Source organism: Hyperolius riggenbachi, chromosome 2 (genome assembly GCF_040937935.1).
Source record: "Hyperolius riggenbachi isolate aHypRig1 chromosome 2, aHypRig1.pri, whole genome shotgun sequence".
Lineage (NCBI taxonomy): Eukaryota > Metazoa > Chordata > Amphibia > Anura > Hyperoliidae > Hyperolius > Hyperolius riggenbachi.
Window position 1 is genome coordinate 343,479,869 of NC_090647.1, and position 72,089 is coordinate 343,551,957.

Here is a 72,089-nt window from a genome sequence, read left to right on the forward strand (position 1 = left end):
CCCAACTTGGGTCAAAGTCAGTCCTGTTTTCTGAAGCACTTTTACATCAAAGGAAACAGAAAGAAACAAGTTCATATAAGGTTTTACAGCAGAGAAGTTCAAAGGATCATTAGCTCTGCTCTGTTTCATAGTTTAGAATACAGAGTGTGGTTTCTAAACTGACGGCAAATATTAGAGAATGATGCAATGTTATGAATATATATACTGTATATATGGGACTCTTTTCTTTGTTACTAATGTTCTATTAATTATCAGTACTACACCTACAATTCATTATATCATGAGTGTTTTTTTTTCGCTTCAGCGTCACTTTAACAAAGAATATTTGAATCACTAGTATTTTTTTTTTTTCAGAATTATGTTGCTGAGTTATAAGTGATTTATATTTTATATTTTACATTAAGCAGCACAAATTAGAATTTCTGTTACATCAGTTTTAAGATCCTCTAGATTGTAAGCCTTTGGGCAGGGTCCTCCTCCTTTTGTGTCCTACCTGATCATGCACCTCCATTACTGTGCACCCATGCTATGCATTTGAGTGAACCTAACTTGCCTAATCTCCATGCTCCCCTTCAGTGACTGACTAAGCATTACCTGGTACTCATACTGTGCTGCAATATGTTGGCGCTTTATAAATACAATAAATAATAATAATAAAAAGATTTAATTGAATAGTTCTTGTTGAAAAAATAATTATGAATAAGCGTTCTACAAAACATAATTTGAGTAGTCTTTGTGTTGCTTAAGTTCTTTGTGCACCATATGCAGACACACACACACACACACACACACACACACACACACACACACACACACACACACACACACACACACACACACACACACACACGCACAAGCCTTTGTACCTACTTTGGCACAAAGATATGTTTGTCTTGGAAAAGGTTCGTAGGAGGTTTGCATCAGACGATAAGTTTTGCGTGAAACTGTAAGAATGATTTATGAGTTCCTAATCCACATTCTTCCTGGCTAAATAAACACAGAAGTTTTGCTGCTGTACAAGATTTACCATGAAATTACAAATCACTATAGGGTAAAAAAAAAAAAATTGTTAACCCCATGAATATGGCATACACCTATGTTTTCCATAGACATTATATAGCAGGTGATAGCTTATGACAAAAAGCAAGCATAAATCCAAACTGGTATTTATGCATCTCTGCTCAGTTCAAAGCAAGCTCAATGGAAGATTCTCTCTACTTGTGATTTGGTGAAACTGACACTTGTCAAAGTGTCAGTGGTTAAGCTACAACTGGCAATCCCTATAGCCTAGCAACAGTTCTGTACGCACCAGTATATGACAATCCTGATTGCTTACATTTAGTCATACTTCCCAAATCAACTGACCATGAACAAGTATGTTCCTTAAAGGGAACCTGTACTGAGTAAAATTATTTAAAATAAACACATGAGGTAACTTCAAATGAATATTAAATAGTTACCTTGCCATCAGTTCCTCTCAGAAGCTCACCATTTTCTTCTGACAATGATCCCTTCCAGTTCTGACAACATTTTGTCAGAACTGAAATGTATCAGTTGCTGTCGGTTATAGCGGAGTGGACAACTGATGTGCCCGGTAATGTCCATATTTTCCTACGGCTCAAGTGGACAATGTTACAGTTTAACAGTGTATGACCAGAAAGCTGTTATGGGGTAATGGCCATTTTCATGGAGGACGGAGAATTCCCTTGATCACAGTGGAAAAACAGGACGCGGGAGAGGAGAAAGGGGTTGAGGAGTAGACTACACGGGAGGTAAGTATGACTTGTGTATGCTTATTTTGACTTTTAATTTTCAGTTCAGGTTTTCTTTAACAGCATATGCGTGTGCGTAAATTGCATAGAAAAAGGTGTACCGTATTTTTCGGACCATAAGACGCACTTTTTCTCCCTCAAAAGTGGGGAGAAAAAGTCAGTGCGTCTTATGGTCCGAATGCTACAATTCAGCCCAGCGCAAATGTGTCCCCCACAAGTGCTAAACCCCACCATTCCCACTGAGGCTGTCCCCGTATGTTCTTCTACCTTTTGCTGTGTCCTAAATCATTGATTCATGTGTGGCAGCTGCACTTCACACACAGATCACGGGCTGTTCGCTGCCGGAAATCCAGAGAAGGGGCACCCGCCGCGAGTCTGATGTTAACACTGTCATCGGGGAGCTCAGCCAGCCTATGGTTATAGCGCCTCCAATCCCGGGATCCCGAGCATAGATGGCCGTTTCTACTAGCAACAGCCTTATCCAGCTGACGGCCGCGGCTTGAGCAGCGTGTAGTCCTTTGCACGCCGCGGGTCAGCCTCCACACAGAGCGGCCAATCAGGCGAGGTGCTGGCTATGGCCCCGCCAATCACCGCCGATCTGCATGTTAACAGGAACAGATGGATTTGGAGGCGGGACCATAGCGCCGTCATTGACAGAGCTATGGTCCCGCCTCCAAATCCATCCGTTCCTGTTAACATGCAGATCGGCGGTGATTGGCGGGGCCATAGCCAGCACCTCGCCTGATTGGCCGCTCTGTGTGGAGGCTGACCCGCGGCGTGCAAAGGACTACACGCTGCTCAAGCCGCGGCCGTCAGCTGGATAAGGCTGTTGCTAGTAGAAACGGCCATCTATGCTCGGGATCCCGGGATTGGAGGCGCTATAACCATAGGCTGGCTGAGCTCCCCTATGACAGTGTTAACATCAGACTCGCGGCGGGTGCCCCTTCTCTGGATTTCCGGCAGCGAACAGCCCGTGATCTGTGTGTGATTGGATTGCTGCTCCCCCACTGGTCTGTGGATCCAAGCAATGTCTGGCAAAGGAACCTGAAGTCAGCTGCTATGTCAAGTATTTCTTGTGTGGATCACAGTGTTTTGGGTGAGTTTCTGTGACTTTACTGCTCCAGCAGCAGGGAGGGAGGAGGTGTGGGAGGACTGAGGCATTTGTTTGCTGCCTGGATGAGTGGGTGAGCTGGCCTTTCTCCTTTGTACTTGCCATTTTTGTCAGTGCTGGAGTACTGATGTGAGATAAGATCCATTATCCCACTCAGTGATACTGTTCTCAGTGTGACCTTTGCCTAGTAAGCATAAGACAGCCCTCAGTAAAACAAGGAGACTATGCTGCAGACCCCAGTTAGGCACCATGTATTTCAGAGCAGCAGCCGCCTTGTATGAATGGAGAAGGATTGGGCTAGGACAGAGGACACAGGAAAGGTAGAATAGGACAGGAAGCTGGAAGGTCAGCACAATGCACAGTGGGACTGCTCATGGGGCATGTGTGAATGATGCAGAATAGCAGAGCACCAGGCGTCGTTACCTTACTAAGAGGGAGACAGTAATTGGGGGGAGGACATCCCCAAGACGCCTCTGCACCATGGACACACCAGGTTTAGTAATTTTTTTTCCCCTGGTTTTTGTCCTCTAAACCTAGGTGCGTCTTATGGTCCGGTGCGTCTTATAGTCCGAAAAATACGGTACTTTTTCTATGCATTTTTTTCATGTGTTTTTGTCTGTGTTTCTGTAAAATGCAGAGAAAAAAACATATTTGTTGAGTCCCCCTTCTGTTAAAGCTTGGATTCGGAAGTTGGACTCAATTGCGGCTTTGGAAGAGCTGATACTGCTTTCCCAAGACTGAACTGAACGTTACCTTTTGACTTGGTATGTGTAGGTGGAGCTCCAATACTCAGATGCGTACAAAGCTTTAATGAATGTTTAATCTTGTGGTTCCCTTCTTCCACATACCACTGCACTATTATATTCACTTACCGTATATACTTGCATGTAAGTAAGCCGAGGTACCCACTTTACCCTCAGGTACCAGGAAAAAGTGATTGACTCGCGTATAAGCCCCCTTCCCAGTATAGCCCACTCCACAGTAGCCAGATGTGCCCCAAGGATGATACAGCAGTGTCTCAAGGCACTACTAGATGGGGTCATAGATATGAGACTGCCACACAGGAAGAATCCCCAATCATTGCACCTCTGACACATTGCTTCCATGCTCCACTCCACAAGAAGTCTTGAGCAGTGCACTCTGCACACCATGTTGCAGGGGATGGGTGCATAGACACAGCAAGAAGCCATCTGGCAAGAGCAGGATCACTAGTGCACAATCCTTACGCTCCTCTGCCAGTAACAAAACCTGCTTCATTACCCGTTCTGCTCCACTGACTCGCATATAAGCCGAGGTGGTAACTTTTAATCTCATGTTTTGTGCTGAAAAATTAGGCTTATATGCGAGAATGTACAGTATTATTTTCTTTCTTTCTCTTTTGTCTGTCTTTACTGGCATGGGGAGAGGATTGGCTTAGTTATGATTCTATACGATATTTCCTTTTTACCCTATGGACATATCATGATGGATTGGTCATTGCTGTCATTTTAAGCTTTGTTATCTCCATTGGTTACATCTTGGGGATCTTTCCATATGTTCCTATGATCAATACTTGTTTCAATGGACCATTATACATACGCTATTGTTACTGTGCATTCTGATACCTCTGCGCAGGTTGTTTGATTATTGTATTTGATGCTTTATTTGTTCTATTTGTTTTCAATTGTGAAAAAAACCCACATTTGCATGTGTTTTTTGGTCCTGATCTCAACACACTCAATGACGTGTGTAACCCCCCCAAAAGAGGGTTACAGATTATTAAAGCATTAATATGTGCGTGGCGCCTTTAAGACTAAGTATCATGCTGCTAGAACCAAAACGGCGCATGAGAAGGGCCAGTAAGCGCTAGAAAGGTCGCATAACCAGTTGCTAGGCGACCACAGTATGCAAATTAGGGGAATTTGCTTGGACTTTCCAGAGCCCTGCACAGCCTGTCAGATAGGTACAGCACAGGCACAAGGGGCAGGGTCTAGAAGGGTGTAACTGGCGGGAACTAGTCAGTAGTCAGGAGGAGAGCGAGAGAGAGTGTGGAGGAGAGTGGACTTGAACAGGAGCAAGCGGTGCGGAGCAAGGTGGGATCCCAGACCAGCGCAGAGAAAGGCCATAGCAGTCGCCCGGAAGCTAGAGGGACCCGGCGACCATCCAGTAAAAAGACACAGTCGAGCAGTAAGGACAGCAGCAGTCGGCCGGACACTACCCGGAGGCGGCAAACACGGATTAACCTTGACCTAAAGACATACGCAATCAGATGAGTATAGGCCTGAGAGCCACATCTAAGCCATAAAGTGTGTACAGTTAGTAGACAGTGTCCAGCGTAAGCTTGCTGATGATAGCGACCTAGAACCTGGAGAGGCCCAGATTGTGTTCCTGAGTGGTATTGCTAAAGACTGCCTATGTGAGAGTGCTGTACAGTCACAGAGACTTTGTGCTGAGAATACAGTTGTTTATGCAGAAGAAAGCTGCTGATATAAAGTGAGACAAGTTGCTATTGCTTATAAAAAGTCCAGGCCCTACCATCACTGAGAGACATTCTCTACTACCAAAAGTACCCTGTTGAGCTGACACAGCCCCCGCTTGCATGAGGTCCTTTTATATAGAGACATGATCCCTGTCATGTCCGTTTCAAGTCAAGAGTTAAACTTCAGATGTTGATGTGTTCTGCATGATTACAAAGAATTTGATATTTAAAGAGAACCTCTCAGTAATACTAAGTTAAGTGGAAGAGGAGGAGTTGCATCGCTACTTGTGATACTAAAGTGTGCTACAGAGAAAGTGAACTGTCATCTGATCAAGATACAGAGTTAACCTACTTGGATTAGAAGTCTTGCATCAACTCTAATTCAGAGCTTATTCAGCCTTAAAGTCAAAGTGCACTTAAAGAGAGTTCTATTGTAGGAGGGTGGTGTTGATGGTATAGAGTGGTGCATTGGTCACTTATATTTTATATAATTTATCTTTATTTTGCTTTAACCCTTTTTGATTATTTGATTTATATTTTATTTTGTTTGTTGTTTTGGGGAGCCCAATCCAGAGGGGAGGTATTAAGAGTAAAGTGTATTGAGTGCTACAAATACAACCTAAAAAGTCTAAAAAATGTGCAAGTGTGGCCGTGGGCCACTAAAAACCAACCACTGGCTTTCTAGAGTCCTTGCAGATCACTTGCCATGTGCGTTGGACAGCAATGTGCATAGTGTGAACGAGGCTGTTCTGACTCAACTCAGAGTCTTCCAAGCACCTGATTGTTCTGGGGGTGTGACAGACACTCCGGAAGCTAAAGAATCAGCATCCAGGCAACTGGCATCTTATTTTAAAATGTGGCAGCACTGAGTGTTTCACACACACAGTTACATGCAGCATAAGTGGTTGCTCCAAGCCACCAAGCCACCAACCCCAATTGCACATTGATGTCTACATGGGCTTTTTGAAGAGAAACTCTGACCAAGAATTTAACTTAATCCCAATCAGTAGCTGATACCCCCTTTTACATGACAAATCTATTGCATTTCACAAACAGACCATCAGGGGGCGCTGTATGACTGATATTGTGGTGAAACCCCTCCCATAAGAAGCTCTGAGTACCGCTGTACTCTGGGCAAACTGCCACAATGTAACAATGTTCACAGACAGGAAATAGCTGCTTACAGCTGTCTGTAACAGCCAAAACAGCTAGGAGCAGCTACATAACCTGCCCACAGTAACAATGTCACCATGTAATACATGTCAGAATGTGAATCTGGGAGAGGAAAGATTTTACAATGAGCAAAAACTGACTAAATCATTTATACATAATTATTGTAAAAATACATTATTTTCACTGGAGTTCCTTTTTAAATGTTTAATTTCAAAACTGTCGGCATCAAAAAGAGATACAGTCCCACATTGCACCTTCTTTCAGTCTGCTGGTGTTTGATGAGGTTCAGATCTGAGGTCAGTGTAGGCCTATGAGTTTTTTTTCCCACCAGGTTCAGTTTGTGTAGAGGGAGCCTCATTATGAAACAAAAAAGGTCCCATTTCCGGGGTATTGTCTCAAATCAAGAGTATCACTGCATGCTGTATCATTGAGATTTCCTTTTCATGGCATTTAAACAACTATACCAAACTATATAAAACAGATAATTATTCTTACCACCACTAAACTCTGCAATAGACATCATGCACATTTTAGGCTTGTGTGTAGCTGCTTGGTCATAGAAATCTATTTCAATGTGCCCAGCAAACTATAAATAGTTATTGTGCTAATGTGTCCAGGGGCAGTGTGGAGCTCTACAGTGGCAGGTGTAACATTCTTGGTGGTTGCCCATTTTATGAGTTTTCTGGGCTTACAGCTACAGTATTTGTTTGAGCTGTTCTTGCTCTTAGACATTTTTGACTTTGTAATATTAAAACAAATGGTTCAAAGGGCAGGTATAAGCGCATAGCAATTTGACAACCTAGTGTAAAAGGTGGTATCCTATGACCATGTTATGTTAAATGTAACTGAGCTCTTCAGTACAAATATTGCTAAATGCTTTTTTCAAGAAAGTGCTATACATTGAATTTTATGCAGCTGGTAGTAATTACTGAATGCACCTTAGAAATTGTTATAAAGGTAACTATCAATATCTAGTATACATAGTACTGAGGCAGATGATGGTGGATGTGGCAGATGACCACTCATCTATACCAGGCCCATCTTCCAGCTCAGTAACCAAGGCACCAGGTAACTGACCGGGGTCCTCATGAGTCCTCTGTCAATGTTAACTAAACAGCAAATCCCTTCCTACCTTTTGCCACCACATTTTTCAGTTGTGTGGAAACACGACTGCAAACCAAATCAGCAGTGTAATTGCGGTTCTGATCTCATGTGACATGATGATCCAGAGTTTGAAAACACAGTACAGCACAGTAGCATTTCGGAGGCAAGATTCAATACTTTCTTACTTCAGAGCATTGTGTAGTTAGGTAAGTGACATAAAATAATTTATTAAAAGTTAAATAATTAATGCATCAATATTTACAGAAAAAGAGGAACAACACATAAACAAATTAACTGTATGACATAAAAAGAACTAAAAGTGAGATCAGAATTCTTGTGTTCTTTTTGTGCCCTTGGTTTCATTGTTCGAACAGTCCAGGGCCCATATGCAATTAACTTTTTCTCCTGAGTTTTCTCTAGGTATTATTTTAAAACTTGTCCATAAAAATGCCATTTAAACCACCAGCAAGGAAAAAAAAATACTCCAAATAATTTTGATAGTACCATATATACTTGCGTGTGAACGCAATCTAACTTTTATGGTATGATCCACGCTTATGTGAAATTTCAATTTTACTGCAATCTGTGAATATTCTGAAGTGCTGTAATACTTTGCATTTTACTATAGCTAAGTGACTGGCTTTGTATATTCCATGAATTAGTCTGCTCTCCTCTGGCTCCATGCTAATTTGGCCCCAACACCTATAAAAAAATGAGCAGCTTCCTGCTTAATTACCTGAGTTGTACTGTGATCTGCTACAGGCTGAGCTCAGTCCCTCACCTGCATCAGTCGGTCTACAATCAGGCCTGCTAAGCATAGGCTTATCAGGCTTACTATATAAATGCAACTCTAAGTCGATTAGACCTTGGTCGATGTATGCACCGGTATTTCAAAGTACACCGGGTTCTATGTACAAAGAGAACGACCGAATTAGACCAGAATTAAGCCAGAATAGACCAGAAGGAACAGACACAAGACTTTAGCAATCTGATTCACGGTTAGTGCAATAATGTTGTCTCTGCTCTTCATGATTAGCCTGCTTTCCCCTGCTATTCTCAAATCTGTACACTCATTGCATCCTCCTGCTGTCAGCAACACGCTCTACATTTCTCCCTCTCTTTTATCATCTCCACAGGTTGCTTCTCACGAAACTTTCTTATTCATACAACTGCGCTATACATTTCATGCTCCAACTACCCATAAATCTAAATCCCACCCTATCCTCCGCTCTCTCTGCCTCCTACTACTCTTTGCTGCAGGTGACATTTCACCAAACCCCTGGCCCTCTCTGCCGGCTCGCTCCTCACTCTTTCACACTAATCGCACTGCAAACAGCCAACCACATGCACACCGAAACTTCTACAACCTTATTAATATTCCTCTTCTCCCCCCTCCTCCCCCACCTATCTCTGCTGCTCTCTGGAATGCCCGCTCAGTCTGCAACAAACTTCCTTTCATCCATGACCTTTTCAACTCTAACGCCTTCACCTTCTTTTGGGTCACAGAAACATGGCTGACGCCTTCTGACACGGTCTCACCTGCCGCCCTCTTTTATGGGGGATTCCACTTTAGTCACACGCCTAGAAGTGGGAATAAACATGGCGGTGGTGTGGGCATTCTTTTCTCTGATAGATGCTCCTTCAAGCCACTCACCCCCATTCCTTCTCTTTCTCTACCTTCCTTTGAAGTCCATGCAGTCCGTCTGTACTCTCCCTCTAACCTCCAGATCGCAATAATCTACCGCCCTCCTGGCCCTGCTTCCTTCTTCCTAGATCACTTCTCTGCATGGCTCCTCCAGTTCCTGTCCTCCGATATCCCTACCATCATTATGGGCGACTTTAACATTCATGTTGACACCAACAATTTTGCTGCCACTAAACTTCTGTCACTTACTTCCTCCTACGGCCTGTCTCAGTGGTCCACTGCTCCAACTCACTCTAATGGTCATATACTTGACCTCATATTCACTCGTCTCTGTTCTATCACTGATTTCACTAATACTCCTCTCCCGCTCTCTGATCATAACTTACTAAACTTCTCTCTCTCCTCCTCTCTTCCTACCACCCTGCCTCAAGCACGCTCATATACACGCAGGAACTACCGCAACATAGACATGCAATCTGTCTCTGATGTCTTGGCACCTCTCCTCACACAACCATTCACTGACCCTGACTCAGCAGCTGCACACTATCACTGCTCAATCACGCAAGTCATGGATGCAATCGCACCCCTCACCAATGTCCGCCCACACCGTGTCAGTCACCAACCCTGGCTGACCAAAGCTACTAAATAGCTAAAGGGGTGCTCTAGGGTAGCTGAACGCCGTTGAAGAAAAACTAATACTAATGAGGATTTTATTACTTACAAAAAAGAGTTGAACAAGTATAAAACCGCACTCTCTTCTGCAAAACAATCATAGTTCTCCTCCCTCATATCCTCCCACTTGCACAATCCAAAGCACCTGTTTAGTACTTTCAACTCCCTTCTCCGTCCACCTCCTCCTCCTCCTTCTTCATGCTTATCAGCTGAAGAATTTGCAACATACTTTAGAGATGCCTTAACATCGCTGCCTTAACATCGCTGTTTAACCTATACCTCACTGGAATTTTTCCATCCACACTCAAGAGGGCTGTTGTAACACCACTACTTAAAAAACCATCTCTAGACCCCACCGAACTTGCTAACTACCGCCCAGTGTCACTTCTCCCATTTGCATCTAAATTACTTGAATACCACATTCATGCTGAACTAAGTCAGTATTTATCTGCAAATTCCTTGCTTGATCAGTTCCGGTCTGGCTTCCGGCCAAAGCACTCCACAGAAACAGCCCTCACCAAAGTAGCTAATGATCTCCTCACAGCTAAATCCAAAGGCTATTATTCCATACTCATCCTTCTAGATCTGTCATCAGCATTTGACACTGTCGACCACACTCTACTCCTACAGATCCTTTCATTTATAGGAATAAAGGACCTCGCTCTCTCCTGGATATCTTCCTACCTCTCTGGAAGGTCTTTCACTGTTTCTTATTCAGACCAGGCCTCCTCTTCACATCCTCTGTCTGTAGGGGTACCTCAAGGCTCTGTGCTCGGTCCCCTCCTTTTCTCCATCTACATGCACGGTCTTGGTAACTTAATCAGCTCATTCGGTTTCCAATACCACCTGTATGCAGACGATACACAACTGTACCTCTCAGCCCCAGACCTTAACTCCCTCCTCACATGGGTCCCTTTGCCTGATATTACAATAAATGTTAACAACACGTCTATAACATCAGTTCCCAAAGCATGGTGCTTGGGGGTAATATTTGATTCTTCTCTCTCATTTACTCCTCACATTAACTCCCTAACCAGCTCCTGCCATTTCCAACTGAAAAACATAGCATGTATCCAACCTTTTCTCTCCCATGACACAACCAAAATGTTAGTACATGCTCTTATTATATCCCGATTGGACTATTGCAATATATTGCTTGGTTGACTTCTAACTAACCGACTAGCACCGCTCAATTCTGTACTGAACTCTGCTGCTCGACTCATTCATCTCTCCTCTCGCTCTTCCTCTGCTGACCCTCTCTGTCAAGCTCTTCACTGGCTATAAATTAATGAGAGGATTCAGTTCAAACTCTTAACCCTAACCTACAAAGCTCTCCACAATCTCTCTCCCCTGTACATCTCCTCACTAGTCTCCAGATACCAACCCAACCACAATCTCAGATCTGCACACGAGCTTCTTCTATCCTCTTCTACAATTACCTCCTCACATTCACGTGTACAAGACTTCTCACGTGCCTCACCCCTCCTCTGGATTGCCCTTCCACAACACATCCGCCACTCTCCCACCTTTGAAATCTTTAAACGCTCCCTCAAAACCCACCTTTTCCGACAAGCATATTCTCTAGCTTAGGCCATGCACCCACTAAATAACCTAATTACGCACTGCCTGTACATATACTGTATACATCCCCACCTCTTGTTTCCACCCCATTCCTTTAGATTGTAAGCTCGCAAGGGCAGGGCTCTCACCCTTTTGTGTCATGGACTGTTATTAATGTAATTGCTTGCACACTGTTAGACATTTATACATTTTAGTCATCATGTTAAATCAAATTTTAATCAGCAGTGCTGTATCTTGTATCAGTGTTGATATTTGATGTATATCATGGTCTGTATCATTATGTATCCCTAGTTTGTTTTCTTACATTGTACAGCGCCACGGAATATGTTGGCGCTTTATAAATAAATAATAATAAATAAATAATAATAAGCTAAATTTTTATAAGGAACCAGAGACGGGACCCACAAATGAACATCATAATAGATTTATACATACTTGGGGCTTCCTCCAGCCCCATCCGCATGGATCGCTCTCACGTCATCGTGCTCAGCCTTCTCTATCGCCGGTACCGGGTCTCGTCCCTTCGGCCAGACGCGACCAGTTTTCCGCATGCGCAGGGACTCCCTCCATCTTGCCGGCGCCTGCTTTACACAAGCGCCTGCACAGTACGGAGGGAGCGCACAGCACTTGCATCGACTGTCCCTGACTGGCTGACGGCGTGGGAGCGATCCATGTGGATGGGGCTGGAGGAAGCCCCAGGTATGTATAAAAAAATGTGCTCAAAAGTCCCCCCTTCGGCTTATATGCGAGTCATCTTGATTTCAGTGGGGGCTTGCAGAACGGAACACATATCCATGGCTTACGGAACACATATCTATGGCTTACGGAACACATTGTGTGATCACTCCGGCAGTGTAGCAGCATGGATCACAGAGCCGGCAGTGCTGTGGAATGCATCTGGAATGCATCAGCAGGATCCTGCACTTCAGGCTGTGTCCATGTCTTCCATTCCCCCACCGCAACATGGTGTGTGCAGTTAAAGACTGACCTGTGCCCCCTGGAAAAAGCAGCGTCATTTGTCACCGCCGGTGGTTATGGATGCACTTCCTTGTTGTGGATGTGCAACGCACTTCTCTTGTGGAGTTACAGGAAAGAAGTGCCGGGTCCTTCCTGCTCCAAGCTGTTCCCGCGTCCCCCATCCCTATGCCCCCGGAGTGAGTGGTGTCATGTGTCTTTTCTTGTTTTCTGATGGTTAGCTGTTTTTTTCTTCATTGATAGATCCATTTGCAGTTCATCTTTATCGGCAGCTTGTTTCGATGAAAACTGTGGGAGGTGGTTTGTCTGTTCATTTGGAGCTTGTATTCACTGTGGATGTCTAACCTGCTGAGCGGTCTGGACGAGCTCAGCTCGTCCAGTACCGCCGGAGCCTGCCGTTCAGGCCCTGCTGGGCTGATTTGGCTCAAATAAAAAGCAGCACACGCAGCCGGCACTTTGCCAGCCGCGTGTGCTGCCTGATCGCCGCTGCAGTGCGGAGATCCGCCGCATGCAGCGGCGAAAGAGGGTCCCCCCAGCCGCCTGAGCCCAGCGTAGCCGGAACAAAAAGTTCCGGCCAGCGCTAAGGGCTGGATCGGAGGCGGCTGACGTCAGGACGTCGGCTGACGTCACTACGCTCGTCGCCATGGCGACGAGGTAAGCAAAACATGGAAGGACGCTCATTGCGGCCTTCCGTGTTACTTCTGGCCGCCGGAGGCGATCGGAAGAACGCCTCCGGAGCGCCCTCTAGTGGGCTTTCATGCAGCCAACTTTCAGTTGGCTGCATGAAATAGTTTTTTTTTTATTAAAAAAAAAACCCTCCCGCAGCCTCCCTGGCGATCTTAATAGAACGCCAGGCAGGTTTAACCACTTGAGGACCTAGGGCTTTCTACCCCTTAAGGACCGGCCACTTTTTTTCTATTCAGACCACTGCAGCTTTCACGGTTTATTGCTCGCTCATACAACCTACCACCTAAATGAATTTTGGCTCCTTTTCTTGTCACTAATAAAGCTTTCTTTTGATGCTATTTGATTGCTCCTTCAATTTTTACTTTTTATTATATTCATCAAAAAAGACATGAATTTTGGCAAAAAAATGATTTTTTTAACTTTCTGTGCTGACATTTTTCAAATAAAGTAAAATTTCTGTATACATGCAGCGCGAAAAATGTGGACAAACATGTTTTTGATAAAAAAAAAACATTCAGTGTATATTTATTGGTTTGGGTAAAAGTTTTAGCGTTTACAAACTATGGTGCAAAAAGTGAATTTTCCCATTTTCAAGCATCTATGACTTTTCTGACCCCCTGTCATGTTTCATGAGGGGCTAGAATTCCAGGATAGTATAAATACCCCCCAAATGACCCCATTTTGGAAAGAAGACATCCCAAAGTATTCACTGAGAGGCATAGTGAGTTCATAGAAGATATTATTTTTTGTCACAAGTAAGCGGAAAATGACACTTTGTGACAAAAAAAAAAAAAAGTTTCCATTTCTTCTAACTTGCGACAAAAAAAATTGAAATCTGCCACGGACTCACCATGCCCCTCTCTGAATACTTTGAAGGGTCTACTTTCCAAAATGGGGTCATTTGTGGGGTGTGTTTACTGTCCTGACATTTTGGGGGGTGCTAAATTGTAAGCACCCCTGTAAAGCCTAAAGGTGCTCATTGGACTTTGGACCCCTTAGCGCAGTTAGGCTGCAAAAAAGTGCCACACATGTGGTATTGCCGTACTCAGGAGAAGTAGTATAATGTGTTTTGGGGTGTATTTTTACACATACCCATGCTGGGTGGGAGAAATATCTCTGTAAATGACAATTTGTTAATTTTTTTTACACACAATTGTCCATTTACAGAGATCTTTCTCCCACTCAGCATGGGTATGTGTAAAAATACACCCCAAAACACATTGTACTACTTCTCCCGAGTACGGCGATACCACATGTGTGGCACTTTTTTGCACCCTAACTGCGCTAAAGGGCCCAAAGTCCAATGAGTACCTTTAGGATTTCACAGGTCATTTTGAGAAATTTCGTTTCAAGACTACTCCTCACGGTTTAGGGCCCCTAAAATGCCAGGGCAGTATAGGAACCCCACAAATGACCCCATTTTAGAAAGAAGACACCCCAAGGTATTCTGTTAGGAGTATGGTGAGTTCATAGAAGATTTTAATTTTTGTCACAAGTTAGCGGAAAATGACACTTTGCGAAAAAAAAACAATAAAAATCAATTTCCGCTAACTTGTGACAAAAAATAAAATCTTCTATGAACTTACCGTACTACTAACGGAATACCTTGGGGTGTCTTCTTTCTAAAATGGAGTCATTTGTGGGGTTCCTATACTGTCCTGGCATTTTAGGGGCCCTAAACCGTGGGGAGTAGTCTTGAAACGAAATTTCTCAAAATGACCTGTGAAATCCTAAAGGTACTCATTGGACTTTGGGCCCTTTAGCGCAGTTAGGGTGCAAAAAAGTGCCACACATGTGGTATCGCCGTACTCGGGAGAAGTAGTAAAATGTGTTTTGGGGTGTATTTTTACACATACCCATGCTGGGTGGGAGAAACACCTCTGTAAATGACAATCTTTTGATTTTTTTTACACACAATTGTCCATTTACAGCGGTATTTCTCCCACCCAGCATGGGTATGTGTAAAAATACACCCCAAACACATTGTACTACTTCTCCCAAGTACGGAGATACCACATGTGTGGCACTTTTTTGCACCCTAACTGCGCTAAGGGGCCCAAAGTCCAATGAGTACCTTTAGGATTTCACAGGTCATTTTTGTTTCAAGACTACTCCTCACGGTTTAGGGCCCCTAAAATGCCAGGGCAGTATAGGAACCCCACTAATGACCCCATTTTAGAAAGAAGACACCCCAAGGTATTCCGTTAGGCGTATGGTGAGTTCATAGAAGTTTTTATTTTTTTGTCACAAGTTAGCGGAAATTGATTTTAATTGTTTTTTTTCACAAAGTGTCATTTTCCGCTAACTTGTGACAAAAAACAAAATCTTCTATGAACTCACCATACTCCTAACGGAATACGTTTGGGTGTCTTCTTTCTAGAATGGGGTGTCTACAACCTCATATACAACCTGTCATCTAAAAGGCCACCGTGCATATGACCGGTTCCACAAAATTCGCCCCCTCATAGACCACCTGTCATCAAAATTTGCAGATGCTTATACCCCTGAACAGTCATTTTAAGACATTTGGTTTCCAGACTACTCACGGTTTTGGGCCCGTAAAATGCCAGGGCGGTATAGGAACCCCAGAAACAGACCCCATTTAAGAAAAAAGACACCCCAATGTATTCTGTTAGGTGTATGACGAGTTCATAGATTTTATTTTTTGTCAAGAGTTAGCGGAAATTGATTTTTGTTTTTTTTTCACAAAGTGTCATTTTTCACTAACTTGTGACAAAAAATAAAATCTTCTATGAACTCGCCATACACCTAACGGAATACCTTGGGGTGTCTTCTTTCTTAAATAGGGTCATTTGTGGGGTTCCTATACTGCCCTGGCATTTTAGGGGCCCTAAACCGTGAGGAGTAGTCATGAAACAAAAATGACCTGTGAAATCCTAAAGGTACTCATTGGACTTTGGGCCCCTTAGCGCAGTTAGGCTGCAAAAAAGTGCCACACATGTGGTATCGCCGTACTCGGGAGATGTAGTATAATGTGTTTTGGGGTGTATTTTTACACATACCCATGCTGGTTGGGAGAAATACCTCTGTAAATGACAATTGTTTGATTTTTTTTACACACAATTGTCCATTTACAGAGAGATTTCTCCCACCCAGCATGGGTATGTGTAAAAATACACCCCAAAACACATTATACTACTTCTCCTGAGTACGGCGATACCACATGTGTGACACTTTTTTGCAGCCTAGGTGCGCTAAGGGGCCCAACATCCTAATCACAGGTCATTTTGAGGCATTTGTTTTCTAGACTACTCCTCACGGTTTAGGGCCCCTAAAATGCCAGGGCAGTATAGGAACCCCACAATTGACCCTATTTAAGAAAGAAGACACCCCAAGGTATTCCGTTAGGTGTATGGCGAGTTCATAGAAGATTTTATTTTTTGTCACAAGTTAGTGAAAAATGACACTTTGTGAAAAAAAAACAAAAATCAATTTCCGCTAACTCTTGACAAAAAATAAAATCTATGAACTCGTCATACACCTAACAGAATACATTGGGGTGTCTTTTTTCTTAAATGGGGTCTGTTTCTGGGGTTCCTATACCGCCCTGGCATTTTACGGGCCCAAAACCGTGAGTAGTCTGGAAACCAAATGTCTCAAAATGACTGTTCAGGGGTATAAGCATCTGCAAATTTTGATGACAGGTGGTCTATGAGGGGGCGAATTTTGTGGAACCGGTCATATGCAGGGTGGCCTTTTAGATGACATGTTGTATTGGGCCTGATCTGATGGATAGGAGTGCTAGGGGGGTGACAGGAGGTGATTGATGGGTGTCTCAGGGGGTGGTTAGAGGGGAAAATAGATGCAATCAATGCACTGGGGAGGTGATCGGAAGGGGGTCTGAGGGGGATCTGAGGGTTTGGCCGAGTGATCAGGAGCCCACACGGGGCAAATTGGGGCCTGATCTGATGGGTAGGTGTGCTAGGGGGTGACAGGAGGTGATTGATGGGTGTCTCAAGGTGTGATTAGAGGGGGGAATAGATGCAAGCAATGCACTGGCGAGGTGATCAGGGCTGGGGCCTGAGGGCGTTCTGAGGGTGTGGGCGGGTGATTGAGTGCCCTAGGGGCAGATAGGGATCTGATAGGTAGCAGTGACAGGGGGTGATTGATGGGTAATTAGTGGGTGTTTAGGGTAGAGAACAGATATAAACACTGCCCTTGGGAGGTGATCTGACGTCGGATCTGCGGGCGAACTATTGGTGTGGGTGGGTGATCAGATTGCCCGCAAGGGGCAGGTTAGGGGCTGATTGATGAGTGGCAGTGACAGGGGGTGATTGATGGGTGGCAGTGCCAGGGGGTGATTGATGGGTGGCAGTGACAGGGGGTGATTGATGGGTGATTGACAGGTGATTGACAGGTGATCAGTGGGTTATTACAGGAAAGAACAGATGTAAATAATGCACTGGCGAATTGATAAGGGGGGGTCTGAGGGCAATCTGAGCGTGTAGGCGGGTGATTGGGTGCCCGCAAGGGGCAGATTAGGGTCTGATCTGATGGGTAACAGTGACATGTGGTGATAGGGGGTGATTGATGGGTGATTGATGGGTAATTAGTGGGTGTTTAGAGGAGAGAATAGATGTAAACACTGCGCTTGGGTGGTGATCTGATGTCGGATCTGCGGGCGATCTATTGGTGTGGGTGGGTGATCAGATTGCCCGCAAGGGGCAGGTTAGGGGCTGATTGATGGGTGGCAGTGACAGGGAGTGATTGATGGGTGGCAGTGACAGGGGGTGATTGATGGGTGATTGACAGGTGATCAGTGGGTTATTACAGGGAAGGACAGATGTAAATAATGCCCTGGCGAATTGATAAGGGGGGGGGGGTCTGAGGGCAATCTGAGCGTGTAGGCGGGTGATTGGGTGCCCGCAAGGGGCAGATTAGGGTCTGATCTGATGGGTAACAGTGACAGGTGGTGATAGGGGGTGATTGATGGGTAATTAGTGGGTGTTTAGAGGAGAGAATAGATGTAAACACTGCGTTTGGGTGGTGATCTGATGTCGGATCTGCGGGCGATCTATTGGTGTGGGTGGGTGATCAGTTTGCCCGCAAGGGGCAGGTTAGGGGCTGATTGATGGGTGGCAGTGACAGGGGGTGATTGATGGGTGGCAGTGACAGGGGGTGATTGATGGGTGATTGACAGGTGATCAGTGGGTTATTACAGCGAAGAACAGATGTAAATATTGCACTGGCGAATTGATAAGGGGGGGTCTGAGGGCAATCTGAGCGTGTAGGCGGGTGATTGGGTGCCCGCAAGGGGCAGATTAGGGTCTGATCTGATGGGTAACAGTGACAGGTGGTGATAGGGGGTGATTGATGGGTGATTGATGGGCAATTAGTGGGTGTTTAGAGGAGAGAATAGATGTAAACACTGTGTTTGGGTGGTGATCTGATGTCGGATCTGCGGGCGATCTATTGGTGTGGGTGGGTGATCAGATTGCCCGCAAGGGGCAGGTTAGGGGCTGATTGATGGGTGGCAGTGACAGGGGGTGATTGATGGGTGATTGACAGGTGATTGACAGGTGATCAGGGGGGATAGATGCATACAGTACGCAGGGGGGGGGGTCTGGGGGGGGGGGGGTCTGGGGAGAATCTGAGGGGTGGGGGGGTGATCAGGAGGGGGCAGTGGGCAGGGGGGGAGATAAAAAAAAATAGCGTTGACAGATAGTGACAGGGAGTGATTGATGGGTGATTAGGGGGGTGATTGGGTGCAAACAAGGGTCTGGGGGGTGGGCAGGGGGGGGTCTGAGGGGTGCTGTGGGCGATCTGGGGCAGGGGGGGGAGAAATCAGTGTGCTTGGGTGCAGACTAGGGTGGCTGCAGCCTGCCCTGGTGGTCCCTCGGACACTGGGACCACCAGGGCAGGAGGCAGCCTGTATAATACACTTTGTAAACATTACAAAGTGTATTATACACTTTGTATGCGGCGATCGCGGGGTTAACATCCCACCGGCGCTTCCGTATAGCCGGCGGGATGTTGCGGCGGGCGAGCGGTGACAGGCGCCGGCGGAGGATCGCGTCACGGATGACGCGATCGCTCCGCCCATGCCCCTACAAGGACCGCCGCCATTTGTCTATACGGCGGTCCTTGCGGGGTGCACTTCCCGGCCGCCTCTGTGCGTTAGGCGGTCGGGAAGTGGTTAACTGTGTGCCTTGATGTTTCTTGGGAAATTAGCTGCTTCATGCACTCAGCACTTTATAGAACAATTGCACATTAGTGTTTCTTTTGATCATGGCTTGTTTTCATCTTCATTCATTTCTTGAGCACTGGAACATTCTGTATTTTTAGCTGCAATTATATGCACTTTTTGGCTGTTGTTTTCTATTAATTTGCATTCATGGTTCCAGTTTACCTGTGGCAATTTGTTGCATATTGGTTGTGACAGAATCATTGCACAAAATGTGGCTAATAATTACAGTTTGCATGTCACAATTGATTACATATACACCGTAACAGAATTTTGCATAGCATTTTGGCTGCTATTTGCAACATTTTGCACATGGCACAATATGGTGAGAGATATTGTGATTAATAGGGAATACCTCATACATATATCAGGCACATATACTGGGGAGGGGGCTTATACACGAGTTAATCACTTTTTCCTAATTTCTGAGGAAAAGGTTAGGGGGTCGGCTTATATGAGGGTTGGCTTATACACAAATATATGGTACTTTTTCAGCTAATTTTGTTTACTTTTTCCATTGCAAAGTCCTGAAAAGGTATTCTAAATTGAAGAAGAAAAATCATCTCCTAGGAGAAAACTTAGGAGAAAAAGGGAATTGCACTTGGGCCCAGGTTTTTTGCTAAAAGCATCTCTGGCAGTGCCTTTAGCCTCAAGATGGCACCTGAGGGAATATTCACTGAACAATGGTAAAATTAACATGCGCACACAGAGCACAAAGTTTACTCATTAGGCACATAACACATGTGTTGCTTGTATAATGGATGTGATGCGCATTATACAAGCAACACAAACTTTATGTCTATAACAGGATGTTTACTTACAGTGGCGTAGCTAAGGAGCTGTGGGCCCCGATGCAAGTTTTACAACGGAGCCCCCCAAACACTTTATACATAACAATTGATACGGCACACCAAAACCTGCCATTGGCAACGACAGTGTCAGAGGTGCAAGAAGGGGATGGGGAGCAGTCTGTTAATGATTACCACTATTCAAGGTATCTATAGAAGTGATTATTATGAGCACAGGACCAATAGAGAGCTAATACTGTAGTTGAGGGAGAGCCCTTCAGGGCCCCTCTGGCCCAAGGGCTCCAATGCAGTGGCTACTGTTTACTCCTTGCCCATTAAGCAGTTTACATAAACACGGGTAAACTTTACATGTTCGGCGTGTGCACATACATTTTAACATTGTTTTTCGTGAGTCTGCCTCATGGAGAGCTGGTGAGCAGAATCTGTGTAGAGTTTTCTATTCCAGAGAACAGGGTGAACAGATTTTCCAGCCATTCACAGAATCTGAGCCAGGGGTGTGTTACCATGCTTTAGGCTCCTTTCACACTTCCGGTTAAAACGTTCCATTTAGCAGAACTAAACGGAATGGATCCAAACAGATGCTAATGGATCCTATGCAAAGCAATTGGATCTGTTCACATAAGTCAATTCAGAATAGATCTGTTTTCTTTTTTTCCAACAAGCAGAACACAAGTTTTGGGATTGTGCGATTTTTCTGTATTGGCCGGAGGAATCAGATGGGGACAGAGGCCGATGGAATCAATGCTCACCTATGAGAATTTCTGTTCTCACAAGGCTGCTGTGATATCGCCCTCCCCATTCCTGTTCCTTTTGTCACAGATTACCATTCAGCTCTCAGACACTGGGGGTATTCCAAAGGGATTCAACACTGCAGACAAAGTCACCTTTTGGATTGATTGGTGAGTCCACACAAAATACAATTTCAATTGTATATACAATCGATGCAATCTGCAATCTCATTCAGAGATTGAGTAAACTGCCACCACTTCTTATTTCAAGGTGAGAAGATTCTATACTAACTCTCCAGCTAGTCCTGTAGGAAAGAGGGTTATTACAATAACCTCACTGGATAAAACAACATATATTAATAAAACAGTTACAGTAACAGTCCCTCCAAAAGGCAGGATTCTTTGCAGACAATATTCAGAACAAGTTTATAAACAATGATTTATAATCATTTATTGTATAACAAAATAGTGCATAAAAATGAATACAGAACAATGACATAAAATGATATATCAAATGAACAGAATTATATTGTAAAACAGGGGTCAGGAACCTTTTTGGCTGAGAGAGCCATAAACGCCAAATATTTTAAAATGTATTTGTGTGAGAGCCATACAATATGTTTCAAACTGGGACAGTGCGCATGAGCAGCAGAGGGCTGCCCCTGTTGCCATGGTGATGTGCATACAGTTGATCCGCCGGGCAGCGGAAGTGTCAGACACATCTTCAGCTTCTCTAGGGTTTCAGCAGCATCAGCAATTTCCCCAAGAGCCAGACAGCAGAAATACCGACTAACAGCTTGTACAATTAGCTAGCTGACTTGGGGGGATCTCGTCCTACAAAGTCACTGGACCTGACAGGGTCCAGAGTGAGACAATTGAAGCAGCTGTTCATTTTGGGGGGAGCATGAGCAAGTTAGTAGTGCACGCTACAGCAATGGCGTGCCTACTTTGACAATTTTATTTGCACTGCCACACTAAGCTGCACTGCTTGAGTAGTGTAGCTTAGTGAATTAACCCCTACTGATTTGTCTGTGAGCCAGATGTAGCCATCAAAAGAGCCACATCTGGCTCCTGAGCCATAGGTTCCCTACCCCTGTTGTAAAAGATGGGAAATATAAAGTAGGAATAATAACTGGATAAAATCTGAGCAGTCAATCATCATGTCCTTTGATTATAAGTCCAAGAAAGATCTTTTGTTAATAGTCCGCATACGGCTAGGTAAACACCCTACAATTTTCTGTTAGATTTTCTGTTAGATTTATCTGCCAGATAGATAATTTCCAGCATGTTGGAAATGTATCTATCGTACCATCTATCTGCCGAGCAATTAGGCATTGTTCTACTCAGCAGGAGATAACCAGAAGACAATGCACCAGAGATAATGACCAGTCTCTACAGAAAATAATCTAACAGAAAATCTAATGGAAAATCTAACAGAATAATCTAACAGAAAATTGTATGGTGTGTACTAGGTATTAGTGAAGCTGCAGCACAGACTTTTAACCCTCTCCCTGCTGTAATGGAGATTGTAATGAGAGATGGGCAGACTCTGCCACATGATCTGGTTCTGTCCTCCTCAGAGCAGAAAGAGATATGAAATGTCTATAAATATCATATCTCTGTGGCATCATGCAGTGTAGATGCAAATAATTATGGATTCATCATGTTCTCTGGTGTTTGCAGGTATCAGCTTTTACAACAGAGAAACCATATATCTGTGGCAGAAGGTGCTATCACTATACTTGTCAGTTTGAAATGAAAATATAGAATTCTGATAATGAACTGTTATTATTTAATACTAGTTGAATTAAAGGACAGTTACAGCTGATCTCCCTAGGGACAGGACATGGGGTAATGTTGCTTTGACAGTAAATGTTTTATGCTACAGTTCTGGTTTCCTGACTTTCCTATCTCAGTTCTCTGAAGATCGGATCTTGGAATGTAGATCTGGCAAGCAAGGAGGAGGTAGTGGGTTTAAGGCCTCTCTATACAGGGGAAGTTTTACAACTCTGCATGACAAACTTTCTACCGACACACTTTCTTTCTAAGAAAACTTAAGGGGAACTCTGGAGTAAGGCTTTGAGTGTTTGTTTACATGCCAATTGTGAATCCGTCACACTGCCACTGTCCATTTGGGTCCCTGCACAGGAAACACACCAGAATACAGCTCCCAGAACCCCACAAGAAGTATCAGGCTCCCATTGGTTTGCAATAGAACAATAGGAATCGTCCCTCTCCAGGGAGAATTCTCATTAGTTCACTGAGTAGTAGACCAATGAAAATCCTCCCTGGTGCACATGGAGGATTCCCATTGGTCTTTTGCAATCCACTTTGGAGCCTGATGCTTCTGATGGGGCTTTGGGATCGGTATATCTGGTATTTCAAGTTCGCAGAGGGCCCTTTAAATGAATTTGCAACCCCGTTGCAAAATCTTTAAAGCAAACTTGTGAGTTTTTTGTTATTTAAAAAGTTAAATACTTACCTTGGGAAATGGATGTTTGCAGCAGCACTCCTGTACATGAACGAGCATGGCTGCACTGCACCTGCGCAGTAGGTCTGCGCATGGGCTGTTGTGGAAAAAGCTGAGGCTGATTGGGTCCATGCTATTGTGCTGGGGCAGTGCAGCTCGCACCTGTGCAGTAGCACACACCCGCTCTGGTTTCAGTGACAAAAGCAGAGGCCAATTGGGTCTATGCTACTGGGCAGACGCAAGTCATCGACAAGGGTTTTGGGAGGATTCAGGGCTGGAATGGCCCGGTGGAAGAGGACAGAGGAAGCCTCTGGCCCTGAATTATCCAGAGGATTTGCTCTATAGTGGTGAGTACCCATTTCAGCCACTTTTATATTTTCTATCTGCACACAACTCTGGGCCTACGTGGGTTACCTCAAAAGCACCAGTCAGCGAGGCATATGCTTCCTGTGTAAGCTGCTGCCTGATTACTGAGGAAATTGCCTGTCATCTGTGACTTGCTTGTGCATGGCTGCAACGCTACTGTATCATCCAGGTTTTATAGGCATGAGGACAGAGGAGCACACAATCAATACTGCACTATATCAGTAATGTACTTGTATCTACTGGTGAGACATATGCTTCCTGTGTAAGCTGATGCCTGATTACAGGAAATGTGAACAGAAGAGCACACTAAAACAGAAGAGCACACTAAAAGTACTGTTCCTGCATTAACTGTTGAGACCTATGCTTCCTGTGCAAGCTGATGCTTGATAATTGCATGCAAATACCTGCATATTGAGCACTGTTCATTTTTATCTAGCTTAGGCACTGTCTATGCTCGTTTGCTGAAGCAAGAAAAAATGACTCCCAATTATTGACTGAATTAAGATATAGTACTATAGTATACTTTATGTGCTTGAGTATAACAATTCTGATACAGTTTGGATTATACTATAAAGGGGATACTACTGTAAAAAGCATAACAAAAATAAGAATTTTCTTGAAAAGATGTGTTTTCTTGTGACCATACACTCTATTGCACTTGGTGAAAATATGTTTTCTCATGCTCATAAATTTTAAAGAACATTTTTGCAACAATTATGGCATGAATGGCATGAAATGAAAATGACCATATTGGCCTATCACCACTTACAACGTTAATTCACTCTCAGTACGGTATGTATTAAAACATTGTTCTTCAGTCTTAGTTTTACACAACATAGAAAATTAAAATTGCTTATAGCACACATACCTTTTAGGACCCATTCACACTAGGACGATTTGTAGGCGTTTACTGCCGATCGCCGGCGATGGCTAGAGCTTTTAAAAGCCCTTGTGTTACTAAAAGTATATGGCAATGATCTTACTGCGGCAAACGCCCGCGATTCGTGGTAAACGCAAACACGGTGCACGCAACATTTTTTTCACAATTTTAGAGTGATCCAGATTGCAATGTTAAAAAAAGTGAATCGCGATCATTTAAAAATCGTAAAAATGTACAATTAAAAATATGCGCAAATCTCGTAAAAATTGCAGCCACAAAACGCTAGCATTTTAATATACATGATTGTTTAATACATCATCCACACCTTAAAAGTAAATAAATTAATAATATATATATATATCTGTATCTGTATCTGTATCTCTCTCTCTCGCTCTCTCTCTCTATATATATATATATTCATTCTCCTCTTACCACCTCCTTCCACCATCTGCTTTTTATCAGGTATCACCAACACCAGAGGCGCAGTGAGTGTCATATTTATATACATACATAACTTTTTTCTTTGCCTTTCTAAACAGTTTGATTCCAAACTATTTAAGGAATATGGGGAAGTAAAATGCACACATTTATATGTGGACAAGCAACCATAAATCCTGCAAGCCGCCCCGGTGAGGAGAAAGCCAGGGTTCAGGTTTGCCACTTCCCTTGGTTAAGAAAATATTTTTTTTATTGACCAGTAAATGCAAGAAGTAGATGAGCTGAAGTAGACAAAACAAATGTTGTGATGCTTATGTTTAATTCGTTTCATACTTGATGGATTATATTGTATAATATTATGTACACAGATATTTCATGCAATAACATTCTGTCAGTTTAATCTAGGATAAGGTAAGCGCTATACAAGGTCTCTTCCAAGAAGTGCTTTGCTTTGGTTCCCACATCCATCACTTCATCACACTGCTTGTACTCACCTGCAGGGTACTACACTCTGGGAGTCCTATAGCCCCACCACTCTGAGCAGAACACCACAGTCTTACCCTCACTTGACAAAGACTGTGGCTTAGCACATGACAGTGTATTTGTATACAAGTACCGTACATTGTTAGGATCGGGGATCGGGACCTGTGCCGGAATTTCATCATTGTTGTCACGATCCTTTTGCTGGACTGAATTGCTCCACTTGGATTTTATATGTGAAGGCTGTATGCAAAGGTGCAGCAGAGTGTTTACCTGCACGTCTGTAATGACAGTCTTGGGCCGGTATATCTGCTGCAGCCGCATCACCTGGGAGTTCATTATAATATGGTCCAATGGGCACCACTGTCGGCAGGGATCTCTGGAGTATACTGTCAAACTATAGTTTCGAGATTCGGGGGACTCTGCTAAGTAAGTTTAAGGGTTTGAAGGGCTCTGCCTTATTACCTTTGGGCATTAGTGTGTGTGGGTGTGTGAAAACATAGAATATCAGTAAATTTCACCGATATTCAACGAGCCGAAAAATTGGATAACCAGATTTCCTCACGCCCCTTTCTCATGCAGGCGGAATCAGGGGAGGACTGGGACCTTTTGGCCTGGGGGAAAACACAACCCAGAGGCCCGGGGGGGAATATTATGATAGTGAGGTGAATGACAAAAATGGGCGTGACCATGGCATGATGTGGGCGGGGCCAACTGCATGACACTATTATGTCAGTTTGGACCAAAAATCTCTGAATAATGCCATAAAGAATTAAGGCAGTTCTGATGGCAAAAAAAAGATCATATTCAGTACTAGCAAGACATATACAGGTAGTCCCCGATTAATGAAGGAGATAGGGAATATAGGTTCGTTCTTAATCTGAATCCATTCTTAAGTCAGAATACAGTCATTTCTGTGCCTCTTCTGTCCTCCTCTATGTCACCTGTTCCCCCTGTGCCTCTTTTGCCTCCCTCTGTGTTACATCTGTGTCTCTTTTGTCTCCCTCTGTGTTACATCTGTGTCTCTTTTGTCTCCCTCTGTGTTACATCTGTGTCTCTTTTGTCTCCCTCTGTGTTACCTCATGTCCCCGTTCCTCTTTTTCCCTGTGTCACTTTTGTTTCTCCTGTGCCTTTTTTTGTCTCCCTGTGTCACCTGTTCCCCTCTCATGACCCCCCAGGTTACATCTGTTTCCCGTGTCACCTCTCTTCCCCCTCTGTTACTTTATGTCCCCTATGCCTTTTTTGTCCCCCAATATGTTTTGTCCCCTTGTGTTACATCTGTTCCCCCTTTACCTCTTTTGTCCCCCTCTGTGTCACCTCATATCCCTGTGTCACCTGTTCCCCCTCTGCCTCTTGTCCCGCTGTGTCACCTGTATCTCTTTTGTCACTTTTGTTCCCCCCTGTGCCCCACCCCCATGGCTCCTGTGTTCCCCCACTGTGGCTCATTTGGTCCCCCACTCCCTGAAGCGGGAGCAGCGGCAGTCAACTCACCTACTCCTTGGCTACTCCATAATAAGCGTTTTCTCTCTCTCCCTCTCCCTACTTCCTCCTAATGCCGGTGTTGCGTAATGACGGGATTAATAACAGCTGGCAGTAGGTGGTAGTAGTAAGGGAGAGAGACCGCTCATCAAGGAGGCGACCGCGCTGGGAGTAACCATGGTACCTGTACACTAAATGGCAGGAAAGTCTCCATGGTCACTCCCAGCATGAGGAGAGCAGAGAGATTTGCCGCTGGATCGGGGATATGTGAGTACTACTCTTAAGGGGGGTCGTGGAGCACAGGAACAGCTCAGCCTGAGACCCCTGCAGAGGGTGAGGGACCAGGCACGGCCACAAGCCTCCCTGGTCGTGCTCCTATATTTGGGAATGTTCGCCATGTGCGCAATAGCAATTTATACAAACTTTGCAAACACAGAATGCTCCAGGCTGCGGGAGCGCAATCCAGGAGTCACATGCAACTTTCAGATGGAACAGCTGCTGAATGGATATCAGAGAGGCGCCAACAGGACCAGAAGGACTACAAGAAGCCCTAGGTAAGTTACACTGACCACATTAGGTTTACTTAGAGGAAACCTGAGATGGTGTATTTATACTTACCTGGGGTTTCCTCCAGCCCCATGAGGTGCAAGGGCTCCCTCGTTGTCCTCTCCGGTGGCTCCATTGTCCCCCACAGTAATCTGGCTGGCCGCACTCTTCTGCGGTTCGACTGCACCTTCCCTCCCCCCCTGCAGCTGGGAGTAATACTGTGCAGGCACAGAGTACTCTCGGGGACAGGAGCGCAGCTGGGGTGCATGCGTGGCAGAGCACATGACTTGCTGCGAGTAGCCAGATTACTGGTGGGGGGTGGGGGGGGGAAGGAGAAGTTGTGTAATATTACAAGACAAAAAAAGCAGCCAGAGAGACAGCGAAGGAGTACATCATGGGGCTGGCCCAGGTAAGTATAAATACATCAGTACACAACTCAGGTACACTTTAAGGTTTCCTTTAAAGAACTTCCAGTACAAGGTAAAAAAAAACAAAACACCTATTTTTTACTCACCTGGGGCTGCTTCCAGCCCTGAGCAGCCATCTCAGTCCCTCGCTGCAGCCCCGGTCCTCCTCAGTGTCCCCGCTGGCCTTCCACAGGCAGGGTCGGCTCTTCTGCACCTGTGCACCCACATCATCTGGAGCATATTGCGCTTGCGCACATCTACTGTGCAGGTGCAGTATGCGCCAGATGACGTGGAAGTGGAGGCAAGTGCAGAAGAACCGACCCTGCCATCAAGTCGACATCATTGCAGGCAGCTAGCAGGGACGCCAAGAAGGACTAGAGCTGCTGCGAGGGACTGAGGTGGCTGATTGGGGCTGGAAGAAGCCCCAGTTGAGTAAAAAATAGATTATATATTTTACCTCAGAAGTCCTTTAAAGGGGAACTGAAGTAAGAGGTATACGGAGGCTACCATATTTATTTCCTTTTAATCAATACCAGTTGCCTGGCAGCCCTGCTGGTCTATTTCTCTGCAGTAGTATCTGAATAACACCAGAAACAAGCATGCAGCTAGTCTTGTCAGATCTGACTTTCAAGTCTGAAACACCTGATCTGCTGCATGCTTGTTCAGGGGCTATGGCTAATAGTATTAGAGGCAGAGGATCAGCAGGGCTGCCAGGCAACTGGTATTGCTTCAAAGGAAATAAACATGGTAGCCTCCATATACCTCTCTCTTCAATTCCCCTATAAGTAAAATGTTTAATGCTGTTAAGGTAGTACAGTTTATCAGCGTGCAGCCAAAGCAGAAGAATACATAAATATGCATGACTTAAACACAAAGTGCCAGTGCTGCAAAAATCTAACCCCAGCAGGCAGCAGTGAAAGGGTTACAGGTATACAGGAGACAGGGAGATGCAGGGCTAGTGTCATCAGAGTGTACAAAGCAAAACAAACAAATCAAGAGGAGAGGAGATGTCCACTTACAAAGACAGTGTCTTGTCTGTACCTGATGTCTGCTGTGATCAGTGTCCCTTCCAGCTTCAAGCAGGAGGCTGGGATTGAGGGAGAAACTGCAGCGTTCCTTTCACCGGGCAAGACTGGAATCCTCCGGCAGCCTGGCCATTTCAAATGACGCGCTAGAGCCACTCTCCCCTCACTGGCTGTCTGTTTCTGCTGGCAGGGGGCTGGCAGGGGGCAGGACCTCTGTTGCCTAGCAGTACCTGTAGCAGTAGCGAGGTCCCGCAGCTTAAAGAGCCGCTGCGGGACCAACTCACCAGAGGCCAACACTGCGTTCGGGGGAGGAAGCCAGCCGCTTCTATAACATAAGTATCGGCCCTGGGCGGCCCTGATGCAAGGTACAGGAGGCGGCCCGGGGGGAAATCGCCCCCTATCCCCCCAGGCCAGTCCGCCACTGGGCGGAATGCATGTATACATACATGCAGAAAAGGTTTAAGATGAAATGGGGCCCAGGGCAAGATAGCACTTTTTGCCTACCGCTCATAGTCACCTGGCTTATTTACTTAGATTTGGTGGGATCTTGCATCCACCAGGCCCAAGAATCTCTCCAGACCCTAGGCTGCTGCCTAGGTTCACCTTGTGGATTATCCAGCTCTGCACACATGGAAAGGCAGATCAGGACATGTCAACTGTTTTCTTATCTGTAGGGCTGTTTCACACCAAAAGGTGCTACAGATTTTGGAGCATTTTATAGCATTTTTTCCCAAGCCATTTTCACAGGGATTTGCTTTTCTATACTTTTTATTACGGAATCGCAATCACTTCAATAATGCTACATGCAGCATAATCTGTCTGGTGTAAATAGCCCATAGGATTTCATTGTCCAAGCGCTTTTCACAACATTGGAAAGGACTCTCTGAGAATCTCTTTAAGACTGAGTGCCCACTGGAGCAATTTCAGTAGCGTATTTGCTTTGTAGGAATCCCAGCAATTACAAGTGCTTTGCTACTGAGAGGCTACACAGTAGCATTGAGCTAGCAGGGTGATCGCAAAAGAACGGCCTGCAGCATTTTTACTATTTCTCCGGAGCAATTGCTTTCATTCCAATTAGGGCAAAATTGCAATCACTCCGGCAAACACATTTTTAGGGTGATTCGGAAATCATTAGTGAATTGCCCAGAGTCGGCAAACGCTGCCGCAAGCGGGCGCATAGCCGATGCCGGATTTATACTTTTTGTGTCCCAGGCCAAGTATGTCATGGCTCCAATTTTATGTGCAGCAGTGCCCCTCCCACTCCATGTGTATCATCCATGTACTGTAGCCCATCTCGTTCATTAACAGCTCCCTTGGGCATTAGTTTCCCTTTTTCTCATGTTGCTCCCTATTTTCAGCCTCCCTTTCATGAGTTGCAACTCCTCTTTCATGTTCAGGTGCCTCCTTGGGCTGCAGCCACCCACAGCCCAGGCCTTTGTGGCCTTTCCAGAAATCTGACTTGCGCTTAGTCTAAAAGCGATCTTGGTGTGAAATAACTATTATGTAGATGTGCCATGTGTGTGCGCCATGTTTTCTGTCTCTCATGACGAAGTAGGAATTCTATGGTTCTGTACCTGAATTGTCTTCCTCTAAAATTAGTTTGTCTTCACATTTTCAGAGCTGATTTTCAACTGGATGTTTTTTATGGGCAATAAGAAGAAAAACTAGGCACAAATGAGTCCCATGTCTTCATTTCAATCTAGACGTCTGGAGGTGAATCCACTGGGAGCACAGTAAGGTTGGATGGTGTGCCCATACATAATACAATCACGACTGTATGTACAAGCTGTAAAAACTATTGATTTCATGCTGGTGATCAGGTTTTGCTGCCACCACTCTCCAGATGGATGAGGTGGAGAGACCTCAGACTAGTTATTCCTAAAAGGAAGAAATGGTTAATTGCAACCTAACTAGCCAAATCAACAGTTTATAAAAATAAGACTGTTTGAGGACTTAGGGCATGATTCACAAAGCTTTACACCTGTTTTCCTTTGTTTTCACCTTATCTATGTTACATTTTTAAGCTTCCAAAGAGCAAAAATATAATATAATTAACCTCTTGAGGACTGCAGGGCTAAACCCCCCTAGTGACTAGGCCATTTTGAGTAAAATTGGCCACTGCAGCTTTAAGGCCAAGCTGCAGGGCCGCACAACACAGCACACAAGTGATCACCCCCCTTTTTCTCCCCACCAACAGAGCTCTCTGTTGGTGGGGTCTGATCGCTCCCAGCATGTTTATTTTTTTTTTTCATAAATATTTTCGTTTGTGTTTTTTTTTTTTAAAAAGGCTGTTTCTTTGAACCCCTTCCCTCCCTCCCTCCCTCCCTCCCCACAGCCAGCCAATTACGGCCATCGGCTGTCATAGGCTTCTGCCTATGAGAGCCGATCGCTCTCTTGTCCCCCAGGGGGACAGCCGTGTCACACGGCTGTCCCCAGTGCAGCGCCCCCAGTGAAAGGTTATTTATATCAAATAGGTGATAAATAAGATATTTATGAGAAGTTCTGTGAATAGAGCCCATAGAGTTCTAGCTTAGATCCGAATATTTAGGTAACAAGGGCAAAACTGAAACAATTACATTGTTAGTTTTTTTAATAAAAACTATACACACAAATATACATTGGAACTGGCACATACCTGTAAATACATCTGGCAGCTGAACAGATTGGTTGGATAAAAAAAAGTAAGGGATGAGAAATGAGGTAGAATGTCTGAAAGTTTAACCACTTCCCGACCGCCGTATAGACAATTGGCGGCCGGGAAGTGGACTCCGCAAGGACTGCCGTATTGACAAATGGCGGCGGTCCTTGTAGGGGCATGGGCAGAGCGATCGTGTCATCCGTGACGCGATCCTCCGCCGGTGTTCGGAAGCCCGGCATTTAGTCTCCGCTCGCCAGCCACTTATCAGAGCCGGCGAGCAGAGGAATCCGTAAAATCAGCCAATCAGGGAGTATAAGGCACTTTGTTAGCTAAACAAAGTGCCTTATACATGCTTCCTCCTCGCCTCGTGGTCTCATTGTTCCAGAGACCACCAGCGAGGAGGAAGCCTTTTGTAAGTGACACTCCACACTGCTGATTTTTGTGCCTAGCCCCCCTGATCTCCCACCCCAGCCTTCATACCCCCCCTGATTACCCCAGCAGACCCCTGCCAGCACCCTTGCACCCCTATAAACCCCCCCCCCCCCACCTGCCACTAACTATTGACGCTGTCCCTTAGTTTAGGTCCCTAACTGCCTCCTAGTCACATATAAACCCTACAGGAGAGGACTATTTAAAACTTAACTTTTAATAAGACTGTTCTAAAAGGGATCCAATTTGCTAAATGAATTAGATGCGATAAATGGGTAGGAGATATAGGTCTTGGTCATAAAAGACCACCGTCCACTTCCCCACTAGTAATCTATAACCCCCACACACAACTCGACATGTTTCATTTCCTCAACGGGAAATTTCGTCAGGAGTGATCAGTGCTCAGTGTAAGAGTGCCATAGTGCTAAAAATATAATTACATTATATACATCACATAGCTAATACAAATCTAGCAAAGTAACAAAGTATCGGCCGCAATCCTGCAGCCTGCTAAGGAACTGCCATTCACATTGCCTTTTTATAGTGGACTAGGAACCCCTAGAGGATTCTGGGTAGGGCGGGTATAATCACCGCCCCTTGTGATATTGTATCACTTAATTTGATTGGTCCCTATAAGAATCCATCAAAATCCCTAGCCAATCCAAGATGTGTCCATTGGAGGCAATACAAATAAAAGAGAGATGCTGGAGTGCTTGTACACTGTCCGCTTTGGATGTCACCCTCCTCCGTATGACGTCCCATCCACTGTTATCTTTAAAATGTTACACATCTGATCGGAAAGAGTGGAAAACACTCTTTCCGTATTTGCTGCCCTTTCATTGGTGGACTGAGTATCCGGGAGGGGCGTGGTCAGAGTCATCATGTGTGCCTGGTCAGCAGGCTCACAACCAATAGGCAGCCCTCTACCTTTCGCATGCCCGTAGGATAGCGGATGACAATGCCGGGAGGGGCGTGGCCAGCTCTGTCATATTCAAGCTGGTAAACCGGCCCCCATCCAATAAAGTGCCGTCTCGGCTATGTACTCCCCTCGCATAACAATTAGTGACGTCGGGGAGTGGGAGTGGCCCAGTCCCCCGAACGTCAACACCTCTCCACGCGTCCGGGAGTTTATAAACATTGTTGTCCCGGCAACGCTGCCACAACATGCGAGGTGCACAGTGATCCAAACCTCGCTATATACAGCTATGGCAGTTTAAACATGTAAAAGGTGCGGCGAGATGGTGGGTAGATCAAAAGACGGCAAAACCCCTCCACCCTATGAGGGGATACATTAAAGCCAAAGGGTATCAAAGTGGATGGTTCCTATAAAGACATAGAGCCATCAAAACAAAAGGGCACAAATAAACTATAGATGTTAAACACCCCTCACAAATAAATCATTCATTCTTTAAATGGAACGTATATAATTGGTACAAAGAAACCAATATACTTTAGATACAGGCAGTGAGCCATATTAACCCACTGAAAGACTGCATACAGGTGTAAATAAGGGGGAGTTTAGGAGGAGGGGGGGGGGGGTTATCTACCCTTTAGGATTGCGACCATTCAGGTAACAGGTAAGTATTCTACTAGTTGTAGACATAAGGCAGATGCTTGCAGTTAACCCTTATTTAGGGGCCACAGGTTATTTTTTCACACAAAGGGGGAAAAAGTAAAGCTCTCATTTAAACCATATGGACTCAAAGTACCCAGCCTATAGATCCAGCGGGCCTCAAGCTGCCGCAATTTTTGATCCAGGTTGCCCCCTCTGGGACCCATCTTCCATCTTTGTATAACCCAGAATCTTAAACATGTGGGATCACCACCATGTTTCTCTTGACAATGTCTGGCAATTGGGGTTCTACGTTTGTGATTCACGTCCCCCAGGTGTTCTAGAAATCTCTCCTTCACGGCTCTTGTGGTCTCTTGTGATACTCCACGGAGTATCTACCACGAGCCCCCTTGATTACTTATAGGAGGGGGAAAAATTTGGGAGACAGTCTGACACATTCATTCCTCCCAATGAGAAAAGGTACCCCTGGGGACTGTAAAAAGACATGGCTGGGTACACCTTTAAAGGGCATGCATAAATGTGGAAAATGCAAGGCCTGTGCCAATGTCCTCAGATGTAATAGCTTTAGAGCACCCAGGGACAATAGACTCTTTGAGCTATGGGATTTCTTCAATTGCGACTCTGAGGGAGTTGTGTACGCCATTCAATGTCCGTGCCCATTGATATACGTAGGAGAGACCACAAGAGCCGTGAAGGAGAGATTTCTAGAACACCTGGGGGACGTGAATCACAAACGTAGAACCCCAATTGCCAGACATTGTCAAGAGAAACATGGTGGTGATCCCACATGTTTAAGATTCTGGGTTATACAAAGATGGAAGATGGGTCCCAGAGGGGGCAACCTGGATCAAAAATTGCGGCAGCTTGAGGCCCGCTGGATCTATAGGCTGGGTACTTTGAGTCCATATGGTTTAAATGAGGGCTTTACTTTTTCCCCCTTTGTGTGAAAAAATATCCTGTGGCCCCTAAATAAGGGTTAACTGCAAGCATCTGCCTTATGTCTACAACTAGTAGAATACTTACCTGTTACCTGAATGGTCGCAATCCTAAAGGGTAGATAACCCCCCCCCCCCCCTCCTAAACTCCCCCTTATTTACACCTGTATGCAGTCTTTCAGTGGGTTAATATGGCTCACTGCCTGTATCTAAAGTATATTGGTTTTTTTGTACCAATTATATACGTTCCATTTAAAGAATGAATGATTTATTTGTGAGGGGTGTTTAACATCTATAGTTTATTTGTGCCCTTTTGTTTTGATGGCTCTATGTCTTTATAGGAACCATCCACTTTGATACCCTTTGGCTTTAATGTATCCCCTCATAGGGTGGAGGGGTTTTGCCGTCTTTTGATCTACCCACCATCTCGCCGCACCTTTTACATGTTTAAACTGCCATAGCTGTATATAGCGAGGTTTGGATCACTGTGCACCTCGCATGTTGTGGCAGCGTTGCCGGGACAACAATGTTTATAAACTCCCGGACGCGTGGAGAGGTGTTGACGTTCGGGGGACTGGGCCACTCCCCGACGTCACTAATTGTTATGCGAGGGGAGTACATAGCCGAGACGGCACTTTATTGGATGGGGGCCGGTTTACCAGCTTGAATATGACAGAGCTGGCCACGCCCCTCCCGGCATTGTCATCCGCTATCCTACGGGCATGCGAAAGGTAGAGGGCTGCCTATTGGTTGTGAGCCTGCTGACCAGGCACACATGATGACTCTGACCACGCCCCTCCCGGATACTCAGTCCACCAATGAAAGGGCAGCAAATACGGAAAGAGTGTTTTCCACTCTTTCCGATCAGATGTGTAACATTTTAAAGATAACAGTGGATGGGACGTCATACGGAGGAGGGTGACATCCAAAGCGGACAGTGTACAAGCACTCCAGCATCTCTCTTTTATTTGTATTGCCTCCAATGGACACATCTTGGATTGGCTAGGGATTTTGATGGATTCTTATAGGGACCAATCAAATTAAGTGATACAATATCACAAGGGGCGGTGATTATACCCGCCCTACCCAGAATCCTCTAGGGGTTCCTAGTCCACTATAAAAAGGCAATGTGAATGGCAGTTCCTTAGCAGGCTGCAGGATTGCGGCCGATACTTTGTTACTTTGCTAGATTTGTATTAGCTATGTGATGTATATAATGTAATTATATTTTTAGCACTATGGCACTCTTACACTGAGCACTGATCACTCCTGACGAAATTTCCCGTTGAGGAAATGAAACATGTCGAGTTGTGTGTGGGGGTTATAGATTACTAGTGGGGAAGTGGAGGGTGGTCTTTTATGACCGAGACCTATATCTCCTACCCATTTATCGCATCTAATTCATTTAGCAAATTGGATCCCTTTTAGAACAGTCTTATTAAAAGTTAAGTTTTAAATAGTCCTCTCCTGTAGGGTTTATATGTGTTTTGTATATTTAATCAGGTGTGTTGTTTCATGCCTCCTAGTCACCCCTGATCCCCCTCCCCTACCTTTAGATCACCCCCAGACCCCATTCCAGACTACCCCCCTGTATACTGTATACATCTGTATACAGCTACCTTACCCCCTGATCCCCCTCTGATCCCCCTCTGATCACCTGTCTATCATCTGTCCATCACCCCTCAGCACCCCCACCCATCAGAGCAGACCTTAACTGCCCCGCGGGGGCAACCGATCACCTGCCCAGACCCTCGATTGCCCTCATACCCCCCTCCTGATTACATCCCCTGCTCTTTGTTTACATCTGTCCTCCCCAGCAATCATTAACTGATCTGCGATCAGTAACCCCCTGTGTCTGCCTCTCATCAGATCGGGATTCAGTCTGCCCCCGTGCAGGCTCCTGATCAACCCCCCACCCCCTCAAATCGCCCTCAGACCCCCCCCCCCCTCTAATCACCGTCCGAGTGCATTGTATTTGACTGTGCTGTGATTGTATTCGATTGTGCTGCGATTGTATTCGATTGTGCTGCGAATGTATTTGATTGTCCGGTGATCTGCTTTGATTGTCCCGTGATTGTTTGATTGCCTCTGAGACCCCACTTCCCAACAACCCCCACCCCACCACCACCCCCACCCCCCATCACCTTCCGAGTGCATCAGATTTGATTGTGCTGCGATTGTATTTGATTGTGTTGCGATTGTATTTGATTGTCCCGTGATCTGCTTCGATTGTCCCGTGATTGTTTGATTGCCTCTGAGACCCCACTTCCCAACAACCCCCACCCCACCACCACCCCCACCCCCCATCACCTTCCGAGTGCATCAGATTTGATTGTGCTGCGATTGTATTCGATTGTGCTGTAATTGTATTTGATTGTCCTGTGATCAGTTTCGATTGTCCCGTGATTGTTTGATTGCCTCTGAGACCCCACTTCCCGCCACACCCAACCCCCCCCCCCCCCCACCTTCCGAATGCATCAGATTTGCTTGTGCTGCGATTGTATTCGATTGTGCTGTAATTGTATTTGATTGTCCCGTGATTGGCTTCAATTGTCCCGTGATTGTTTGATTGCCTCTGAGACCCCACTTCCCGCCACACCCAACCCCACCCTCCCCCTCACCACCTTCCGAGTGCATCAGATTTGCTTGTGCTGTGATTGGATTCGATTGTGCTGTAATTGTATTTGATTGTCCCGTGATCGGCTTCGATTGTCCCGTGATTGTTTGATTGCCTCTGAGACTGCTGCCATGTCCAGGACACGATTTGAGTCCATCCTGCGCTTCCTGCACTTCAACGACGACGAAACCTGTCATGAAAAGGGCCACCCTGCTTATGACCAGCTCCACAAAATTCGGCCCCTCATAGACCACCTGTCATCAACATTTGCAGATGCTTATATCCCTGAATAGAACATCTGCGTAGACGAGTCCCTCTTACGCTTTACCGGGCGCCTTGGCATCAAACAGTACATCCCAAGCAAGCGCGCCCGGTATGGGGTGAAACTGTATAAGCTCTGTGAAAGGGCCACAGGCTATACATGTCGTTTTAGGGTCTATGAGGGAAAAGACTCAAAATTGGAGCCAGTCGGATGCCCTGACTACCTGGGGAGCAGTGGAAAGGTTGTGTGGGACTTGGTGTCACCCTTGTTCCAGAAGGGGTACCATCTTTTTGTGGACAATTATTACACAAGTGTGGCCCTCTTTCAGCACTTAAAGTTAGAAGGAATCCGATGCTGTGGCACTGCGCGGCCTAGTTGCCAGGGCTTCCCCCAACGGCTCGTTACCACCAGACTTGAACGGGGGCAGAGGGCTGCCTTGCGTACTGACGACCTGCTCGCGGTGAAATGGAGGGACAAGAGGGACGTTTACTTTCTGTCCACCATTCACACAGACACGACAGTCCAAATTCAACGGGCAACTGCGGTCATTGAAAAGCCCCTTGTCGTCCACGAATATAATGTCAACATTGGAGGGGTGGACTTCAATGACCAGAGGTTAGTGCCCTATTTAGTTTCCCGGAAAACAAGACGCTGGTATAAGAAAGTGTCTTTTTATCTGATTCAATTGGCAGTTTACAACAGCTTTGTTCTCTACAGTAACGCTAGGAGAACTGGATCTTTCCTTCAATTTCAGGAACAGATCATTCTGGACATCCTGTATCCAGGAGGTGCCAGCCCCCCCCCCCCCCCCCCGATGCAACTAGCCGACTGCATGGAAGGCATTACGCCTATCAGATTCTGTGTGCCCCAGGTCAACGCATCCGAAGAAAACGTTGTCGTGTCTGCAGCAGTGCTAGAAGAAGGAATGACACCAGTTTTTATTGTCCCAAATGTCCTGACCAGCCTGGCCTATGCATAGGGGAGTGCTTCGAGAGGTACCACGAGCAGGTACACTATTAGAACCTAGGGAACTCCAGACACAGGAGTAGGCACACACTCAGTGGTCTTTCGTACATTGTCCCAGGGAGAGGAGAGGTAAGCTTGAAAACCAAACAGGTAAGCATAAAAGTCGGAAGGAGGATCGGTTTCCATGCTTGATATTGCTGATCTGTCCTGGGTTGGCAATATAAGACGGCATGTTTGAATTTCCCTTGAGTGTGGACACCCCCGGTTTATATGTGATTTGGGCCTATGATGATGCTTTAATGCCACACAGAGTCATCTCTATTGGCAGGCATATTGCTGTATCCTACAGGCATAATGCTGTATACTAAAGTTCTGAGGCCCAGTCACATAAGTTGGTGGCTCACCCTGAGTGCAGGGTGGCACGGGGTGTCTCTCTCCTGAGGTTATCACTGCCATTGATGTGGAGGAAGATCTGCCATTGATGTGGAGCAAGGTATGTTTGCCGTTCATTTTTCCTTTCAGCCCAGAGTGCATTACCCGTATACCCAATATAAGGAGTATAGCAGAAACTCCTAATACTGGCCATACATGTAATGATTGCAGAGACCCTAAAATGCCAGGACAGACTTCACAAATGACCCCATTTTGGAAAGAGGACACCCTAAAGTATTATGTGAGGTGCATGGTGAGTTCATAAAAGATTTTAGTTTTTGTCACAAGTTAGCAGAATTTTTTTTTTTTTTTTTAACAAAGTGTCATTTTCCGTTTACTTGTGACAAAAAATAAAATTTTCAATGACCTCACCATTACCCTCATGGAATACCTTGTTGTGTATTCTTTCCAAAATGGGGTCATTTGTGGGGTTTGTTAACTGTCCTGGCAAGTGGGCGGGGTGCTAAATTTTGAGCACCCCTGTAAAACCTAAAGGTACTCATTGGACTCTGGGCCCCTTAGCGCAGTTAGGGTGCAAAGAAGTGCCACACATGTGGTATTGCCGTACTCGGGAGAAGTAGTAAAATGTGTTTTGGGGTGTATTTTTACACATTCCCATGCTAGGTGGGAGAAATACCTCTGTAAATGACAATCTTTTGATTTTTTTACACACAATTGTCCATTTACAGAGTTATTTCTCCCACCCAGCATGGGTATGTGTAAAAATACACCCCAAAACACATTGTACTACTTCTCCCGAGTACGGCAATACCACATGTGTGGCACTTTTTTGCACCCTAACTGCGCTAAGGGGCCCAAAGTCCAATGAGTACCTTTAGGATTTCACAGGTCATTTTTGTTTCAAGACTACTCTTCACGGTTTAGGGCCCCTAAAATGCCAGGGCAGTATAGGAACCCCACAAATGACCCCATTTTAGAAAGAAGACACCCCAAGGTATTCCGTTAGTAGCACGGTGAGTTCATAGAAGATTTTATTTTTTGTCACAAGTTAGTGGAAATTGATTTGTATTGTTTTTTTTTCACAAAGTGTCACTTTCCGCTAACTTGTGACAAAAAATAAAATCTTCTATGAACTCACCATACTACTGATGGAATACCTTGGGGTGTCTTCTTTCTAGAATGGGGTCATTTGTGGGGTTCTTGTACTGCCCTGGCATTTTAGGGGCCCTAAACTGTGAGGAGTAGTCTGGAAATCAAATGCCGCAAAATGACCTGTGAAATCCTAAAGGTACTCATTGGACTTTGGACGTAGAGAGAAGTAGTTTAATGTGTTTTGGGGTGTATTTTTACACATACCCATGCTGGGTGGGAGAAATACCTCTGTAAATGACAATCTTTTGATTTTTTACACACAATTGTCCATTTACAGAGATATTTCTCCCACCCAGCATGGGTATGTGTAAAAATACACCCCAAAACACATTAAACTACTTCTCCCGAGTGCGGCGATACCACATGTGTGGCACTTTTTTGCACCCTAACTGCGCTAAAGGGCCCAAAGTTCAATGAGTACCTTTAGGATTTCACAGGTCATTTTGAGAAATTTTGTTTCAAGACTACTCCTCACGGTTTAGGGCCCCTAAAATGCCAGGACAGTATAGGAACCCCACAAATGACTCAATTTTAGAAAGAAGACACCCCAAGGTATTCCGTTAGTAGTACGGTAAGTTCATAGAAGATTTTATTTTTTGTCACAAGTTAGCGGAAATTGATTTTTATTGTTTTTTTTCGCAAAGTGTCAGTTTCCGCTAACTTGTGACAAAAAATAAAATCTTCTATGAACTCACCATACTCCTAACGGAATACCTTGGGGTGTCTTCTTTCTAAAATGGGGTCATTTGTGGGGTTCCTATACTGCCCTGGCATTTTAGGGGCCCTAAACCGTGAGGAGTAGTCTTGAAACCAAATGTCGCAAAATGACCTGTGAAATCCTAAAGGTACTCATTGGACTTTGGGCCCCTTAGCGCAGTTAGGGTGCAAAAAAGTGCCACAAATGTGGAATCGCCGTACTCAGGAGAAGTAGTATAATGTGATTTGGGGTGTATTTTTACACATACCCATGCTGAGTGGGAGAAAGATCTCTGTAAATGGACAATTGTGTGTAAAACAAATTAAGAAATTGTCATTTACAGAGATATTTCTCCCACGCAGCATGGGTATGTGTAAAAATACACCCCAAAACACATTATACTACTTGTACTGAGTACGGCAATACCACATGTGGGGCACTTTTTTGCAGCCTAACTGCGCTAAGGGGTCCAAAGTCCAATGAGCACCTTTAGGCTTTACAGGGGTGCTTACAATTTAGCACCCCCAAAATGTCAGGACAGTAAACACACCCCACAAATGACCCCACTTTGGAAAGTAGACACTTCAAGGTATTCAGAGAGGGGCATGGTGAGTCCGTGGCAGATTTCATTTTTTTTTGTCGCAAGTTAGAAGAAATGGAAACCTTTTTTTTTGTCACAAAGTGTCATTTTCCGCTTACTTGTGACAAAAAATAATATCTTCTATGAACTCAAAATGCCTCTCAGTGAATACTTTGGGATGTCTTCTTTCCAAAATGGGGTCATTTGGGGGGTATTTATACTATCCTGGAATTCTAGCCCCTCATGAAACATGACAGGGAGTCAGAAAAGTCAGAGATGCTACAAAATGGGAACATTCACTTTTTGCACCATAGTTTGTAAACGCTATAACTTTTACCCAAACCAATAACTATAGGCTGAATGGGGTTTTTTTTTTAATCAAAAACATGTTTGTCCACATTTTTCGCGTGCATGTATACAGAAATTTTACTTTATTTGAAAAATGTCAGCACAGAAAGTTAAAAAATCATTTTTTTGCCAAAATTCATGTCTTTTTTGATGAATATAATAAAAAGTAAAAATCGCAGCAGCAATCAAATAGCACCAAAAGAAAGCTTTATTAGTGACAAGAAAAGGAGCCAAAATTCATTTAGGTGGTAGGTTGTATGAGCGAGCAATAAACCGTGAAAGCTGCAGTGGTCTGAATGGAAAAAAGTGCCTGGTCCTTAAGGGGGTTAAAGCCCACGGTCCTCAAGTGGTTAAAATACCGTGTTTGACCAGTAAGCAATAAAGTCTATGTAACAAACAATTCAAAATGGTGATTTGTGGTCAGTGTCTTGCTGGCCTGTCAGGATAGTATTTCGACAACAGATGATAAACAAAGTGCCCCCAATTATTGACACCAATCATTCATAGCTCCCAACTGTCCATTTTTGGAGGGACAGTCCCTCTTTGGAAACCAAATCCATCTGTCCCTCTTTCTCCTTTGTTTGTCTCCTTTTCAGGGGTAATGTGCAGATCTATATAAATATATGTTGTTTTCTACTGAGAAATGTGTTTAATTGATGTTAAACTTTATTCCCATCCTTTAAATTGATATAAGTCTTAAATTCAAATGTTAACAAGAAGGAAAATTACTGATGATAGAAAGACCCAGTGTGGTTTTAATTATAAAACTACATCTTTTGCTTATGAATTCTTTGTAGAGGTGCGTCTGGGGTGGAATTAAAGTTGTGGAGGGGACATGTATTAACATTGTCCCTCTTACAGAGGAACTCCAGTAAAAATAATGTAATAAAAAGGTGCTTAATTTTTACAATAATTCTGTATAAATGATTTAGTCAGTGTTTGCTCATTGTAACATTTTTCCTCTCCCTGATTTACATTCAGACATTTATCACATGGTGACATTTTTACTGCTGGCAGGTGATGTCACTGGAAGGAGATGCTGCTTGCATTATTGACAGTTGTAAACAGTTGTCATTTCCCACAATGCAACAAGGCTCCCACAGTGTGATGTCAGGACCTTAGAGCTGTGAGGCGCTGACATCACATGTGGGAGGGGTTTCACCACAAAATCAGCCATACAGAGCCCCCTGATGATCCGTTGAAGAAAAGAAATGGATTTCTCATGGGAAAGGGGGTATCAGCTACTGATTGGGATGAAGTTCAACTCTTGGTTACGGTTTCTCTTTAACTTAAAAAGTTGGGAGGTATTCCCATATCACATGACTAGTGATGGTGACAGCTAAGCAATGTAAAAAGTTTAGTGAGGCAGGAAGGGGCAGGCACATTTTATGACTTAGGCCAGATTTTCACTCTCTACACAAAAGAAAAGTCGGGTTCAATTGGTAGAAATGTTGTTACATTCTGCAAGTAGATGGGCATGGGACAAATATTAAAGGGAAAAAGGAAGAGGTCTGACATGCTGGCAAATGCTAGAAACTCTTTTTTTTCAGAGCAGTTCTTTTGACTAGTGATGTCAATTGTGCTTTTTATAGGGGACCAATGGCAATTCAAACAATGACTTTTTTTTTATATAAATACAGCGATATACACAGCATATATATTATAATATATGTTACTGGCTGTCTTGATTAGACTCAGAATTGTGATGATTAGATTCATGAGAAAATGCAAATCTATGATAATGAGATTTTCATTTCTGTAAACCTAGGGCTATTCTACGCCAGTTTAGCATCAGGAACCTTTGACACATGAACCTACCCACTCCTCTTTTTTTCCTAGTGGGGGAGAACAATGAAGCTTTGTGTCTCCATCATTCTGAGCTGATGTAGGGAATGTGCCTCTCCTTTTATTCTGGGTCTCTGCAGATGCAGACAAGGATTATCATCATTATCATAATTAATGACTTGTTATTATAGAACGTGCAATATTCAGGTAAAAGGGAAACAAAGATGCCACATAACAAAGAAGGCAGCAAAAGGCTCTTGTTCGAAGGGGTAAAAGTGACAGAATAGGAGAAGCATTTGTAAAAGCTGACACCAAGCAGGGATGCAGCAGCTGAGAGCTTGTTCTTTTTTAATGTACAAAGTAAATCATATCATACAATGAAACAAAACCAGCATTCTCAGATGTGTAACAGTAATTGTCAAATCATAGTGGTGAAAACAGCTGAAATCTGCTTCAGTGCAGAATGTCACTAGTAAAGGGCACCATGCGCTGCAAAGTAAAACGCTGTTGTTACGCACTTATTTAGCTAATTGTAAATGTTTCAGTACTGAAAGACTATGGACTAACCTGACAGATATATTATTATACTGTATTATACAATACGCTGCAGAGGAATTCCTCCTTGATTTAAAGTGGTTACAAGATATAATGTAGGGTTATTATTAATGGTCTTACACACTGTAGGTTTTATAGTCCATTCTCCCCATCTAATTTTTTTTATCCCACCTATTATTAGGTAATGCACCTCTCCCCATCCCTCTAACTGCCATGGACTTCTGGGTTCAAAGATCGCAAGTGCTTCTGGGAGCACCTCTTCAAGAAGATCCCAGAATCACAAACACAGAAAAATGGCATCTGTTTGCATTGACATTTTGCAGCTGGTGGTAGCCTACATTTGATACAGCAACCCACTTATCTGAGTTTTCAACAGTGGGTGAGGTTTAGCAAGGTAATATTGTTGTAATTTCTATTTATAATGCTATGTGTGCAATATATACAAAGATGTTTTTTTTAGTTGGGTTCCTCTTTAAGTACCACATTGGATGTTTTTCAGGCATCACAGTAAGTCTAAGTAAATCCCTCGGTCTTTAGCTGCATTCCCTCAATACAGACACAGCCGTGAACAAGCATCTTTTTACTGAACATGTACAAGTTCATGAACCACTCATGCATCGTAAAAGGAACTGCTGGTGTACAAAGGGAAGAAGGTGTGCACGACTTGTTCCTTTGAGTTGGCATGTGCGGTTCACAAACTCGCACATGCTCAGTATGTTTGTCCATGCTGCATATGTGCTGCGGGAGCATGGCTGAAGACCAAAGGACTTCCAGTAGAAAACTAGAGCAACACTGGAACTAATCGGAAATGTAGGAAGGCAAGCTAGTCTAAAGCGGGCACCACCGTGTTATATTTAACCCGAATTATTAATTCTCCAATTTTTTCATTGTTATTTAACATAAAAAGGGCACTATGTCATCACAGAATTTTAATACTTGATGCAGCTGTTCCAGAGAAATTTCCTGACCCAGAGATGTGTGGACAATGTATAGAGCTGCCAGCAGAGTGGGAGTTTCTTCATCTGCAAAGAGCCACCAGCTGCTCTCACATATCCCTTCACTCTGCACTTCCTGTGGAGCACAGGGAGGAAGTGGGCACACTGGACAGGGTCAGCTCTGTGTATACAGGAAAAGACTAGATGGTTTCCTCTCCTTGACCATAACAGGTGTCCAAAGTGGAAGAAATATCTACAGTTCTGGTTTCAGTAGTAGACTTATCACTATGGGGCTAATAGAAGAGCGGTGGATTCAAAAGACGGATGGGCACCATGACAAAGGACAGGAAATGTATAAACACACACATGCAAGTACACATGTACATTTATACACTGGAGAAACAGCGTTGGGGTTCATTGTGTTCGTTGGTCATCCCAATATCGCTCACTGTTACCAGCACGCCCAATCGAGCAAGTCGGCCCTACATCTTGCAGTATGCCTGACCGATACATGTGACCAATTTTGGCCTGAAATTGGTCACATTGTTGTTCGGGCATGCACTTTTTTTCCATAATTGAATCGGATGGTCGATCGGCCGCCAAGTTGTCTGAGGTAAGGCCACCTTAACAGTATGTAAGGGCCTGCATGTTTTATCGAATTGATGTTGCAGCCACTCTGTAGCTGCTGCCCAGGAGGAAGTAAACAGTATAATCTTTGAACACTATAATTGCCCTGTGTTTGTTTAGTCCCATCTTTACAGTGTTTGTTTCTGTAAAGTTCAGTATCTGAACAGCTCTGCATAACCACAGAAGACCTTAAAGAGACACTTAAGCCTCTTAAAATCCCACTTTTTATGCAAAAAATCCACAACTTTCTTAGTCTTTGATTTTGCTGCCTGGGGAGGCAGAGCTTTGAGCTGCAGCTCTGCCTCCATTGGCGTCAATCTCCCGTGGATCTTCGCCTCTCCTCGCCCCTCTCAGTGAAGGAAGACTGAGAGGGGTCGGGAGAGGCGTTGATCAGCGGGGATTGATGCGAGTAGAGGCAGAGCTACAGCCCTAAGCTCGTCCTCTACTAGGAAGCGATCCCCACATTTAGCCCAGGGGATTTAGGGGGTTTGTAAACAGCTTTCTGCCGCGGGATGGGGCGTTTTAGCAAGGCTGATAGTGCTGAAGTTAAATGTTGAATAAAAAGTGGGATTTTAGGAGACTTCAGAGTCTCTTTAAGCTCCATACACATGGTCAATCAACATCACTAGAAAACAAGTGAACCCCATAGTTTGTGATGAACAAACGATGTAGGAGCATGGTTGAATTCAATGACAGCACAAAGCATACCTCCCAACTTCTTGAGATAAGAAAGAGTGACACTTTAAGACATGCCCCTGCCACGCCCCTAACCACACCCCCACCACACACCTTGTCATGCATATCACAAAGTATTCAGAACCAAAAGATGTAGTTTTATCATGCAAACTGCAGGGACCTTTCTATCAGTATTAGTCTTCCGTCATTTTAACATTTGAAAATAGGAAATATATCAATTTAAATGATGGGGCAACAAGTTTAGAGTCAATTAAACACATTTTTCAGTAAAAAATACACGTATTTACACGGATATGTACATCAGTCTTGAAAAAGGGAAAAATGAAGAAGAAAGAGGAGCAGAGGGATTTGGTTCTCAAATAGGCACTGTCCATCTGAAAAGAGGACAGTTGTGAGGTCCGCCAATCAGATCATTAGCGGAACTGCGAAAATGAGGACAAAGAAGTGCAAAATTAGCCACATGTGAGTATGAAGCAACAATTTGTTATTATTCAATACGGAGTATTAACACCATTTATTGTCTGAACTGATCTGCCAGGACAGATCAGTCTACATGGATAATAATCGCTGTCTTATACCATAGTTGGCACTATTTTTTTTCATGATTCTCGGCCGACCCATCATTCATTTTGGGGTGACAGCGGTTGAGCGTGTGTATGGAGCATTCATTTATGTCAGCAACAATTACAAATAAATTTAACCGTTTTTCCATCCAGACCTTGTTTTCCCCTTATGGACCAGAGCTGTTGTGACATTTTAGCTATGTCCCTATTTAATCACCTAAAATAAATATATATCGATTTTTTTAAAGAAAAACTAGGCTTTCATTGTATGGCATTTTTTCCCTCCAACAATTGTGTTTTCTATGTATTTTAATGGGAAAAAGAGGAAAAAATTGAAAAAACACATTACTTCTCAGTATTGCCAATTCCAGTTTAAAAATATAAAGCTGTACAAAAGAACAAAACCTTTGAGAAAATAAAATGGTTTCTGATGTTATTTATGATGTGTTTCAATAAAACATGACTATTTATGTTCAATATTGCCAGCAGAGACCCTATTCGTACCTTGTAGGTTAGTAGACTTTAATTACCAGTATGTGTAAGCAGGCGTCGTTGACAGTCAGCTGAAGACTGCCGGGAGTGGTGGTGGTACTGTGCTGTGCTCTGTTTATTTATGCCTCATCTAGGCAGGTAGCATCTGCCCACCCCTTGGCATTTGCTGGCCCAGACGCATGTGTGGATGACCCCATATGCTTGTGTGTGCAGCAGCTTTATGCTTGGCTGCTTAGGCTCTCACTAATGACTGGCAGAAATGGTTCTACAGCCTCACAGCCAATCCTGGGTGTGTAGGTATTTGCAAGTGGCTATAGGTGGTATAGGGGTAGTTGTAGAATGTCACTTACAGAGTGCAGCTTCCAGCAACATCTAGGCAGGGAGCAACTGAGCACAGGGAGGACATATTCAGTTTTTTAACCTCATGAAAACCACATAATTGATAACATCCTGGCATCTACATGCATGCATGTGAATGACCTCTTGTAGGTTTCTCAATGACTGAGTAGTGGTTGATCTCCCGTTGCTGATGCTGTGCAGCAGAATCGTGTGGTTACTATGAGGTTCAGCCATCCATATGAATTAGCCCTAAGCATGAGTACACTAATCCTTTAAGCGTTCTAGGTAATTTTATTAGCTTACACAAGTGTATTGGCTCTATGAAATTATACATATATATTTATTTCTGATATGTGTCAAATAACAGTAACATTTAACAAAAAATTAATCCTATTCAAGCCTAAATTATTTTGCCCATGGGAATATGTTCATTTTGTTAAGAGTGTAATTTGAAGTATTATCTTGTATTATTGGGTTACACCACTTGGACTCATGGCTTAGACAGTAGCCACTTATCAGATTTCACTGTAGGACTTATAAAACCTTCGGCTGCTCTGGAATGAGAGCAAACTTAACCTAGGGATTTCTTTTCACCTTTTATCCAAGATTTATACCTGTTATTTCTCCTCAGGGCAAAGCTATTCAGTCTAGTTTGTTGAAAACTGCTACTGATATCACTGTACATCACCAAACAACCTGGAGTCACTGTTTATCTGAGATAATGTCTATTGGTTAGGTGAGATCAGGGGCATTGCTAAGATACCAGAAGATCTAGAACACCTCTGGGCACCAATAGCAGGGCAACTGTGTGTTGAGTGAACAGTGGTTGTGGACGTGAGAGTTTGTGAGTTTAGCTAAATAATTTATATGAACCTAACCAGGATAGGTGTAACTAGAAATCAATGACTCCCTACTTCCCTGGCAAAAGTTTGGGCAAAGCTCCCTTTCCCCAAAGAAACAATTAGGCCCTAACAACTCTACAAACAGAGTCATAATAAAATAGACAGAGTATGTATTGCTTTCCACAGTAACTAATTCTAGAATCTTAAATAATAATTAAGCGGGCATATACCCACAAACAAAATAATTAGGCAACATATCTATCAAACAAGATAATGAAGCAGTGTCCCCCCAAATAACACAATTTGGCAATGTCCCACCAACAAACAACATAATTGCACAGCATATCGCCCCCCCCCCCAACAAAAAAATATAAAAAATAAAATACAAAACAATAATAATAGTTAGGTGCCACATCCCTCTAAAAAACGTACTTAGACATTGTATCCCTTCAAACAACATAGTTAAACAACATATGCCCCAATCAACATAATTAGGCAACATAATTAGGCAGAGCTGCGTAATATGTTGGCGCTTTATAAATACAATAAATAATAATAATAATAAAAATAATAATAACATATCCCCAAAACATAATAAGGCAACATATATTTTCAAATATTTGATTGTTTTTAAAAAATAAAGATAAGCACATTGTTGTATAGCATACATATCCAACAAGAACAAAACAGTCAGTATTCATATTTTCAAATCTTATACAGCGAGAAGCATGGCTGATAACATGACACCTAAAGCTGGCCACTAACGGTCCAATTTCTAGCGAAAAATCGTTCGAGCGATCAGAAATTCTGATCGGACGAAAAATCGTTCACTAAACCATCAACTAACCAATCATTGCTTCCTATCTATCACGACCACCAAGAAAATCCAAATTTTCGTTCGACAAAAATTCATTCGGGCAACATTTTTTTCACTCGTTCATAATCGATTGTGTCCACCAATGGAGATTATTTACAACCAATCCGATCAGAATTTCTGATCGCTCAAATGATTTTTCGCTAGAAATTGGACCGTTAGTGGCCAGCTGTTTCATGTAGCTTCTCTAATTTCTAATTTCTAAATTCAGTGTCCTCTAATTACAACCTCTATTGAATCTTATTACAAACAAATATTCTTGAATTCTATTATAGACCAGGCCCCCATGAGTGGGCCACATGTGGCTGAAAAACTGACCACATCAAGAGCTTTCCTTAATTAATCAAGGATGTTGAAAAGACAGAAAAGGGGGGAAATAAACAAACAGAAAATAAAATCAGAAGTATAGAATGTGTTGGTCCAACCTACTATTAGGTAGTGTGCCCAAAGCATACTGTGATTAGATATAGTGACCAGTGGTAGGCGAAATGTGGTATATGCAAAATTTTGCATCGTAATTCGCAATTACGCATTGTAATCATAATGGGAAATTTCAGAGAAAATCGTAATTCATTTCGTATGTAATAGTAGTATTTCACAATTTCACATACTTTTTCGCGTAATTTTGTGCCAACTTTAGAGGTTAATAGCAAAGCCCCCATGCATGCTATTGCTACTAAAATATGATTAAAAAAAATTCACCGATCTAAGTCCCCCGCAGAAAAACCGACGGTCTCTTATTAGAGACCGCTGTCTTTCTGCAAAAAAAAAGTTTCCCGTCCTCCTTCTAGTTCCTGGAAGCGTGATGGTTCGCTTCCAGGACTTTTGACTGTGGCCAAATAGTAAACTGCACCCACATACATTTTTTATTAAATAATGACATTATATTACATTTAAAATTAGCGGTTTACCTCCCACACCAAAAATTACCCAAACACATTTTTTAATAAAAAAAATTACAATTAAAAAAAACCACACAACATAAATAGTTACCTAAGGGTCTGAACTTTTTAAATATGCATGTCAAGAGAGTATATTATTAAAATTTTTTAAATTATAAGCTTGTAAATAGTGATGGACGCAAATTGAAAAAAATGCACCTTAATTTCTAAATAAAATATCTGTGCCATAAATTGAGATAGGGACATCATTTAAATGGTATAATAACCGGGACAAATGGGCAAATAAAATACTTGAGTTTTAATTACGGTAGCATGTATTAATTTCAAACTATAATGGCCAAAAACTGAGAAATAATGATTTTTTTTCCATTTCTTTCTTAATCTTCTTGTTAAAATGGATTTAGAAAAAATAATTCTTATCAAAATGTACCACCTAAAGAAAGCCTAATTAGTGGCGGAAAAAACAAGATATAGATCAATTAATTGTGATAAGTAGTGGTAAAGCTATTGGCGAATGAATGGGAGGTGAAAGTTGCTCGGATGCATAAGGTGAACAACACTGTAGGCTGAAGTGGTTAAAAATGCAAAGAAAAATGGTTTTTAAACTGTAATTTTTCTAAGTTTAAAAACCATTTTTAGTTGCATTTTCAAAATCGAGTTTCTCAAAAACTATAAGGTCTTTTTGCTAAATTATTATTTTTTCAATGTTATTAGGAAGTGTTCCCTTTAACCCCCTTGGCGGTATGAAAAATACCGCCAGGGGGCAGCGCAGCAGTTTTTTTTAAAAAAAATTTTTTAAAATCATGTAGCGAGCCCAGGGCTCGCTACATGATAGCCGCTGCTCAGCGGCATCCCCCCAGCCCCGCCGATCGCCTCCGGCGATAGGCGATCAGGAAATCCCGTTCAAAGACGACGGGGCGGGATGACGTCACCGACGTCAGCGACGTCGGGACGTCATTGGGAGACCCGATCCACCTCTTGGCGCTGCCTGGCACTGATTGGCCAGGCAGCACAGGGGTCTGGGGGGGGGGGGGCCGCGCGCCGCACCGGTTAGCGGCGATCGGGCGCGCGGCGGCGGCGGCGATCGGGGTGCTGACGCAGCTAGCACTTTGCAAAAAGTCCAGCAAAAAAAAATTATTTAAATCGGCCCAGCAGGGCCTGAGCGGCACCCTCCGGCGGCTTACCCCGTGTCACACACGGGGTTACCGCTAAGGAGGTTAAACATACTCAGGCAATGTGCCACCCAAAACGTAATTAGGCAGCATGCCCCAAAACACAATTAGGCAGTGTACCCTCAAATATAATTAGGCAGTGTGCCCCCAAACATAATCAGACACCATGCCCCCAAATCATTGGTACTCAGTAGTACCTGCCATACTCACTTCCTACTCACCCACCACATCTTGCAGCCTCCTTGTCTTTACTAGCGAATCTCACACTCACTGGACCAGAATATAATGAGACTTTAAGGACCATAATGATGTACCATTTGTAGCACATATTATTCTGCATCCCCTGAAACTGTCATATATACAGGGGAGGACTGGATCAGGGAGCAGGGAGAAATTACCCCCCGCCTCCTCCTCAGATAACAAATTGGGCTGCAGCTTTACTTAGGGTGGTTCAGGGGAGCTCCGGCTAGAACAGAGTTGGTAGTAATGTGTACTGGAGCTGAACTCGTTGGTCCAATGTGTTCCTTCCTCCTCCATGCAGTGTCACGTGACCTGTCAGCTGTGGGCAACAGACACAGCATCAGCCAGCAGAAAGAGTACACTCAGATGGCTAAGGAGAGCGCTGACAGGACAGATTAGTGACTTCCCCGCTCTTCTACTGTACCCTGCATGGAGGGTGTATGGGGTGACAAATGCTAAAAAATACAAGTATTGGAAGGAGCATGGGGAGTACAAAAAAAGGCGACTTAAAACTACTATCTGGAGAGGATTTAGGACTACTGTATATAGTGCAGTGGAAGGATCCAGGGCACAACTAGCACAATAGTGGTTAGCACTGTCGCCTTGCAACGCTGGGTCCCCTGTTCAAATTCCAGCCAGGTCAACATCTGCAAAGAGTTTGTATGTTCTCCCCGTGTCTGCATGGGTTTTCTCCAGGCACTCCAGTTTCCTCCCACATCCCAAAAACATACAGATAAGTTAATTGGCTTCCCCCTAAAAAATGGCCCTAGACTATGATACATGCACTACATGATACATACATAGACATATGACTGTGGTAGGGATTAGATTGTGAGCCCCTCTGAGGGACAGTTAGTGACAAGACAATAAACTGTACAGCGCTGTGTAATATGTCGGCGTTATATAAATAAATAAATATGCAGGGCACATGCACCTAATCTTTAGCCCTAGTGGCACCACAGGGTTGGATGTCTGAACTCTCATCATGGCACAGCAGGTAGAAAAAAAGGATCTATATTTTGAATTAAATTGGATAAGGTGGCACTATTGGTTCTCTCAGCGGTGACAGTGCAGCAATGACATTACAAATTAGTATATAGATATTTGTGGAAATCGATGAGTAAATGCCTCTCATTTGATATACTCTGTTTAACATCTAAAAAAGTAAAACCATAGGTATATATATGGAAATCCAAAGTGAATGATCATTTTTCTGGATATTTTTTTTTTTTAATAGAGCTTTACAGAGCAATTAACATAAAATGTTTCTTTTTTGGAGCCAAAGGGTTAACATAACAAGAAGCATAACAGTATAGCCGAGAATACCCCGTATTACCATTACACAAACGCATACTAAGAGACACATAGATGGAAGGCAGGAAAGTGCGAGTCAGGTAATTTATGGCTTCAGAAACTGCTTTGATCTATGTATTACTTCTGTATTTGCATAAGCAAAGGCTTGAATATGGGGCAAAAGGAGAAAGTTAGAGCAGAGGAGAAAAAAAATTATTAAATTTGTCCAGTCTATCAAGTATTAACCCCTTACTTACAGAATCTGCCTTGGAATAAAATTTTCCCCGAATTATGAAGATTATACACAATTCCAAAGCTCGATGTTGATTTAGATATGAGCTGAAGCCTATAAATATTCATGTAGGAGATCAGCAAGGTATTGGGCAATGAAAATACTGAAATGAAGGACAGAGTTATACAGCTATATGTAAAAGGTCCTACGGCTTACACAAGGGAGGGAGCCATATTAAATGTTAAAACCACGATTAAAGACAAAGTTGTTATTAATCATAAATTTGCTTTCAAAAAATACATTGCTACAGCTGATTCATAATCTTTTCATATTCTTTTAGCACTTCTACAAAAGCACAGACATTACAAAGACAAAGATTAAATAAAGTTAAACAAGGACTGTTCTCTCCAACTGAGTATTTATTACTGTAAAGACGATTTTCCTGAGTACTAATATTAGGGTCTTCTTATACAACCCTGTTTCAAAAAGTTGTGAAAAATTTAAATAAATTCAAATTTCGGCAAATGTTGAAATTGAAAAAAAATGGTTTTTTTTGGACAAATATAGTATATCCTTTTGAATATAGTGCTAGCAAGTCAGCAATATATTTGGAAAATTTTTTGGAAAAATGGCAAATTTATCCCTGTGTCGCAGATACAAAGAGAGCAATCGCTGTAGTTTTGAAAGTAAACCATAAATGTTGCATGTGGGATCACCCCAATAGGTTTACACTGGTTTAACGCTTTACCAATCGATGGCGATCGGCAAGCGCTGCAAAAGAGCACCCAGTGGGTCCCAGGCTCTAGAGACAAGTGGTACTTCTAGATGTGGGCCACATTGCATACTCACAGGCTCCTAGAGCATAAATACGGTTTTATATGAAATTACATAATAACATTGCTGGCGTAAAAACAATAACTTGTTTTTACGCCACGTAATTTATAAGTGCAATGTTATTATGTAATTTCATATAAAACCGTATTTATGCTCTAGGAGCCTGTGAGTTGTGTATTTCAGGGAATTCTAACAATGCCAAAGGAGTCTTAACTGAAGCACTGGTACAATCTTCCATCCTATGTGTGTGTAACAAACCATCTCTAGGCTGCTTTGCTATGAAAACACTCTTTTTACTGTTTTTTTTTTTTTTTTGTAGCTATCCCATGTTATGTTTTTCATGCAATCAACGTTTCTGGTAAACAAAACAAAACAATCACTAGGATGGGCTGGCATAGAGTGGTTGGAGGGACTCTTTTGTTTTGACATAGCTACTGGGCTGTTTTAGAGAGTGAGATAGCTGAAAATCAAGATATCTGAGGACAGGTTTTTGGGGCTTAAACTATGTACTCACTTTGCAATGCAGGGAGATGGCTCCAGTGAAGTCTACCTGACGACGAGCTCTTTGCCGATCCATCTCCCAGTATGCACAATGTTACACGATGGGCGCAACACGACTTCAAGCGATCATGGTACTTTGTGCAATATTTGTCGAGGATCTGCTGTGACGTTCCTTACCGCCGCGTGATGCTAAGCAACATTCTCGTGATTGTGAGCCTGTACCAACATCGTAAGATTGTGTAAACGACCACTCTTAACTCAAAAGAAAAATCGGCGAAAAAATTGTGAGATGGGTATGGGCCTTAAAGAGAGAAGCGAGAATAAAACTCACTTTTTAGCTTATATTCAGCAGGGGCATGTTTGCCCCTGCTAAAACGCAGCTATCCCGCGGCAGAACGGGGGGGTCTTTACACCCCAAATCCCCCCCTGCAAAATCCACGACCAACTTGGACGTAGATTTTGCTGCTCCTGGAGGCAGGGCTAATGGCCGCAGCCCTGCCTCTCAGCGCGTCTATCAGCGGCGGATCTCCGCCTCTCCCCGCCCCTCTCAGTGAGAGGCGGCGATCAGCGCTGATAGATGCGCTGAGAGGCAGGGCTATAGCCGCTAGCCCTGCCTCAACAGGAAGCGCTCCCCGCACAGCGGGATAGCGGCGTTTTAGCAGGGGCAAACGTGCCCCTGCTGAATATAAGGTAAAAAGCGAGTTTTATTCTCGCTTCAGACTCTCTTTTAGAAACAGATTGCTGTGTGCAACGTAACTTGTCCTCATCCACATTTAACCTTCTGGGGATCGGCAGCCTAACCCCCTCCTTAAGGACAAGAGCATTTTTACATGGGTGGGGCGCATTTAGATAGCCAGGCAGCGGTATTCCCAGTATAGATAGCTAGGCAAGCATGTCCAAAGTATAGATAGGTGTCCCCATATAGCCAACAGCCATTACTCACCTCCCATCTCCAGTTAGCGGCTGAGGGTTGAATGGCAAGCAGTGTCAAAGGAAACAGGAATTGGAGGTTGGAACAGAATGAAGTAGGAGGCGCCCGTGGTATGTTTGTATTATGATTCAAAATTGTAGATGGATAGCCATATGAGTGGCGGATAGAAATAGTGAAAATAAATGAATAAAATAAATAAATAAATAAATAGGGTAACGGATGGTCCTACCTTATGAAAGTAGTCACTCCGCTACAAGGTATAAAAAAGTAACAAACTTTATTGGGCACTTTAAAGTGCCCAATAAAGTTTGTTACTTTTTTATACCTTGTAGCGGAGTGACTATTTTCATAAGGTAGGACCATCCGTTACCCTATTTATTTATTTATTTATTTATTTTATTCATTTGTTTTCACTATTTCTATCCGCCACTCGTATGGCTATCCATCTACAATTTTGAATCATAATACAAACATACCACGGGCGCCTCCTACTTCATTCTGTTCTGACGTTTTTTTCCCCAAGCTAGGGGTTACCACTTTGGCAAGTGGATTTTTTGAAGGAGCTGCGACCAGATTTGGACAAGACCGAGCGGGGATGGTACTTCCCCGCATGCACACGAAGTGGTTGCTTGGTTCGCAACCTAATTTTGTGAGTATAATATCATAGAATTACCCTGTGAACCATCACCATTACTATATATACTACACCATATTGGGCTCCCGTTTTCTCTTCCCGTCCTTTTCTTGTTTTTTACCATAGTCTCAGGAATTGGAGGTTGATGTCACAGTACCCAGGGGGCGAGTCCTGCGTGAACGCGGGTAGACGACGTCCACTTACTTTTATTGGAGAGTGGACGTCGTCCACCATAGCACCCTGGAGGGGAGCAGCGCAGTGGAGAGGAGCATTGTGCAGGGCAGCGGGGAAGGGCGGACGTCTCCCCCCCCTTCCCTCACCTTGGGGCTCCTCTTCCTGGCTCTTCTTTCCAGAACGTTTGCGGCGGTGGCTGGCAGCGGGCATCAGTGGGCGGGACTTACCTCATCCTGTTCTGGCGAGTTGACGCTGTGCGTGCAGCTAGTCTGGTCTAGTGAAGACCAGAGCAGCGGCACGCACAGCGTCAACTCGCCGGAACAGGAGGAGGTAAGTCCCGCCCACTGATGCCCGCTGCCAGCCACCACCGCAAACGTTCTGGACGGGAGAGCCAGGAAGAGGAGCCCCAAGGTGAGGGAAGGGGGGAGGAGACGTCCACCCTTCCCCGCTGCTCTGTACAATGCTCCCCTCCACTGCGCTGCTCCCCTCCAGCTGGGGGGACACGTGGCTACCGATTCTGAGGATGCCTATAGACTGGCTATACTGGGGACACCTATACACCTGCCTACATATACTGGGGACACCTATACACCTGGCTATACTGGGGCCACTATACACCTGGCTACATATACTGGGGACACCTATACACCTGGCTAGATATACTGGGGGCACCTATACACCTGGCTACATATACTGGGAATACCTATACACCTGGCTACTTATACTGGGACCACTGTACACCTGGCTACATATACTGGGGACACCTATACACCTGGCTACATATACTGGGGACACCTATACACCTGGCTACATATACTGGGGACACCTATTCTCCTGGCTATACTGGGGGCACCTATACACCTGGCTATATATACTGCGGACACCTATACACCTGGCTATACTGGGGACACCTGAAAACCTGGTTACATATACTGGGGACACCTGGCTATACTGGGGACACCTATAGACCTGGCTACCTATTCTGGGGACATCTATACACCTGGCCACCTATTCTGGGAATATCTATACACCTGGCCACCTATTCTGAGGACATCTATACACCTGGCTACCTATTCTGGTGACATCTCTACATCTGGCCACCTATTCTGGGGACAACTATACCCATGGCTACTTATACTGGGGAAACCTATAGACCTGGCTAGCTATACTGGGGGTACCTATTTTGGGGGAACTGCTGTCAGATCTGTATTTTTGGTAAACCGCTGATGCCAGATTAAGTGTATTTTGGGGAACCGCTGCCAGATTGTGTATGTTGGGGGACCACTGCTGCCAGATTACATGTATTTTGGGTGTTAAGTGTATTTTGGGTGATCCACTGCCAGGTTTCGCGTATTTTGGGGAACTGCTTCCAGATTATGTGTATGTTGGGGGAACTGCTGCTGCCAGATTGTCTATTTTTGGGGAACCACTGCCATATTATCTGTATTTTGGAGGAACCTCTGCCAGATTGTGTATTTTTGGTGAAATGCTGTCAGATTACATCTACTTTTTGGGGATACACTACGACAGAGCTCAAACTTCCACTGGCAGACCTTTTATACCACTGCTAAGGCCATGTATATTTGGCCCCACCCATGACCACACCCATTTTTGCGCTACGCGCGGCGCAGAGATTTTTAAGGTGAGTCCACTCGCCTCTTTTTCCAGGACTAGAGGACAAAACCCCTGACAGTACCCATGTCACAGTCCCCATGTCACTTGAGTCAATGAGTACAGTACACTAGGTTGATGCAGCTTTCTGAAGTTCTGTTGTACTAAAAGGATATTTGTTGGATTGTTTGACTGCTACTTCTACCTCTACTAAACTTTTATGCAGATCACTTCCCTTGTTACAGGTCATTTTTTTTGTGTTGGTGGAATAGGCTGATATTTTCGGGCTGATCGAATGTTGAACTTACTGTAAATACCATAAAAAGTCAATGTAGGAAAAATTTGAGTTCATTTTTGAGATTGTGTAGAGCTTGTACAGCCTTCAAATACATTTACAAAATAGATGTCCAGACTCCCACAGCTGTGCACAACACTGTACAGTGTACACTGTACACTGGCAGGGGATTTTTTTTAGGGCAGTTAAGGGAACATGTGAGATTTTATATAGTCCTATGACTAGAGGCAGAGAGGGCTTTGAGGTGGTTTTCCCGGTCCAAAAATTAGCTGACAGGGTTCTCTGCACTAGAATTTACACAGCCACATAGTAGAAACAGAGAGCCCGAGGAGTTTCACCCAGTCCATACCACTTACAAGTGATGTAACATGATGCCGTTCATCCGGTGTAAAACACTTGGCCGGGTTTCATATCCTGGACTGCCATATGCCAAATGTAACCTATATGTTTTCAAAAATGTCAGTATATATGATTGATTTTTAAATTTATTTTGAACTATAAGACTGGACGTAGGTCCAGGGACAGAGCTCTGGGCTTTGTTTAAGTGTTCCCTCCTGTACATTGTGGCTGTATGTTTTTTAGAAATGTATTTTTAGACAAGACACAGAGCATTTATATCTGGTGGACTCAAAGCACAGAGTTGCAGCCACTCAGCACACTCAGTAGGCAGTAGCAGTGTTAGGGAGTCGTGCCCAAGGTCTCCTTATTGAATTGGTGCTGACTTATTGAACAGTAAGAATCGAGATTCGAAATTTGTATACACATTTTTTGTTTTTTCTTTTCTGTCCTTCTACTCCTGACATTCTTCTATTTTTCTGTCTGCTGTTAATCTAGTCTTCTGTCCTTCTATCATCTTTACAACATCTTGACACAATACTTATCAGATTCCCCAATAGGTCCCTACAGGGTCCACCTTTACATGTTTGGGGGTAGCTGCCCCCATCTCCTTGAGTATGTAAGGTGTGTGAGCCTTTTGTCCATAAGAATGAACAAGGAAGCTCTGCAAAGTGTGAATATTTTGTCACCCCCTTTTGCAGAGCATCTACAATGTTATGGACCATGTGGGATGGTATTGTTCAGGGGACAGAGCCCCATGCTGCAAGTCTCTGAATTCCTTGGATTTTGCAGGCTTTGCTTGAGTGACAAAGGCTTAGTAAGGCTTCAGGGGGGGTTGGCCAAAATACTGTGCCACATTTATGTCTATTACAGAGATGTCTCCCATAACATTGCTAGATCCATTTCAGTTCCATTTGAGTCTCCAAGGTGATACAGACATGTGGAAAAAAGAAGGGGGGCATAAATACCACTGGGGTGTTAGAGAGCAACTCCCCAATATATTTTTTTTAATTGTCATAATGCAAAAATCACAGGCCAGGTGTTTGCTAAGCAGTCAAGCAATTGGGAAGAGATGGTCTTATCTCCTATATAAAACACTTTCTTAACTTGTAATCGAAGCTGTATAAAATTACAAGGAAACAAGGCAGGTAGGCATTGTTCTTTAATGACTTTTCCTTATCTTAAAGTACATCAAGGCATTCCCAACAAGCTGTAGAAATAAAACACATCTGTGACATACCTACTTTTCAAGCTCTCCATGCTAATTCTAGTTATTCATCTGACAGTCAAGAGTTAGGAGAGCCTAGCAGTCAGAGTTCAGCCTGTGAATGTCCAACCTTCCTTACAGATTGAAAAAATTGTTGGTAAATTATTTAGATTTGGCTCATCTAGTCAGACAATATGAATGCCCAAACTCTCTCTCTCTCTCTCTCTACCGTTGCCCCAGTGAACAAAAACAACTAAACACAACAAAAGTTACTTACCAATTTGTCTTCAAATATCTGACACACTATCCCATGGAAATGCCGAACAATAATATAATTGTAAAGTTCGTGAACTTCTCAATTTCAGTCTTGATTGAAAACATTGTTGGTAAATTATTTAGATTTGGTTCCTCTTGCAAGAATTTCACCTCTAGTCAAAAAATACGAATACCCCAATGTCACTTTTAATCATGTCCCCAGTTAAGAAAAAACAACTGAAACCAGTTGCCAAGTTGCCCAAGAAAGCAAATCTTAATCATGAACCAGAAAATTTACCAAACTGAACAAAATTTGTTGTTTGAAAATTCCTTGTTAAGGCCCCTTTAGAAAACTAAGAATGTATTTGAAAAATGCACAAAACATTATATTAGTAACTGGCAAAAATTTGTCAAGCTGCTTTCCAGTATCTGACAGTGTGACACCATCACATGAAAATGATAACAATATTATTTTCTTTCCTGAAAAAAGTTGCTTAGCCTAAAGTTGTGTGCACTTGTGGTATTTTAAACCTCTGGAGCCCTTCTAACAGTTTCAGAGTTCACTAATTCTGCCTTCCCTACAGACTATAATGTTTTCTACAGAAATAGAGGACTTTTTTGTAAACTGAGGAATTCTGTGGAAATTCAGGCAGAGTGCAATTTGCTGACTTCACGGATGATCAATGAGTTGCAAATATTTCATGCAGGAGTTCATGCAGGATTATGTAGATTTGTATGAAAATCCATGCAGCTGGAAAATGGACCAATCAGTTTAAAGAGAACCCGAGGTGTGTTTAAAGAATCTTATCTGCATATAGAGGCTGGATCTGCCTATACAGCCCAGCCTCTGTTGCTATCCCAAACCCCCTGCACTCTGCAATCCCTCATAAATCACAGCCATGCTGTGAGGCTGTGTTTACATCTGTAGTGTCAGTCTCAGCTGCTCCCCCGCCTCCTCCAATCAGCAGGGAGGGAAGGGATGCAGGCGGGGACTGGAGTTCTGCAGGAGGCGGGGAGAGCAGCAGACTGACACTATAGAGATAAACACAGCCAGCTCTGACAAGCTGTTTGTCAGCAGCGTGGCTGTGATTTATGAGGGATTGCAGAGTGCAGGGGGACCTTAGGGGGGTTTGGGATAGCAATAGAGGCTGAGCTGTATAGGCAGATCCAGCCTCTGTATGCAGATAATATTCTTCAAACCCACCTCGGGTTCTCTTTAAGCCGTGGTGGGAGTTGATTTGTTCATATTCAAGCTGCACATATTTGCATACTAATTTACATAAACCTGCAGGAACTCTGACATATTTGCATCTTATTGATCATCCCTATTGTCCATCCCTAAAATCTAGTCTATAACCTTGCACTGCTGAAGGCCCAGAAAACATAAAACAGCTGTCTGCAAGTTCAGTTATATAAATCTGTAAAATGAACGAGCTAATGGTGTGCTATACACCAGCATCTTTGGACGTGTGCCTGGGTTTCCGTGGCATAAAGGAATGATTTTCATATTTCACTTACGGTCCTAAAGTGATGTTTTATACATGTTACTTTGGCCATACATTGGTTCTTATTTCCAGCTGATTTGATCACTACTGACTCTAATATGGTGCCCATCAGTGATGCAACTTTGATTGTACAATCTTACCAAATCTATGTAGCAGAAGGGCAAACTTAGGGAATATAATGTGAATGAATATATAAGTCCCTCATATAACATACTGTAGAAGTGGTCAGATAGTACAATCAAGATTGAATTATTTATAGGCACCTTACATAATCAACTGGTAAGCTTCCATTCAATTTCAAACAACTTAAGATAGACATACACTGGTCAATAGCCACGAGAATGACCAACAGATAGATCCCTCTCTGATAAAATCTGATCAGAGAGGGATCTATTATCTCCCCATACGCTGCACAGATTTTGAATAGATTTCAGCATGAAATCGATTCAAAATCTGTGAAGCCGCCACCTGCCTCACTGTCCACAGGCCTCCCCCTGTTCGGGCACCCCCTGTAAGCAGCAATAATGGTACCTGTCCATCGGCGCCAGTCCCTGGGTCCATGCTGTCACCTGTTCCGTTGTTCTCCTCCGTGTCCTCTTCCCTTCCTGTCCCGTGCTGTGGAAGCCGAAGTTCAAACAGCAGAGGGCAACTTCGGCTTGTCACAGGACGGGACAGGAAGTAAAGAGGACATGAAGAAGGCCAGCTGGAAGACGTGACAGCATGGATCCTGGGGTCTCGTGCCAGCGGACGGGTGATATTATTGCTGCTGCTAGGCTACGTTGGTCATCGCCGAATTGAACACTGCTAGTGGCGCTCACCTAACCTGACGATCAGGCGAAATTTTACTTCTGGACCGACCGATCGAATTGACCAATGTCACATGGAAATTGGTCAATCGGTCAATATTTGCATTGAAGATTTCACAGCAGATTTAATCACAGTGATCGAATCTGCTGTATAGCGACGGGAAGTTGTACTCACCTTTATTGTGGTAGTAAGCGGCAGCCGTCAGATTCAATAGATGAATATCTACATCCCTGAGCAGTAAGTGAAGTCCTGCGGGCCATAGATATACCATCTCAAATTACACAAGTGGTTAAACATGAACTGTAGTAGAAATAATGTAATGAATACAATTCCTTTTTTTTTTGTTTTCACAATATACTTTAGAAAGTATTTAGTCAGTGTTTTCCCATTGTAAATCTTTCCTCCCTCTGACATACATTCTGAAATGTATTACAGGTGGAGACATCTTCAAGCCTGGGACCCACTAGAAAGCGCAAAACGCTATCGCAATCACTAGCGATTTGTGATAGCGTTTTGCAAGTGATTTTGGGAACGATTTCCCTGCTAGAGATGGCCCGAACGGTTCGCATGCGAACTGATTCGCGCGAATATCGGTGGTTTGCGTTCGCGTCGAATTGCGAACTTTATGCAAGTTCGACCCGCCCCCTATACTACATCATTGGGCTAAACTTTAACCCTCTACATCACAGTTAGCAGACACATGATAGCCAATCAGGCAAAACTCCCTCCTGGAGTCCACCCCCCCCCCCCTTTATAAAAGGCAGCTGCATCAGCAATGATATCACTCTGTGTGCTGCGTAGTTAGTGAGAGAAGGGAGAGAGTTGCTGCAGAGATTAGGGAAAGCTTAGTTAGGCTGTTTTTTAGGCTTGTTAGCTTGCTCCTTGCTGATACTTATTGCTAAAAAGCACCCCAAAACAGCTCTATTGAGAGCTAATGTTGTTCTTGTGATCTGTTTTTTTTTTTTGTGGCCCACTGACACTTGCATATACAGCCCTGTCAGTGACAGCTGACCCTTGCTATTTGCTATACTGTGCCAGGCCCAGCACATTCAGTGCCTACCTTTTTACTGCACCTGTGTGTGACAGCTGCACATTTGTAATACCAGTCCGACCGTGCATACCTGTTCATGTTCACTGCACCTGCGTGATAGTACACAGCGTTATATACCAGTCACTGTATAACTGTTCACTGCACCTGTGTGTGTGACAGCTGCACATTGTATTGATACCAGTCACTGCATACCTGTTCACTGCACCTGTGTGACTGCACATTGTTATACCAGCAGTCACTGAATCCCTTTCACTGCATCTGTCACTGCACATTTCATCAAGGGTCAAGGGTCCATCTGACCACAGATGCCTGATCTGCAAAGCACAGTCAGGGCAGGTACATTACTTATACAGCACATTGGGTCCTTTCTTGGATGTGTGGTGGCAGCCGTTTCTCAGGCTCCCACTCCAGTCCGGACTCAAACCCTGATTCCCCGGCCATTACCCGTGGTCACCATGGTGCAGAAAGTACCAAAGAGAGTTGACTACACAGTTGAATTAATGGCAGACTTGCCCTCCATAACAGATTCCCAGTAAAGGATTTCAAGTATACTCATCATTATACAGGACCTCCCCGAGTCGGGACTTGCGTGCCGTGCCTGCTGCCTTCCTTGGATGTGTGGTGGTAGCCGTTTCTCAGTCTCCCACTCCGGACCAGAATCGAACCCTGATTCCCCGGCCGTACCCTTTCTTTAACAATGGTAGAGAAAGAACCATCGATAGTCTGAGCAGCGATGAACCCTTGGACTACTGGGTGTGCAGGCTTGACCTGTGGCCAAAGCTGTCACAATTTGCCATCCAACTTCTGCCTTGCCCTGCCTCAAGCGTCCTAGAAAGGACCTTCAGCGCAGCTGGAGGCATTGTCAGTGAGAAGAGAAGTCGCCCAGGTCAAAAAAAGTGTTCAGTACCTCACCTTTATTAAAATGAATGAGACATGGATCCCGGAGGGCTCCTGCCTGCCCGAAGACTAAGTCAGTCCCCACACACTCAGCATCTCTGCCTGCACGCCATGTGATTGCCTGCCCCAAGACTAAGTCAGTCCCCACACAGCATCTCTGCCTGCAGGCCGCTTGACTGCCTTCTCCGCCACCACCAACAGGTTCCAGGACTCCAGGTGGATTCCTGAACAAAAAGAATAATAATTTTTCTGGTGCGTGTACATGCCTGCCTAATTTTTCTGGATGCACTGGGGCTGCAACAACAAAACAAAAGGCATGTACATGTGTCAATTCCCCTTCGTGATCGTTACCTTGCCGCGGTGAAGGGGCTTGTGTATCACAATGAAGCAATGACCGTCGGCTATATGAAAGTGTTGGGGGGAACACCCAAGATAATAAGGTCGTTGCTTCATTGTGGACAGACCAAATTCGATCAGCAGGACAGCCACTATTGTTCTATCATTGAGCTACCTCAGCTCGGCGACCATATGGGCTTGAAAACCGATATCGCCTGCACTCTCGCCATGGTGTGCACCAGTCCAGCACAGCTGTCACTACACAAACAGCTGTTTTTGGTGCATTACACAGTGAGTTTGGTCTGTCAGTGTGAAGCAGTACACTAATTACACTACCTGATTGATGTATACACATGCAAGATGTTTTAAAGCACTTTATGCCTCCAATTTAGCATGCAATGTGATTTCTGCCCTTAAAACGCTGCTGTGCATCAAATCCTGATTTTTCCCCGGGACTTTTGCCGTGTATCCCACTCCTCCGTGCAAAAATTCAGATGTTAGACCCCTTGAAACACCTTTTCCACCACTTTTCTGGCCAGATTTAATGTTTGAAGTTTTGAAAGTTTGCCTGCCCATTGAAGTCTATTGTAGTTCGCAAAATTCGCATTCAAGGTTCGCGAACCTAAAATCGGAGGTTCGAGCCATCTCTATTCCCTGCTCCTATACAATTCATTAGAACGGAAACGCTCCCAAAATGCTGCATGTTCTGCAATTGCGATTTCCTTAATCCCAATCGCTCTAGTGGAATCAGTCCCATCCATTTAAATTGGCAGAGCGTTTAGGGAAATCGCTAGTGATTGAAAGTGCTCCCCTTAATACTCAAAAAAAACAAAACGCTTTAGTGGGTTCCAGGCCTTAGAATGGTTGTGTGATCTGATCTTAGCTGAATAGAAAAAACAAAAACTAAAAAAAAAAACAGGACCCATATGCAATTTGTCACTAAAATGCCTTTTAAATCACCAGCATGCAAGACAATACTTAAAATAGTTTTGATAGTTCTTTTCCACCTACATTTTGGTACTTAACCTTCCTGGCGGTAACTACGTTCGGGGTAAGCCGCGCAGGAGGTTTTCTTAGGCCCTGCTGGGCCGATTTTCATAATTTTTTTTTGCTGCACGCAGCTAGCACTTTGCTAGCTGCGTGAGCACACCGATCGCCGCCGCCCTGCGCTCGATCGCCGCTATCCGCTGCGCCGTGCCGCCCTCCCCCCAGACCCCGTGCGCTGTCTGACCAATCAGTGCCAGGCAGCGCTGAGGGGTGGATCGGGACCTCCAATGACGTCACGATGTCGCTGACGTCGGTGACGTCATCCTGCCCCGTCGCCATGGCAACGGGGGAAGCCCTCCAGGAAATCCCGTTCTTTGAACGGGATTTCCTGATCGGAGATCGCCGAAGGCGTTTGAAGCTGGCGGGGGGGGGGGGGGGGGGGGGATGCCGCTGCACAGCGGCTATCATGTAGCGAGCCCTGGGCTCGCTACATGATTTAAAAAAAAAAAAGACTGCTGCGCTGCCTCCTGGCGGAATTTAATAGACCGCCAGGAGGGTTAATTGCAGAGTGCTGAAAAGTTATTCTAAAGAGAGGGTGAAAATTTGTCTCCTAGGAGAAAGCTCAGGAGAAAAAGTGAATTGCATATTGGCCCTGGGCTGATATTTTTATACCTTATCAATAACAGGCCTTTTAAGCCACCAGCAAGCAAGAAAATGTTCAAAATAATTTTGGTATCACGTTTTTAACTACTTTTTGGTACTTTTTCAATTGCAAAGTACTAAAAAGTTATTTTAAATTGATGATGACAAATGATCTCCTAGAAAACGTGAATTTAATAAGGGCGCTGGTCTACCAGAATGCACTGGGAGAAGAAGGGCTCATAGCTAAACAGCACAGGTTCGACACTGGGAGGGTGTGGCTACATGGCAATATATAGCAATTTATAGATAAAGAAAGTGTTGCTAATGCTGAAACCAGGACAATTAACATAAAAGTGGTTATCTTGAATTATTTACTGTATTCTGCTTTAGTATATCTCACTACAGTGAGAACACCAATGCAAAATTGTACTCTCTTGTACAACAGCAAAATGTACTCTCTCATTTTAAGGCTGTTTTGCAAATAAGTCCCTTACTAAATACAGAGCTGGTCTGGAGGCTTTTTGGCTATTTCTGCAGTCTGTAGAACCAACAGAGGCTCAGGGGGAACGTATTTTAGGGTGTCAATGTTGTCTTCCCATATCGCCTGCATCAGTGATGGGCTGTTTATCTTAAAATGTAATTACAATATAATTGAAAATAGGCATCTGGTGTAGTGCTCTTGGCTGAATCCCCTTCATAAAATGGACAGTAATTCAGGTCCTTCAAAGCAGCTCATTTGTTGCTATATACTGTAGGAAAAAGGTCAGTAACGGCAGCTGCAGCTGAAATGTCCATTTAAAGGTACATACATGTTACTTCAATAACTAAAAAAAGTTGCATTGACAGACCTGGCGGTGAGTGGGAGCACCACCAGTTCACACATGTGGTATCCATTATCCACAGTGGCTTAAGAGGGATTCTCTTCCTGCCACTCACCTATCTGCCCGCATGATAGAAAGTACAGCAAGGAGGTTTTCACAGCTGCAATGAATTAAGGCGAAAAAGGAGAAAGAGACAAAAAGACAACATTGAGCTAGAGATAGAGAGGAGGCCACATTGTGGAAGTAATGGAGAAAATATGTGTAAGAGAAATATGACTTTAATTGTGTTTGTTTACTTCTGCCCACACACAGGCTCACAGCAAGAGGCCGAGACTTCCCTTACTACCATCTTAGCATGCTACCGAGCCGCACGCTACACAAGCAAAGGGAAAATCATCCATAGGGATGCAAGCAACAGAGCACCCACACATACTGCATTACTCTTCTAGCTCAGCATTTATGAGGTAAAAAAAGATTTTTATCTTAAACATTACCATTTTTTACATGCGTACTAGAAATGATGACAATATACTTACTGTATAACACATATGCTTTTGAAATGTTAATTTGATGTCTCAACATTTCTATCAGGAAGCAGGTGTGGTTATAACAATACTGTACTTTTTCTTTGCGGCCTTGCTGCATCACTAAAGCTGATCACAGAGAAGCCAGTGAGAACAATAGGCCCAATGCAGTTCACTTTTTCTCCTACGTTTTCTCCTGGGAGATAATTTTTCATCTTCTATTTAATAACTTTTCAGCACTCTGCATTTCTAAAAGTATGAAAAAGTAGATGAAAAGTACTGTCAGATTTATTCTGAGTATTTTCTTACTAGCTGGTGGCTTAAAGGGCATTTTATTGGTAAGATGTGAAAATACAGTGCATCCGGAAAGTATTCACAGTGCATCACTTTTTACCAAATTTTGTTATGTTACAGCCTTATTCCAAAATGGATCAAATTCATTTTTTCCTCAGAGTTCTACAAACAACACCCCATAATGACAACATAAAAAAGTTTACTTGAGGTTTTGACAAATTTATTAAAAATAAAAAAACTGAGAAATCACATGCACAAAAAAAATCACAGCCTTTGCTCAATACTTTGGCAATGCACCTTTGGCAGCAATTACAGTTTGAATATGATGCCACAAGCGTGGCACACCTATCCTTAGCCAGTTTTGCCCATTCCACTTTACAGCACCTCTCAAGCTCCATCATGTTGGATGGGAAGCATTGGTGCACAGACTTTTTAAGATCTCTCCAGAGATGTTCAATTGGATTCAAGTCTGGGCTCTGGCTGGGCCACTCAAGGACATTCACAGAGTTGTTCTGAAGCCACTCCTTTGATATCTTGGCTGTGTGCGTAGGTTCGTTGTATTGCCAAAAACTTAACCATCGCCCCAGTCTGGGTTCAAGAGCACTCTGCAGCAGATTTTCATCTAGGATGTCTCTGTACATTGCTGCATTTATCTCTGGCCTGGTGATGAGCGATACCTGGTTTCCTCCAAATGTGACACCTGGCATTTACACCAAAGTTCAATCCTTGTCTCATCAGACCAAATAATTTATTTCTCATGGTCTGAGAGCCCTTCAGGTGCGTTTTGGCAAGTTCTACGTGCCTTTTACTAAGGAGTGTCTTACATCTAACCACTCTACCATACAGGCCTGATTGGTGGATTGCTGCAGAGATGGCTGTTCTCCTGAAAGGTTCTCTTCTCTCTATAGAGGACCTCTGGAGCTCTGACAGAGTGACCATGGGGTTTTTGGTCACCTCCCTAACTAAGGCCCTTTTCCACCAATCGCTCGTTTAGATGGCCGGCCAGCTCTAGAAGAGTTTTGAACTTCTTCCACTTACAGATCACGGAGGCCACTGTCCTTCTTGGGACCTTCAAAGTAACAGAATTTTTTTCTTTAACCTTCCTCAGAATTGTGACTTGAGACAATCCTGTCTCAGAGGTCTACAGACAATTCCTTTGACTTCATGTTTGGTTTGTGTTCTGACATGAGCTGTCATCTGTGGGACCTTATATAGATGGGTGTGTGCCTTTCCAAATCATGTCCAATCAACTGAATTTATTACAGCTGGCCTCCATTTAAGCTGCAAAAACATCTCAAGGATGATTAGGGGAAGCAGGATGCACCTGAGCTCAATTTTGAGCTTCATGGCTAAGGCTGTGAATACTTATGTACGTGTGCTTTCTCGTTTTTTTGTTTTTAATACATTTGCAAAAATCTCAAGTAAAATTTTTTCACGTTGCCATTATGGGGTGTGAATGTCCTTGAGTGGCCCAGCCAGAGCCCAGACTCCATTTAAACATCTCTGGAGAGATCTATAAATGGCTGTGCACCAACACTTCCCATCCAACCTAATGGAGCTTGAGAGGTGCTGCAAAGAGGAATGGGTGAAACTGACACTGAATGGCACTACCTAATAATAGACTTGCACCCCTCCAGTCTATACTTAACTTAGTTGCTCAACTCATCCACCTCTCTTCTCACTCTTTACCTGCTGCTCCTCTATGCCAAGATCTCCAATGGCTGCCAATTAAGCAAAGGATTCACTTAAAACTTTCAACTCTATCCTAGAAAGCTCTCCACAATATCTTTACTCCTTACATCTCCTCACTAGTTTCCTTGTACCTCCCCAACCGCAACCTTCATTCTGCGCATTACCTTCTGCTATCCCCCTCTAGAATCACCTCCTTCCACTTACGTATGCAGGACTTCTAATGAGCCTCACCCCTTCTCTGAAATTCATTTCCAAAACACATATGTCGCTTCCCAGTCTTAGGCGTAAAACCTTATTTATTTCCCCACCTCTTGCTTCCTCCCTATTCCTTTAGATTGCAAGCTCACAAGGGCAAGGCTCTCTCCCTTTTGTGTTTTGTAATATGCTTTATGTTTTGTTTATCACCATACAATTGTCATGGTAACTTATATTGTCTACCACTTCTATATTATGCACCGATGTCTGTATTGTCATGTGTACCAATGTCTGTATGTTATGTACCCTTGTTTGTTTCTTGCAGTGAACAGCGCCACACAAGATTATGTTGCTATATAAATAATAATACTAATATTAGTTTTGGGGATTTTTACATTTCAATTTTGAAATCAAGCACATAAATAATTTTCTGAAAGTTACGGTATAAAAAAATACAGACATTTCTTAAAAGTTCAAGGTGGTGACTGGGAAATAATTGATTAAGTTTTTCTTTTTTTCAAATGCATAATTTGTAATAATTTGTTCTCATTTACCAGCCAATAAGGGAAAATTCCCAATAAAGGAACATTTCCTATGAATTTAACCTCACATGCACTTTGGCTTGGGATAAAGATTTTCTTTTTATTGAATCACTCCCAATATTTAGGAATAGGGCAGAATTTGGTTTAAAGCGCCCTATTATTGAGCCTTTCCACAGTCAGTTACCTTTGTGCTGGTATTACTGACATGTTGGACAGAAGGCTTTAAATTACTCTATTCTGTTCCCTAGCTCCCAATTATATGCCAAATCAAATATCACATGCATGCATGTATGTTTATAGATCCATTATCATAATTATATGTTCAAGTGAACTAGAATACAGAGCAGGCAATGGTAAGTCTTCAATGTCAGAGCCCCTTCATAACATTACACCACTCTTTGTTCGCAACAGCCATTAAGGTCCTAAATTACACCGTTATCTTTGTAGTATGGTAAATTCATGCACCACCTTAGTGTTTGAAACCAATTCCAAGGTTTCATGAGATATTTGATCATTTTAAATGTACTATTGTTTGTGTTATTTTTTATCACAAGTAAATGTTCCTCTTGTCTTTCTCTGAAAAGCAAAATAAACAAAAATAATGATTTGTTTTTGATTTGTTTTTGGATATGTACCATAAATCCTTGCTTCAGTATTAAATTAATCTTAAATTTACCTCTCTAAGTCTGTGTTCACACTGCGGCTTGCTTTGGGTTGCTTTGGACTATATCAGAATTAGTCAGAATAAGAATCAATTTTATTTGGCAAAATAAGTTTGCATTTACAAGGAACTTGACTTGGCAGTTGCTTAACAGTCACAAACAAAACAATATGAGGACATACAGTATAGCTATTACAAGTCAATGATAGTGTATACCATATATACTCAAATATAAATTGACCTCGTGTTTAAAGAAAACCTGTAACATCAAAAAGTTCCCCTGGGGGGTACTCACCTCGGAAGGGGGAAGCCTCAGGGTCCCAATGAGGCTTCCCACGCCATCCTCCGTCCCTCGGGGGTCTTGCTGCAGCCCTCCGAACAGCAGCGATGTAAATATTTACCTTCCTGGCTCCTGCGCAGGCGCTGTGGTGGCTCTCAGCTCCGAAATAGGCGGAAATACCCAATCGCCGTCGGGTCTGCTGTACTGCGCAGGCGCAAGTCTCCGGCGCCTGCGCAGTAGAGCGGCCCCGGCTGAGATCAGGTATTTCCATCTACTTCTGAGCCGGAAGCCACCACAGCGCCCCCGCTGGAGCCTGGAAAGGTAAATACTAAACAGGCTGTCGGATCTGTTGGGCTGCTGTTCGGAGGGCTGCAGCGAGACCCCCGTGGGACAGAGGATGGCGTGGGAAGCCTCATTGGGACTCTGAGGCTTCCCCCTCCCGAGGTGAGTACCCCCCAGGGGAATTTTTTGATGTTACAGTGTCTCTTTAAGTCGATCACAATATTTGACCCTCTTAAGCTGGAATTTTTTAATGACTCAAGTATAAGGCTATCCAGCAAAGTTAATGGCTGCACTTGGGGACCAGGAGGGACTAGTGGCTGCACTGTATAAAGTATTTTAGCCATTAATCCCTCCTGGGCCCCAAGTGCAGCCATAAACTCCTCCAGGCCCCTCACATGCAGCTATTAACACCCACCTCCATTGTGGCCAGTAAAATATCCCCCCCCCCTCCATTGTGGCCAGTGATGTGTATATATCCCCCCTCCCTTGGGGCCAGTGATGTGTAAATATCCCCCTCCCCCCTCTATTGTGGCCCGTGATGTGTAAATATCTACCCTCCATTGTGGCCAGTGGCCAGATTAAACATTCCCCCTTCATTGTGGCCAATGTCCAGATTAAACATTGCCCCTCCATTGTGGCCAATGTCC

General features: G+C 43.8%; 1 long non-coding RNA gene across 1 annotated transcript; it reads left to right on the top strand.

The window, feature by feature from the left end:
- Window positions 1-29,300: 29,300 nt before the first annotated feature.
- Window positions 29,301-53,567, top strand: LOC137544451 (uncharacterized). Its single transcript, XR_011025867.1, has 4 exons — window positions 29,301-29,376; window positions 30,630-30,749; window positions 44,123-44,335; window positions 53,489-53,567. It is a non-coding gene; the product is annotated as an uncharacterized lncRNA (long non-coding RNA).
- The last annotated feature ends 18,522 nt before the right edge of the window (window positions 53,568-72,089 follow it).